The sequence below is a fragment of the Trichomycterus rosablanca genome, chromosome 16, assembly GCF_030014385.1.
Source record: "Trichomycterus rosablanca isolate fTriRos1 chromosome 16, fTriRos1.hap1, whole genome shotgun sequence".
Lineage (NCBI taxonomy): Eukaryota > Metazoa > Chordata > Actinopteri > Siluriformes > Trichomycteridae > Trichomycterus > Trichomycterus rosablanca.
In genome coordinates, this window is record NC_086003.1 from 30708279 (window position 1) to 30765778 (window position 57500).

At 41.4% G+C, this 57500-nt stretch overlaps 3 protein-coding genes across 6 annotated transcripts in view; 2 read left to right on the forward strand and 1 right to left on the reverse strand.

The window, feature by feature from the left end:
* The window catches only part of znf462 (zinc finger protein 462), a 36985-nt gene extending 28007 nt beyond the window's left edge, over positions 1-8978 (forward strand). The window contains exons 9-13 of one of the 2 annotated variants that reach the window (XM_063010996.1): positions 1055-1194; positions 1358-1581; positions 4448-4703; positions 6946-7057; positions 8109-8978. In XM_063010996.1, coding sequence (XP_062867066.1) covers positions 1055-1194; positions 1358-1581; positions 4448-4703; positions 6946-7057; positions 8109-8259 — 883 coding nt within the window. In that variant the 3' untranslated portion in view covers positions 8260-8978. Of the gene's footprint in view, positions 1-1054; positions 1195-1357; positions 1582-4447; positions 4704-6945; positions 7062-8108 lie in introns of those variants that run through there. The other variant, XM_063010997.1, reaches the window with a different exon arrangement.
* A 4632-nt stretch (positions 8979-13610) lies between these two features.
* On the forward strand, positions 13611-42121 carry rad23b (RAD23 homolog B, nucleotide excision repair protein). Its single transcript, XM_063010984.1, has 10 exons — positions 13611-13828; positions 15736-15817; positions 16046-16125; positions 17863-18056; positions 18510-18562; positions 19641-19768; positions 19903-20038; positions 20290-20423; positions 31074-31226; positions 41452-42121. The coding sequence occupies exons 1-10, from the start codon at positions 13763-13765 to the stop codon at positions 41563-41565; spliced, it is 1140 nt and encodes a 379-aa protein (XP_062867054.1). The 5' UTR covers positions 13611-13762; the 3' UTR covers positions 41566-42121.
* A 2809-nt stretch (positions 42122-44930) lies between these two features.
* Positions 44931-53524, reverse strand: klf4 (Kruppel like factor 4). 3 transcript variants are annotated; one of them, XM_063010987.1, is made up of 6 exons: positions 53246-53524; positions 53030-53167; positions 51027-51548; positions 48368-48461; positions 46346-46501; positions 44931-45415 (listed from the first exon to the last, which is right to left on the reverse strand). In XM_063010987.1, the coding sequence occupies exons 2-6, from the start codon at positions 53144-53146 to the stop codon at positions 45240-45242; spliced, it is 1065 nt and encodes a 354-aa protein (XP_062867057.1). In that variant the 5' UTR covers positions 53147-53167; positions 53246-53524; the 3' UTR covers positions 44931-45239. The 3 variants fall into 3 exon arrangements, with proteins under 3 accessions (XP_062867057.1, XP_062867056.1, XP_062867055.1); XM_063010986.1 differs by having other exon boundaries at positions 53030-53171; XM_063010985.1 differs by having other exon boundaries at positions 53030-53524.
* Between the last annotated feature and the right edge of the window lie 3976 nt (positions 53525-57500).

Sequence of the window (57500 nt, forward strand, 5' to 3'; positions counted from 1 at the left end):
CTCACTCACTCACTCACTCACTCACACACTCACTCACTCACTCACTCACACACTCACTCACTCACTCACTCACACACTCACACACTCACTCACTCACTCACACACTCACTCACACACTCACTCACACACTCACTCACTCACTCACTCACTCAGTCACACACTCACTCACTCACTCACTCACTCACTCACTCACTCTCTCTCTCACTCACTCACACACTCACTCACTCTCTCTCTCACTCACTCACTCAGTCACTCATTCACACACTCACTCACACACTCACACACTCACTCAGTCAGTCAGTCACTCACTCACTCACTCACACACTCACTCACTCACTCTCTCTCTCACACACTCACTCACTCAGTCACTTACTCACACACTCACTCACACACTCACTCACTCACTTACTCACTCACTCACACACTCACTCACACACTCACTCACACACTCACTCACTCACACTCACTCACTCACTCACTCACACATTCACTCAGTCATTCACTCACTCACTCTCTCACTCACACACTCACTCACACACTCACTCAGTCAGTCACTCACTCAGTCATTCATTCACTCACTCTCTCACTCAGTCACTCACTCACTCACTCACTCAGTCATTCATTCACTCACACACTCACTCACTCACTCACACACTCACTCACTCAGTCATTCACTCACTCTCTCACTCACTCACACACTCACTCAGTCAGTCACTCACTCACTCAGTCATTCATTCACTCACTCACTCTCTCACTCACTCAGTCATTCACTCACTCACACACTCACTCAGTCATTCATTCACTCACTCACTCTCTCACTCACTCAGTCATTCATTCACTCACTCACTCTCTCACTCACTCAGTCATTCACTCACACACTCACTCACTCACTCAGTCATTCATTCACTCATCCATTCAGTCATTAATGAGAATAGCAGTGTTACATATCATTTCCACCACTTTAGCTGCAGTAGTAGAGTTTAAACTGGACCAGGACTGTGGGGAGCTGGGGGTGTTTTTGCTGTTCCATCATGTTTTACTCCTCCTGCTGCAGGTCCACCTTCACTCTGCATGTAGAAACTGGACACGGTGGTCCATCAGAACCAGAACCAGTGAGAGATCTGCGCTGTCCATTCTGTCTCTATCACACCAAATCCAAGAGTCACATGATCGACCACGTCCTCCTGCACAGAGGTACCAACACACCCTCTGCATGTATCACCACATAGTGTTACTGCGTATTAGCATAGTAGCGCTCTGGGTGATCTTTATAGAGAAGAGTGGAGCTCTGTTCTAGACCCATCAGGTACCTGATATCGTCTCTCTCTCTCTCTCTCTCTCTCTCTCTCTGGGGTAGAAGAGAGAGTAATCCCTCTGGAAGTGTCTCGGTCGAAGCTCTCGCGTCACCTGGACGGTTTGATCTTCCGCTGTCATAAATGCACCTTCACGTGTTCCAGCTCTGAGAACCTGCAGCAGCACGTCAGCAAACACGAGGAACCCAAACCGTACGAGTGCTGCCTCTGTTACTACGACAGCAAACATCAGCAGCAGCTGGAGGAACATCTCCGCCACGAGCACAAGGTCAGAACCACCACCAATAACACCACCAACACCACTAACACCACCAACACATCACCACCAGAGGCGATGTAACCTGCCTGTGGGCTCAGGGGCTACGGCTGCTTGTTGGCCCCCACGTATAGTTTTCATAAAATCAGTACACAACGCAAGACAACAGAGTTCAGTGGCGTAACTAGGAGCTCATGGGCCCCAGTACAAAAAAAAATTTTGGGCCCTCCTATATACAGTGTATCACAAAAGTGAGTACACCCCTCACATTTCTGCAAATATTTCATTATATCTTTTCATGGGACAACACTATAGACATGAAACTTGGATATAACTTAGAGTAGTCAGTGTACAGCTTGTATAGCAGTGTAGATTTACTGTCTTCTGAAAATAACTCAACACACAGCCATTAATGTCTAAATAGCTGGCAACATAAGTGAGTACCCCCCACAGTGAACATGTCCAAATTGTGCCCAAATGTGTCGTTGTCCCTCCCTGGTGTCATGTGTCAAGGTCCCAGGTGTAAATGGGGAGCAGGGCTGTTAAATTTGGTGTTTTGGGTACAATTCTCTCATACTGGCCACTGGATATTCAACATGGCACCTCATGGCAAAGAACTCTCTGAGGATGTGAGAAATAGAATTGTTGCTCTCCACAAAGATGGCCTGGGCTATAAGAAGATTGCTAACACCCTGAAACTGAGCTACAGCATGGTGGCCAAGGTCATACAGCGGTTTTCCAGGACAGGTTCCACTCGGAACAGGCTTCGCCAGGGTCGACCAAAGAAGTTGAGTCCACGTGTTCGGCGTCATATCCAGAGGTCGGCTTTAAAAAATAGACACATGAGTGCTGCCAGCATTGCTGCAGAGGTTGAAGACGTGGGAGGTCAGCCTGTCAGTGCTCAGACCATACGCCGCACACTGCATCAACTCGGTCTGCATGGTCGTCATCCCAGAAGGAAGCTGACGCACAAGAAAGCCCGCAAACAGTTTGCTGAAGACAAGCAGTCCAAGAACATGGATTACTGGAATGCCCTGTGGTCTGACGAGACCAAGATAAACTTGTTTGGCTCAGATGGTGTCCAGCATGTGTGGCGGCGCCCTGGTGAGAAGTACCAAGACAACTGTATCTTGCCTACAGTCAAGCATGGTGGTGGTAGCATCATGGTCTTGGGCTGCATGAGTGTTGCTGGCACTGGGGAGCTGCAGTTCATTGAGGGAAACATGAATTCCAACATGTACTGTGACATTCTGAAACAGAGCATGATCCCCTCCCTATGAAAACTGGGCCTCATGGCAGTTTTCCAACAGGATAACGACCCCAAACACAACCTCCAAGATGACAACCGCCTTGCTGAGGAAGCTGAAGGTAAAGGTGATGGACTAAACCCAATTGAGCACCTGTGGCGCATCCTCAAGTGGAAGGTGGAGGAGTTCAAGGTGTCTAACATCCACCAGCTCCGTGATGTCATCATGGAGGAGTGGAAGAGGATTCCAGTAGCAACCTGTGCTGCTCTGGTGAATTCCATGCCCAGGAGGGTTAAGGCAGTGCTGGATAATAATGGTGGTCACACAAAATATTGACACTTTGGGCACAATTTGGACATGTTCACTGTGGGGTGTACTCACTTATGTTGCCAGCCATTTAGACATTAATGGCTGTGTGTTGAGTTATTTTCAGAAGACAGTAAATCTACACTGCTATACAAGCTGTACACTGACTACTCTAAGTTATATCCAAGTTTCATTTCTATAGTGTTGTCCCATGAAAAGATATAATAAAATATTTGCAGAAATGTGAGGGGTGTACTCACTTTTGTGATACACTGTATATATGTCTAGTAACGTTAAGCAGGTTACACAGATTCCCAAATCCCTTGCTGTGCACTCACTGTGTATTGTGATTACATATATTCTGATATTTCATTGTCTTTTAGTTATTTTTATATTTTACTTAAGGAAAATATTGTCGTGTTTTTACTTTCGCTATTGCGGCACTAGCATTAGCCACTTGCTACTGTAGAGGGTCGGCTCACCTAGCCGCTGTCCGGTGGGGATGTTACGGGTCTTTTGCTGTGCGGTGGTGGAGGTGTGTGAATAAACACACACGACAGGGTCGAGTCACTTTAACTGTTTAGTCAGGACCTCAGTGAGCGTTACAGCACTTTAGACCGCCTAGTTCCAGAACCTGAACTTTAATGCTGGGACCATAAGGCGAGACTCATATACAAAACGAACTGGTGCTGCATTCTGATTGGCTGAGCTGAATGTCACTCACATACTAGCTCTAATGTTCACGTTGCTTAACTGAAACCACCAATCAGAATTACAGCAGCTCGTTAGAGTTTATCTGGCCAATCAACAGTCAGAAATATGAATAATGTGTAAATGATTTACAAAATCATTGGTTTGTAAGCTTCCCCGTTCTTATTAACCAAAATAACTAACAAAATAAATAAAAAATAAAACAGCCAATCCGGGGCCCTCAATTATTCGGGGCCCCTGGGCTGAAGCCCAGGTAAGCCCGTGCATTAAATCGCCCCTGATCACCACCAACACCACAACACCACACAAACATCAGCAGCAGCTGGAGGAACATCTCCGTCACGAGCACAAGGTCAGAACCACCACCAAAAACCCACACACCATCATCACCACCAACACACACCAACAACACCAACACCGTCACACCACAACCACCACCATCACCAACACAAACAGCAGCAGCAGCTGGAGGAACATCTCCGTCACGAGCACAAGGTCAGAACATGTGATGTGGTCCGCAGTTCCAGCAGTTTATCCTCCCCCGTTCAGTCTCGAGCTGTTAGTTAGTGAGTTGGTTTATTGTAAGTTTGTTGTTGTTTATCTCTGTTGATCAGGTGATCCGTAACTTTGAGCTGATGGGTCGAGTGAATCTGGATCAGCTCGATGCTCTGAATGAAAAATCCCTCAGTGAAGAGGAGGAGGAGGACCTGGGGGAGGACGAGGAGGAGCAGGAGGAAACTGTAGATATAAAGGAGGAAGAAGAACCTGAGGAACCAGGTGGAGAGGAGGAGAAGGAGGAGCTACAAGAGGAAGTGATGGAAACACAGGAGGAGAAGAAACAGGAAGTGGAGTTGGGAGCTGAGAGTGCAGGTAGATTATTCCTGAATGATGTTATAATGAGATCTGCTCTGTAGGACCAAAATTCACACCTAATGAGCTTATTCTTGTATTAAAACCATTGTCAATCAGATGAAGTCCCACCGTTGCTGCTATAACAGCCTCCACTCCGTTGGGAAAGCTGAATTTGTGCTCATTCATTCAGAAGCGTGTTAGTGAGGTCAGGAACGGATGTTGGACTAGAAGGTCTGGCTCTGCATGTACAGTGTTTAGCAGAAGTTCCTCTCCAGAGAGACAAACAGTAAAAATCTCCTTACTCTAGTACCAATACACACCAGTCCAGGACCCAAATCTGATCAAACCCTGCAGCAGTGAGGTGATAGCATGTGTTTATGTATGTGATGATACTGAGTGTAGTGATGTCATTAAAGGATTATAGTGATGTCATTGGAGGGTAATAGTGATGTAATTAGAGTGTAGTGGTGGTTATTACTCTGTAAAAGACGAGGATGATAATAGTTATAATAAATCATTAGTGTGTGAGTGTGTGTGTGATGTTTATGATGTGTGTGATGATGGTGTGTGTGTGTGATGATGGTGTGTGTGTGTGATGATGTGTATAATGATGATGTGTGTGTGTGTGAGTGATGGTGTGTGTGTGTGTGTGATGATGTGTGTGATGATGATGGTGTGTGTGTGATGATGTGTGTGTGATGATGATGTGTGTGATGATGATGGTGTGTGTGTGTGTGATGATGTGTGTGTGATGATGTGTGTGTGATGATGTGTGCGTGATGATGATGGTGTGTGTGTGTGTGTGTGATGTGTGTGATGATGATGGTGTGTGTGTGTGATGATGGTGTGTGTGTGTGATGATGTGTGTGATGATGATGGTGTGTGTGTGTGTGATGATGTGTGTGTGATGTGTGTGTGATGATGTGTGCGTGATGATGATGGTGTGTGTGTGTGTGTGTGATGTGTGTGATGATGATGGTGTGTGTGTGTGATGATGGTGTGTGTGTGTGATGATGTGTGTGATGATGGTGTGTGTGTGTGATGATGTGTGTGTGATGATGATGTGTGTGATGATGATGGTGTGTGTGTGTGTGTGATGATGTGTGTGTGATGATGATGTGTGATGATGATGATGGTGTGTGTGTGTGTGTGATGGTGTGTGTGATGATGGTGTGTGTGTGTGTGATGATGATGTGTGTGATGATGTGTGTGTGTGATGATGGTGTGTGTGATGATGATGTGTGTGTGTGTGTGATGATGATGATGTGTGTGATGATGTGTGTGTGTGTGTGTGATGATGTGTGTGTGTGTGTGTGTGTGTGATGATGTGTGTGATGATGATGTGTGTGATGATGATGGTGTGTGTGTGTGTGATGATGATGATGTGTGTGATGATGTGTGTGTGTGATGATGATGTGTGTGATGATGATGTGTGTGTGTGTGTGATGATGATGTGTGTGTGTGTGTGATGTGTGTGATGATGATGGTGTGTGTGTGTGATGATGGTGTGTGTGTGTGTGATGATGTGTGTGTGTGATGATGATGTGTGTGATGATGATGTGTGTGTGATGATGATGATGTGTGTGATGATGTGTGTGTGTGTGTGATTATGTGTGTGTGTGTGTGTGTGTGTGTGTGTGTGATGATGTGTGTGATGATGATGGTGTGTGTGTGTGTGATGATGATGATGTGTGTGATGATGTGTGTGTGTGATGATGATGTGTGTGATGATGATGTGTGTGTGTGTGTGTGTGTGTGTGTGTGTGTGTGTGTGTGTGTGATGATGATGTGTGTGTGTGTGTGATGTGTGTGATGATGATGGTGTGTGTGTGTGATGATGGTGTGTGTGTGTGTGATGTGTGTAATGATGTGTGTGTGTGTGAGTGATGTGTGTGTGATGATGATGTGTGTGATGGTGTGTGTGTGTGTGTGTGTGTGTGTGTGATTATAATGTGTGTGTGTGTGTGTGTGTGTGTGTGTGATGTGTGTGATGATGATGGTGTGTGTGTGTGTGATGATGATGTGTGTGATGATGTGTGTGTGTGTGATGATGATGTGTGTGATGATGATGTGTGTGTGTGTGTGTGATGTGTGTAATGATGTGTGTGTGTGTGAGTGATGTGTGTGTGATGATGATGTGTGTGATGGTGTGTGTGTGTGTGTGTGTGTGTGTGTGTGTGTGTGTGTGTGTGTGTGTGTGTGTGTGTGTGATGTTTATAATGTGTGTGTGTGTGTGTGTGTGTGTGTGTGTGTGTATCAGGTGCGGTGATGGAAGTTTCTCAGAGCCCTGAAAAACGGTTTCCATGTGAGTTTTGTGGTCGGACGTTCTTTGTGAGTTTAGAATGGGAACGTCATGTTCTCCGCCACGGCATGTGAGTGTTTACATTTATAATAATTATATATCATTAATGTAAACAAACCAGCTCAATCTGAGTTCAGCACATAGTAACCAATCAGAGTTCAGCACATAGTAACCAATCAGAGTGCAGCACATAGTAACCAATCAGAGTGCAGCACATAGTAACCAATCAGAGTTCAGCACATAGTAAGCAATCAGAATTCAGCACATAGTAACCAATCAGAGTGCAGCACATAGTAACCAATCAGAGTTCAGCACATAGTAACCAATCAGAGTTCAGCACATAGTAACCAATCAGAGTTCAGCACATAGTAACCAATCAGAATTCAGCACATAGTAACCAATCAGAGTTCAGCACATAGTAACCAATCAGAGTTCAGCACATAGTAACCAATCTGAGTTCAGCACATAGTAACCAATCAGAATTCAGCTCATAGTAACCAATCAGAGTTCAGCACATAGTAACCAATCAGAATTCAGCACATAGTAACCAATCAGAATTCAGCTCATAGTAACCAATCAGAGTTCAGCACATAGTAACCAATCAGAGTTCAGCTCATAGTAACCAATCAGAGTTCAGCACATAGTAACCAATCAGAGTTCAGCACATAGTAACCAATCAGAATTCAGCTCATAGTAACCAATCAGAGTTCAGCACATAGTAACCAATCAGAGTTCAGCTCATAGTAACCAATCAGAATTCAGCACATAGTAACCAATCAGAGTTCAGCACATAGTAACCAATCAGAGTTCAGCACATAGTAACCAATCAGAATTCAGCACATAGTAACCAATCAGAATTCAGCACATTCAGCACATAGTAACCAATCAGAGTTCAGCTCATAGTAACCAATCAGAGTTCAGCACATAGTAACCAATCAGAGTTCAGCACATAGTAACCAATCAGAGTTCAGCACATAGTAACCAATCAGAGTTCAGCTCATAGTAACCAATCAGAATTCAGCACATAGTAACCAATCAGAGTTCAGCATTGAGTAAATGAGGTCTGATAATAATACTGTTGGATTATTATTATTATAAACCTGATCATGTGTTTGTTTCAGGGCTGTTAACAGTATTGTGAGAGCAAACAGTCCTGTTGCCATGGTTACAGTGACAGACAGACTCACCGACCAATCAGCCAACACTACAGGGGCGGAGAGAGAGCATCAATCCAGCCAATCAGAGAGCTCGATTCATATCAAGGACGACTAGGAAACCAAAAAGGAGGTGAAGGATTGGAGACGGACTGATTATAAACGTGAGAACAAAACAGAATGGTGAGAAGGTTCTTCTGAAGCTGTTCTGGTGAGAAGGTTCTCCTGAAGCTGTTCTGGTGAGAAGGTTCTCCTGAAGCTGTTCTGGTGAGAAGGTTCTTCTGAAGCTGTTCTGGTGAGAAGGTTCTCCTGAAGCTGTTCTGGTGAGAAGGTTCTCCTGAAGCTGTTCTGGTGAGAAGGTTCTCCTGAAGCTGTTCTGGTGAGAAGGTTCTCCTGAAGCCGTGTTAGGTTGTGAGTTTTGGGTGTTGTAGGTTGTTGTGTTCCACGCTCGCTGTGTTTAATCGCTGATCCTTTAAACTGTGTGATTGGTCCCATAGGACAGAAACTAATAATAATATTGGTAACCAATAGTGAGGAAGCGGTTATGACGGCGTTCAGGTCACATTCACACTTCCTGCTTTTATTTTCATCCTGCTGCAGTTTGTCCAGCTCTGAAATTCTGTGGTTTTAAGTAAATATGAGTCGATATTTCATCTTTTATACAATTTGATATTAAAGTCATTTGCTGGATGAATTAATTATTAATATTTGATGTTCTAGAATATTCAGTTCTACAGAATATCAGTTTCTAAAATAATCAGAACCAATAATAACAAAAACCTACAAATAAATAAAAATAGCATTACATTTAAATTAAAGATGATTTATTATATCAGATATAATATCACACCTGAAAAATCTGTTAATAATTTTACTGAATCCACGGCAGGAGAGAATCAGCTCAATATTTTATTATATTTATTATAATGAGAATGTTTATTAACTTTCCCGTCTGATATTAATAATTATTTACAGAACGGATGATAAATCAGAGCTAACTGTGATAAAAATTACACTGAGACTCACACCTACAGATCTGATTAGATCTGATTAAATCTGGTTGATCTGATTAGATTTGGTTTGATCTGATTAAATCTGGTTCATCTGATTAAATCTGGTTGATCTGATTAGATCTGGTTTGATCTGATAAGATCTGGTGAGATCTGGTTTGATGTGGTTTTGACCTGAACGCTGAATGATCGTTTCTATATTTTTTTACATCTTTAGCCTTGTGTTAATGATCTTTACTCCTGTAGCTGAATTCCTTCAGGAATAGTCGCCGTCTTATTTGTATCAGACGTTTCTTCATTTTATTTGTATTAGAGTTGATGTGAAACACTGGGCCCCAAAGTTCTGTAGCAAATTGCTACTGTAGTTTTTTTATTCTATTTTTATTTTTATTTTTATTTGGATTTTGCTGCTTTTTGAGGCTTTTCGCTGAACTTCAGTGTGAAAAAGCAAAACTGAGGAAACATTTAAAGCACTTTCGACTCCGAGCTCCGTCATTAACGAGACGATTATTTTAAAGCGTGCATGATTATATAAACAAAAAAGCTGCTTCTAGCAACTCAAACTATTAAACAGTTACAGTAATGAAATAAAAACGAGGCGGACTGAAACGGATAAACTACTTTATATTAAATAATTAAATAATTGTGTCGTTTTCCCCACAAAGTATCCAAGTGAAAGACGTTTATTAATATTAATATTATATTATATTTTAATTGAATTGCTTAAATTTTGGCATGTGCCGATATTCAGTTCTATAATATTTTGTAATGTTTTTAATGGTTTTAAGTATGATTTTCAGGACTGGGTTAGGGTTAAACCTGTTAATCCCACCCCTCCTCTATCACCTGTCAGGTGTCCAAAATGACAAAATATTTCAGATCAAACTTCACTGTAATGAAGAAATAAAATCTGCAGTAAATGTGTGGTGAGCTCCAGAAATATATAGACGGGTATAAATGTATAAAACACTTATTTATTCCGTTTAAGCCTGTTACTGCTGCAGCAGTCAGGGTTGCCAGATATGAGTTACAAAAATCCTCCTGCTATTAGTGTTATTTGTTTATTAGGATTTTAGCTTTGTGTTTTACACTTTGGTTCCATTCATGACAGGACGGGTCGTTACTGCTTACCCATGATTCATCAGTTCAGGTTTAATATCAAACACAGTCGTGAACTATTTAGTGTCTCCAGTTCATCTCACTTACACGCCTCTGTACTGCTGGAGGAAACCGGAGCTCCCGGAGGAAACCCACACAGACACGGGGAGAACATGCAAACTCCACACAGAAAGGACCCGGACCGCCCCACCTGGGGATCGAACCCAGGACCTTCTTGCTGTGAGGCGACAGAGCTACCCACCGAGCCACCGTGCCGCCCTGTTTTGTTGTTGAGGGTGAAAATAACCATTAATAATTGTTAGAATCGAATAACTGGAGCTGAATGTGTAGAAATGTAAAGATCCACAGACTCACACTGACGGAGCTCTACAAAGTGTCTACATATTTCTGGCAATCACAGTAAAAAGTCTTTGGACAGTGTGTCTGTATAATCGGTGTAACGTCGGTCCTGATGCTGCATTTTTATAGCACGTCACACCCATCCTCAAAGAAACCAATCTCATCATTCTAAACGTGTGTACCGTTCACCACTGTGGCAGTAATGCTCTATTAGCATCTTCATCATTATTATTATTATTATTATTATTATAATGATTTCAGTATGTAATTAGCACTTTTATTGCTTTTCTTTGTAAATGTGAACGTGAGAACTGAATATCGGCACAGCCAAACCAAAATCAGCCGCTAAAATTTTATATTTATTATGTTTCCTAACGAGAGGAGCCACCACATCCCTGATCAGAACCAGAAAAACGTCCAGCATCGTCTTTTTATTTTATTTAAGGACAGAGAATCCCGGGGCATTCTGGGTAATCTGCATAAAGGTCAAAGAGTGTTTGAGAAAATACAGAATGTGTTTTTATTTCTTTAAATGTCGTCCGTATTTAACCGGAAAAAACCTGAGAAAGAAAAAACAGGGAGCTTCATTTTTCTGTGGTTTAGGAAATAAAATAAAATCTTTTTTACTTTTTCTTTATAAAACTCAAAATTTCATACAAAAATATAAAATAAAAATAAAAAATTAAGAAAAACAGCCGTAAGCTTGTGGGTGTGAGGCGTGTCTGAGTTCAGAACACACTGGATTGTTGTACAGATGATTTTTGTTTTGTTTTGTTTGTTCTGTTGTGAGTTTGGTAGCTTCTTCATCACCTTCTACCTGTGAAAGCCGTGACGTCAATAGAAAGTTTGTTGTTTACAGTTTTATTTCTGAATATTCTGTAAATATTGTAATTGTTTTTTTAACTTGTTAATAAAGTTATCAGATAACGTTCAACACGTCGCCTCCGTCCTTCACTCAGCGATAAATCAACGATAAATCAGACGCCCAGATTCATGCTGCAGTCCAGAGTCTACAGGTGCTGCAGGTGGTTACACAGGTGCTGCAGGTGGTTACACAGGTGCTGCAGGTGGGCGGAGCCAATAAGCACCAGAGGCTTCACCCACACGTGCAGTGATTGGTCAGTAATAACGCATAATTAATGTGGGTGGAGCTTTATTTGTGTTGTTTTGATAAATACAATCAAATGAAGAAAAACAAACTATACTGTACTGGGCTCCTGGTCAGGGTCACGGTGGATTTAACCCCACTCAGAAAGTGCAGTACAGGATTACTCTCCGGTCAGGGTGCCTGTCCTCCACAGGGCAACACACACTCACTCTCTTTTACCTACAGATAATATAGAGCAGCCAATCCACCTGCTGCAGGTTCTTGTGACGTCTGATTAAAAAGGTCCCCTGGAGGAGACACATGCTGAACTGTAGAAGCTTCTGCATAATAGAATTAAATCTAAACATAATATTCAATCACGCACAATCAAATTTTTAGTGATCTGCAGGCCATCGCTCATGAGGAATGCAGTAAGAATCCTGCCAGAAGCTGGTGTGTCCGTCAGTGCATCACGTTTGCAGCAGGTCGTACCAGCAAGTCTCGTTCTCTGTAGAATTATTAGAAACCACTTCTTTATGTTAGGTGTGTTGAGCTGTTTACGTTGTTCTTGTCTGATTGGTTTAACAGCTGAAAGTTTATATTTTTCTAACAAACCTTATTTACAATTTTAATTGTAATGTACAGTGTGTGTGTGTATAAGAACCCGTCCTGCAGCAGTAATGCACCACCCACCCACCCCCGGTCCTACACTGTTTCTTATGGTGCAGTTTGGCTCAGTAGAACGGTGAGTTCCAACCCCACAGTGATGCTGTTACGTCATGAGGATTATTTTAGTGTAGGAACTCATCACCACCCATCGATCCTACATCTGCTGCCCTCAGGATCCTTCTTTCATCTATACGAGAGGCTGAACCCTAGAACATGTGAGAGGAAGATGGTTCAGGAAAACCTGAAGCACAAGTGAAATGTTCCATTAGTAAAAGACCTTTATATTAAATTATATAACAGCTTTTATTAGATTTTCTCATTCCTCTATTTAGGGGAATAGTTACACACTTATATTATTACTATGTTTCACTACAATGAATGTCAGAATGTCTGTAATTACTGTTCTGTGGATAAGTAAAGCAATTCAAATTTCATTCATAAAACAATATTGCAGATCATTCAGGTGCATTTGTCAGATGAGTGCTGGTTTCTCAGGTTGTGGAGTCATAAACACCGAGCTAAATAAAAGTAAAATAAAAATAATAAATAAAAAACAACAATAATAATGGTAATAGAAAATAGAAAAAGAAAAACAGTATAACAATATAAGAAAAAAATCACTGTGGCAATAATAAAAACAAAAGTGTGTGTGTGTGTGTTTGACATGGTCACCCACTGTCCCTCACCTGGTGGTATGTGTGTATGTATGTGTGTGTATAGTGCTTCTAGTGTGCAGCTCTGTGTGTGTGTGTGTGTGTGTGTGTGTGTTTGTGTGTGTGTGTGTCTCTCTCTCTCCCTCTCTAACACACACACACACACACTTTATATATGTTTACACCTGGTACTGATGTAAGTTATGTCTTGTAGGCCTTTCCCAGTTTATTACACAAAGATAAAATATGTAGATGTAAAGATCAGATGTAGCGTCTACATTAAACCTTGAACAATCATTTAATTAAAACAAAACAAAACAGTCTCATGTTTCTGAAATCAACAATAAAATTGACAGGCTTTTACAATTTCAGATAGATTAGATATATTTAAGTTTGTTTTTTATTTATTTTGGTGCAACAAATCTTTATAATCTTGTGGAATTGAAGTGGCACCACAGAGTCAGAGCAACGAGCTCAATGTGTCCACAGAAACCACATTTCCCAGAATTCCCTTGTGCTGGTGTAGTACTCACGCCTGACTGCGCAGTCGCGTAAACAGTGGTGCAGTTGGCGCATGCGCGGTGCGTGTGTGGTGTGTTTATGCGCTGTAATGGCGGCCGACGGGCAGTGATGAGCTAGCGGAATTATTCAGAGTGATTAAACCAGTACAGAACCATTATTACCATTCATTTACTTTATTCACCCATTCATCCAGACCGAGAACTACATCAGGAAAAGAGCAGAATGCAGATCACACTGAAAACCCTGCAGCAGCACACCTTTAAAATCCACATCGACCCGGAGGAGACGGTCAGACATGAGTTCTATGCTAAGCTAACTAGCTAACACTGTAGTTTTTAATTTTGTCTGTTTTCAGCCTTAATGCGGATTTAAATCACCGATCTGTACATTTTATGTTTATTAGTAATTTACTTATGAATGATTGTGGGTGGATTGCGGAGTGTGTGTTAGTTTTGATGCGATTGAAAAGTTTACAGGGTTAGCATCGAAGCTAAGCTAACGTTAGCAGTTACCTCAGAATTACCCACGCTAGCATTACAGCTAACTAAAGTTCTCTCAGATTAAAGTTGCTAAATCTGCTCTCACTGGCCACCTGTCATATAAATATCATTTTATTGTAGAATTAAACCTCCCGAGTTTGACTGTAATTCTGTTTAAACCTTCTAGCTGTTCAGTAAACTCGATGCTAATTGCTAACGGCTGTGGAAACTTGGAAGGCATTCCGTCAGTTTTATAGCATTAGTCATCTGAGTAACGAGAACAAGAAGAATAAAATAAAATGATTACATTGTCATTTAGAATAAAACATTAAAATCAAAACAGTGACTTAATTAAATTTTAGTTTTGAATTGAGGACTGTTGGTTTATGATATGCTAACACTAGCTCGGATGATTAGCGCTGCTGAATCACTACAAACAGTTTAATAAATAATAAATACATTAAAATAATAATTTCAAACATCAGATGTTTTCTAGTAACAGTTTAAATTCAAACTAAGATTCAAATTATACGTTTAATTCTTATAACTAAACCAACACACTGGTTCTTAAGTTCATGGAACAGTGGTCCTTTCACCAAGGGTCATAAAACCCCAGTCACTGCACACTAGAAGGACTGGAGGGTGAGATGTCATACAGAAACCACAGAATGAACAGATTTTGTGTCACTGTCCACAGTCAAGCAAGCTTAAAGGACAGGAACATTCCTGTATGATTGTAGTTTTGTGATGGTGAGAGCATTACTGTTCATCTGTCTCACTCTCACACTGTCTCTCTCTCTCTCTCCACCCTCTCTGTCTCACATATTCTATCTCAGAAGTGGAGGTGATAGTCTGCGGCTCTCCTCGGTCAGTGTGGGGTTCTGCAGCAGTGTAGAAAATGTGCTGGCTCAGAAATCTATAGACACACACGAGGAGTTTGTGGTTTTATCTTCCTGATAGAACCAGACGAGAACTGTCACCGGTTTTTCTGGCACAGATTTTACTGCACTTCCACAAACGAGGAACTGTAAAGCTTGCTTGACTGTGGACACAGGCACATGTTCCAGCATATTCTAATTCAGGACAGAGCTGTAGCTGGAGGGTTAATGTAGTCAGTGGGGTGAATTGTGCGCACTACAGGGTGTAGAAGGCTTTAGTGTAGTACACAGTAGGAATCATGAAATACATTAATAATCAGTTCATAAATAATGAAATATATTACCGTTCATTTATTCACTCAGTCTGGAGATTCAACAGGAGATTTTACTGATCTGCTGATTTAGCTCTACTTGAAACAGATAATAATGACAGTAATGGTTACAACAATATTATTAGTGATAACATTAATGATAATATTTATAATAATGATGATTCTGTTAGTAACAATCTTAACAATAATAGTAGTACTATTGCTAATATTAATAATAACAATAATAATTATACTAATGATTCTAATAGTAACAATAATATTACAATCCACAAAGTTACATCAGTTCATCTGGACACAGCTTGGTGTGGAGATACGATCCTTCACTTATCTGAGTGACTTCTTCCCTTCTAATAATATTAATATTTTATTTTACTACTATTTGTAATAATCATAGGAATAATATTAATAAAATAATATGAATATTGATCTAACAATGTAATAAGTGTGTGTAGTGTGTAGTGGTACCACTCTGATGTACGTGTGTGTGTGTGTGTGTGTGTGTACAGGTGAAAGCATTAAAGGAGAAGATAGAGAGTGAGAAGGGGAAGGACAGTTTCCCTGTAGCTGGACAGAAGCTCATCTATGCAGGTCAGAAACCTTCTCATCTTCTGCTCTGAGGCCAAGTCACACCCACCCACCCTTCCAATCTGCTCTTTCCATTTCACTGTTGTGTTCCGGTCGAGGAGAGCTGCAGACTAGCACATGACCCCTCCCATACCTCAGGATCACACGATGATGTTCCTCACATCTACACACATAACAGCTTCATAATCCTCACACACACACACACACACTCACACTCTCTCTCTCCTGCAGGAAAAATCTTAAACGATGACACCGCGCTCAAGGAGTACAAGATCGACGAGAAGAACTTTGTGGTTGTCATGGTAGCAAAGGTAAAATTACACTCATGCTCATTACCACTTACATTTTATTTTTAAATGTTCCTGTTTTTCCTCTCGTTCCCAGTTTGTGTTCCAGTTTCTCTTCATTCATGGATTAAAACCAGTGTAGATAATCACTGAACCTTATTTTCTCTGTGGCTGAAACACCGGCTGTAGTTACTGAATCATTTAGAGTGCAGTGTGTGTGTAACGTTTATGTCGTCCTCAGTCATTCAGGTTCTATTCAAGCCACTGTTCCACCCTCCAGTATCACCCAAACACACAGAACCCCAAACACACAGAACCCCAAACACACAGAACCCCAAACACACAGAACCCCAAACACACAGAACCCCAAATACACAGAACCCCAAACACACAGAACCCCAAACACACAGAACCCCAAACACACAGAACCCCAAACACACAGAACCCCAAACACACAGAACCCCAAACACACAGAACCCCAAATACACAGAACCCCAAACACACAGAACCCCAAATACACAGAACCCCAAACACACAGAACCCCAAACACACAGAACCCCAAACACACAGAACCCCAAATACACAGAACCCCAAACACACAGAACCCCAAACACACAGAACCCCAAACACACAGAACCCCAAATACACAGAACCCCAAACACACAGAACCCCAAATACACAGAACCCCAAACACACAGAACCCCAAACACACAGAACCCCAAACACACAGAACCCCAAATACACAGAACCCCAAACACACAGAACCCCAAACACACAGAACCCCAAACACACAGAACCCCAAACACACAGAACCCCAAATACACAGAACCCCAAACACACAGAACCCCAAATACACAGAACCCCAAACACACAGAACCCCAAACACACAGAACCCCAAATACACAGAACCCCAAACACACAGAACCCCAAACACACAGAACCCCAAACACACAGAACCCCAAACACACAGAACCCCAAACACACAGAACCCCAAATACACAGAACCCCAAACACACAGAACCCCAAACACACAGAACCCCAAACACACAGAACCCTGAACACTTTTTCATTTAATAAATAATTTTTTCCTCAGCTGCGTCTCCCAGATCTGATTGGCTGTGTCTGAGTGAGGAGTGGTTGATCAGGTTCCTCATTGCTGCTGTACTGGTGACCTTTGCTGGCTGTGAGAGAGACGGAGGATTCATGACCGTGCACGACTTTCTGTTCACAATAACGCTCTCTGTCAGACTCCATCTCTAGCAGGGGAAAAGAAGTGGCTGTGGACTGCTCGAGTATCAGAGGGGTCACATGATAGTCTGAGGCTCTCTTCGAGCAGAGGGGGGTCTGAGTGGGTACAACTAGATTAGGAGGAAAAAGATCTTTTAAAATGCTTTGATGAGTTTGATAAGTTGGTGTTGAGAAACTACAATGTTTTTTTTTTTTTTGACTGATTGGGCTAAATTCCCCACACACACACTCCAAATTCTCCAAACCTCTGCACAGGAGGAAACAACCCTAGATCTTCTACAGATCTCTACAGAGTGCTACAGTTATTCATCTTCAGTCAGGATGTGTGTGTGTGGCTCAGTCGAAGTTGAGGCCTGGCTAGTATTAATAATAAATAACTGCTGCCGAACAGAACTACAGACATTTTAAGCCCACTGTGGGTTAAATGCTCAGTTTAGATGTAATGAAGCATGTGTGGATTATTTTGGACCAGTTAGTGGGTCTCAACATTCAAAACGCTTGAATGTTTTCCAGCCTAAAGCCGCTCCTGCAGCCACTCAGTCATCGACCCCCGCGGCATCATCCAGCAGTTCCACCTCCAGCACTACAACTCCCACAATTCCTCCTGCTTCTGCTGCTGCGGCCGCCACGGGAGAGACCCCCGCCGAGAGCGCCGCCAAAGAGGAGAAACCAGCAGAGGAGAAACCACCGTCTTCTACACCTGCCAGGTAAAGAGAAGTGGTGCAGTGATGCTGTTCTTCGTCTCATCTATAGCTTCAGTATGTAGTGAGTGCTGGACTGGGCCGCGTCTGTAGCGCCACTGAGATTTTTAATTCATGTAGTGATTGTGGATATTTCATTTATTTATTTATTTATTATTTGTAGTGATGTCTTTTATCCTATGACACTAAGATTTGTACACAAATGTAAAGTGCGTTACAAATGAAATGTAAAATTATTATTATTATTATTATTATTTGAACTAAAACACTCCGGTTACTGCTGGTTCTCTTCACTGTTAGTGTTGTTTACTGAATCAGCTACTGGACTAGTGATCAGAAGGTCACTGGTTCAGTTCCCACTACTGCATTCAGTCACAGATAGTCACTTTGAATAAAAGCATCTGCTAAATGGTGTGAATGTGAATGATGACTGATGATGTCACTTCCTGTCTCCTGCAGCTCTGGTGGACTGACGAATGTGAACATATTTGAGGAGGCGACGTCGGCTCTGGGTAAGATGAGACGTGTCACTGCGTCATAGCTCAGTACCTTCACTCGTTCATTCATCTGATCTCTGTTAAAGAGATCACTAACACACTAATGTTTCTGTGTGTGTGTGTGTCTGTGTGTGTGTGTACCTCTGTGTGTGTGTACCTCTGTGTGTGTGTCTCTGTGTGTGTGTCTCTGTGTGTGTGTCTCTGCGTGTGTGTATCTGTGTGTGTGTATCTGTGTGTGTACCTCTGTGTGTGTGTGTACATCTGCGTGTGTGTATCTCTGCGTGTGTGTATCTGTGTGTGTGTGTGTGTGTGTGTGTGTGTGTGTCTCTGTGTGTACCTCTCTGTGTGTATCTCTGCGTGTGTGTATCTGTGTGTGTGTGTACGTACCTCTGTGTGTGTGTGTGTGTGTGTGTACATCTGCGTGTGTGTATCTGTGTGTGTGTGTGTGTCTCTGTGTGTACCTCTCTGTGTGTATCTCTGCGTGTGTGTATCTCTGTGTGTGTGCATCTGTGTGTGTGTGTGTGTGCATCTGTGTGTGTGTGTGTGTATCTGTGTGTGTGTGTGTGTGTGTGTATCTGTGTGTGTGTGTGTGTGTGTATCTGTGTGTGTGTGTGTGTGTGTATCTGTGTGTGTGTGTGTGTGTGTATCTGTGTGTGTGTGTGTGTGTGTATCTGTGTGTGTGTGTGTGTGTATGTGTGTGTGTGTGTGTATCTGTGTGTGTGTGTGTGTGTGTGTGTATCTGTGTGTGTATCTGTGTGTGTGTGTGTGTATCTGTGTGTGTGTGTGTGTGTGTGTGTGTGTGTGTATCTGTGTGTGTGTGTGTATGTATCTGTGTGTGTGTGTGTGTGTGTGTGTGTGTGTGTATGTATCTGTGTGTGTGTGTGTGTGTGTGTGTGTATCTGTGTGTGTGTGTGTGTGTGTGTGTGTGTGTGTGTGTGTGTGTGTGTGTGTATCTGTGTGTGTGTATGTATCTGTGTGTGTGTGTGTGTGTGTGTGTGTGTGTGTGTGTATCTGTGTGTGTGTGTGTGTGTGTGTGTGTGTGTGTGTGTGTGTGTGTGTGTATCTGTGTGTGTGTGTGTGTGTGTGTGTGCAGTGACGGGACAGTCCTATGAGAACATGGTAACTGAGATCATGTTGATGGGCTATGAGCGGGAGCAGGTGGTGGCAGCGCTGCGTGCCAGCTTCAACAACCCTGACCGAGCCGTGGAGTACTTGCTCACGGTGAGTGTGTGTGTGTGTGTGGACACAGATGATGATTGGGGATGCAGTGTGTGTGTGTGTTTGACCCCAGTGTGAATCTAACACTACTGTGTGTGTGTGTGTGTGTGTGTGTGTGTGTGTGTGTGTGTGTGTAGGGAATCCCAGCTGAGAGTGAGGGGAATGTAGGAGGATCTGAACCCGCCGCTCCAGGAGGGGGCGCTCCTGCTGCACCCAGCGACCTCTCGTCTCTCTCCAGCTCCGGCATTACACAGCCCAGCGGTGGATCAGCAGGTACACACACACACACACACACACACACACACACACACACACACACACTCGTCTGCTGCTCTCTGGTGAGGCGCCGCTTCATCTCCTCTGTATGAATCAGAAGAAAAAAACATTAAAAATGTTATACACACACACACACACACACACACACACACATATATATATTCTAATGTGTGTGTGTATAAATACTAATGTGTGTGTGTGTGTGTATAAATACTAATGTGTGTGTGTGTGTGTGTGTGTGTGTGTAGGTGGTGGGAATCCTCTGGAGTTCCTGAGGAACCAGCCTCAGTTCCTGCAGATGAGGCAGATCATCCAGCAGAACCCCTCACTGCTCCCTGCACTGCTGCAGCAGATCGGCCGAGAGAACCCTCAGCTACTGCAGGTACCCAGCATGCACCCTGATTACAGACTAGCTCTTAGCTTCTGTAGCCACGTCACACCCTATCACGTCTCTCATCTGCTGCTCGGGGGTGCTGGGATTTACAAAAGTTTGTGAACCCCTAAAAGATTTAAATATCATATAACACACATCACACGGCCTGTAATAAATCTATAAACATAAATAAACATCTGCACTGTTATCACACTCAACACTTCACATCTGTGTAGAAAATACCGTTCAGTCCATAAACTGCAGGTGTCCACATACTTCTGATCCTAAATCTACTTTAGATTCAACTCAGATTGAATTATATAAAGCTAGAAGAGCCTCTGTTCTTTAGTTCTCTTCTATTTAGTTCTGTTTGGTTCTCCTGTTTAGTTCTGTTTGGTTCTGTTCTGTTCTGTTTGGTTCTGTTCTGTTCTGTTTGGTTCTGTTTAGTTCTGTTCTGTTCTGTTCTGTTTGGTTCTGTTCTGTTCTGTTTGGTTCTGTTTAGTTCTGTTTGGTTCTGTTTGGTTCTGCAGGGTGAATGATTATCTGTTTGAGTTCTGTTCAGTTCTGTTTGGTTCTGTTCTGTTTGGTTCTGTTCTGTTTGGTTCTGTTCGGTTCTGCAGGGTGAATGATTATCTGTTTGAGTTCTGTTCTGTTCTGTTTGGTTCTGTTCAGTTCTGTTTGGTTCTGTTTGGTTCTGCAGGGTGAATGATTATCTGTTTGAGTTCTGTTCTGTTCAGTTCTGTTCAGTTCTGTTTGGTTCTGCAGGGTGAATGATTATCTGTTTGAGTTCTGTTGAGTTCTGTTTGGTTCTGTTCGGTTCTGCAGGGTGAATGATTATCTGTTTGAGTTCTGTTCTGTTCTGTTTGGTTCTGTTCAGTTCTGTTTGGTTCTGTTTGGTTCTGCAGGGTGAATGATTATCTGTTTGAGTTCTGTTCTGTTCAGTTCTGTTCAGTTCTGTTTGGTTCTGCAGGGTGAATGATTATCTGTTTGAGTTCTGTTGAGTTCTGTTTGGTTCTGTTTGGTTCTGCAGGGTGAATGATTATCTGTTTGAGTTCTGTTCTGTTCAGTTCTGTTCTGTTTGGTTCTGTTCAGTTCTGTTTGGTTCTGCAGGGTGAATGATTATCTGTTTGGTTCTGTTGAGTTCTGTTTGGTTCTGCAGGGTGAATGATTATCTGTTTGAGTTCTGTTGAGTTCTGTTTGGTTCTGCAGGGTGAATGATTATCTGTTTGAGTTCTGTTGAGTTCTGTTGAGTTCTGTTTGGTTCTGCAGGGTGAATGATTATCTGTTTGAGTTCTGTTGAGTTCTGTTCAGTTCTGTTTGGTTCTGCAGGGTGAATGATTATCTGTTTGGTTCTGTTGAGTTCTGTTTGGTTCTGCAGGGTGAATGATTATCTGTTTGAGTTCTGTTGAGTTCTGTTCAGTTCTGTTTGGTTCTGCAGGGTGAATGATTATCTGTTTGGTTCTGTTGAGTTCTGTTTGGTTCTGCAGGGTGAATGATTATCTGTGAGTTCTGTTGAGTTCTGTTGAGTTCTGTTTGGTTCTGCAGGGTGAATGATTATCTGTGGTTCTGTTGAGTTCTGTTTGGTTCTGCAGGGTGAATGATTATCTGTTTGAGTTCTGTTCTGTTCAGTTCTGTTCAGTTCTGTTTGGTTCTGTTTGGTTCTGCAGGGTGAATGATTATCTGTTTGAGTTCTGTTCTGTTCAGTTCTGTTTGGTTCTGCAGGGTGAATGATTATCTGTTTGAGTTCTGTTGAGTTCTGTTTGGTTCTGTTTGGTTCTGCAGGGTGAATGATTATCTGTTTGAGTTCTGTTCTGTTCAGTTCTGTTCTGTTTGGTTCTGTTCAGTTCTGTTTGGTTCTGCAGGGTGAATGATTATCTGTTTGGTTCTGTTGAGTTCTGTTTGGTTCTGCAGGGTGAATGATTATCTGTTTGAGTTCTGTTGAGTTCTGTTTGGTTCTGCAGGGTGAATGATTATCTGTTTGAGTTCTGTTGAGTTCTGTTGAGTTCTGTTTGGTTCTGCAGGGTGAATGATTATCTGTTTGAGTTCTGTTGAGTTCTGTTCAGTTCTGTTTGGTTCTGCAGGGTGAATGATTATCTGTTTGGTTCTGTTGAGTTCTGTTTGGTTCTGCAGGGTGAATGATTATCTGTTTGAGTTCTGTTGAGTTCTGTTCAGTTCTGTTTGGTTCTGCAGGGTGAATGATTATCTGTTTGGTTCTGTTGAGTTCTGTTTGGTTCTGCAGGGTGAATGATTATCTGTGAGTTCTGTTGAGTTCTGTTGAGTTCTGTTTGGTTCTGCAGGGTGAATGATTATCTGTGGTTCTGTTGAGTTCTGTTTGGTTCTGCAGGGTGAATGATTATCTGTTTGGTTCTGTTTGGTTCTGTTTGGTTCTGCAGGGTGAATGATTATCTGTTTGAGTTCTGTTTGGTTCTGCAGGGTGAATGATTATCTGTTTGGTTCTGTTGAGTTCTGTTTGGTTCTGCAGGGTGAATGATTATCTGTTTGAGTTCTGTTGAGTTCTGTTTGGTTCTGCAGGGTGAATGATTATCTGTTTGAGTTCTGTTGAGTTCTGTTCAGTTCTGTTTGGTTCTGCAGGGTGAATGATTATCTGTTTGGTTCTGTTGAGTTCTGTTTGGTTCTGCAGGGTGAATGATTATCTGTTTGGTTCTGTTGAGTTCTGTTTGGTTCTGCAGGGTGAATGATTATCTGTTTGAGTTCTGTTGAGTTCTGTTTGGTTCTGCAGGGTGAATGATTATCTGTTTGAGTTCTGTTCGGTTCTGTTTGGTTCTGCAGGGTGAATGATTATCTGTTTGAGTTCTGTTGAGTTCTGTTCAGTTCTGTTTGGTTCTGCAGGGTGAATGATTATCTGTTTGAGTTCTGTTGAGTTCTGTTCAGTTCTGTTTGGTTCTGCAGGGTGAATGATTATCTGTTTGAGTTCTGTTGAGTTCTGTTCAGTTCTGTTTGGTTCTGCAGGGTGAATGATTATCTGTTTGAGTTCTGTTGAGTTCTGTTGAGTTCTGTTTGGTTCTGCAGGGTGAATGATTATCTGTTTGAGTTCTGTTGAGTTCTGTTCAGTTCTGTTTGGTTCTGCAGGGTGAATGATTATCTGTTTGGTTCTGTTGAGTTCTGTTTGGTTCTGCAGGGTGAATGATTATCTGTTTGAGTTCTGTTGAGTTCTGTTCAGTTCTGTTTGGTTCTGCAGGGTGAATGATTATCTGTTTGGTTCTGTTGAGTTCTGTTTGGTTCTGCAGGGTGAATGATTATCTGTGAGTTCTGTTGAGTTCTGTTGAGTTCTGTTTGGTTCTGCAGGGTGAATGATTATCTGTTTGGTTCTGTTGAGTTCTGTTTGGTTCTGCAGGGTGAATGATTATCTGTTTGGTTCTGTTTGATTCTGTTTGGTTCTGCAGGGTGAATGATTATCTGTTTGAGTTCTGTTTGGTTCTGCAGGGTGAATGATTATCTGTTTGGTTCTGTTGAGTTCTGTTTGGTTCTGCAGGGTGAATGATTATCTGTTTGAGTTCTGTTGAGTTCTGTTTGGTTCTGCAGGGTGAATGATTATCTGTTTGAGTTCTGTTGAGTTCTGTTTGGTTCTGTTTGGTTCTGCAGGGTGAATGATTATCTGTTTGAGTTCTGTTCTGTTCAGTTCTGTTCTGTTTGGTTCTGTTCAGTTCTGTTTGGTTCTGCAGGGTGAATGATTATCTGTTTGGTTCTGTTGAGTTCTGTTTGGTTCTGCAGGGTGAATGATTATCTGTTTGAGTTCTGTTGAGTTCTGTTTGGTTCTGCAGGGTGAATGATTATCTGTTTGAGTTCTGTTGAGTTCTGTTGAGTTCTGTTTGGTTCTGCAGGGTGAATGATTATCTGTTTGAGTTCTGTTGAGTTCTGTTCAGTTCTGTTTGGTTCTGCAGGGTGAATGATTATCTGTTTGGTTCTGTTGAGTTCTGTTTGGTTCTGCAGGGTGAATGATTATCTGTTTGAGTTCTGTTGAGTTCTGTTCAGTTCTGTTTGGTTCTGCAGGGTGAATGATTATCTGTTTGGTTCTGTTGAGTTCTGTTTGGTTCTGCAGGGTGAATGATTATCTGTGAGTTCTGTTGAGTTCTGTTGAGTTCTGTTTGGTTCTGCAGGGTGAATGATTATCTGTGGTTCTGTTGAGTTCTGTTTGGTTCTGCAGGGTGAATGATTATCTGTTTGGTTCTGTTTGGTTCTGTTTGGTTCTGCAGGGTGAATGATTATCTGTTTGAGTTCTGTTTGGTTCTGCAGGGTGAATGATTATCTGTTTGGTTCTGTTGAGTTCTGTTTGGTTCTGCAGGGTGAATGATTATCTGTTTGAGTTCTGTTGAGTTCTGTTTGGTTCTGCAGGGTGAATGATTATCTGTTTGAGTTCTGTTGAGTTCTGTTCAGTTCTGTTTGGTTCTGCAGGGTGAATGATTATCTGTTTGGTTCTGTTGAGTTCTGTTTGGTTCTGCAGGGTGAATGATTATCTGTTTGGTTCTGTTGAGTTCTGTTTGGTTCTGCAGGGTGAATGATTATCTGTTTGAGTTCTGTTGAGTTCTGTTTGGTTCTGCAGGGTGAATGATTATCTGTTTGAGTTCTGTTCGGTTCTGTTTGGTTCTGCAGGGTGAATGATTATCTGTTTGAGTTCTGTTGAGTTCTGTTCAGTTCTGTTTGGTTCTGCAGGGTGAATGATTATCTGTTTGAGTTCTGTTGAGTTCTGTTCAGTTCTGTTTGGTTCTGCAGGGTGAATGATTATCTGTTTGAGTTCTGTTGAGTTCTGTTCAGTTCTGTTTGGTTCTGCAGGGTGAATGATTATCTGTTTGAGTTCTGTTGAGTTCTGTTGAGTTCTGTTTGGTTCTGCAGGGTGAATGATTATCTGTTTGAGTTCTGTTGAGTTCTGTTCAGTTCTGTTTGGTTCTGCAGGGTGAATGATTATCTGTTTGGTTCTGTTGAGTTCTGTTTGGTTCTGCAGGGTGAATGATTATCTGTTTGAGTTCTGTTGAGTTCTGTTCAGTTCTGTTTGGTTCTGCAGGGTGAATGATTATCTGTTTGGTTCTGTTGAGTTCTGTTTGGTTCTGCAGGGTGAATGATTATCTGTGAGTTCTGTTGAGTTCTGTTGAGTTCTGTTTGGTTCTGCAGGGTGAATGATTATCTGTTTGGTTCTGTTGAGTTCTGTTTGGTTCTGCAGGGTGAATGATTATCTGTTTGGTTCTGTTTGATTCTGTTTGGTTCTGCAGGGTGAATGATTATCTGTTTGAGTTCTGTTTGGTTCTGCAGGGTGAATGATTATCTGTTTGGTTCTGTTGAGTTCTGTTTGGTTCTGCAGGGTGAATGATTATCTGTTTGAGTTCTGTTGAGTTCTGTTTGGTTCTGCAGGGTGAATGATTATCTGTTTGAGTTCTGTTGAGTTCTGTTCAGTTCTGTTTGGTTCTGCAGGGTGAATGATTATCTGTTTGGTTCTGTTGAGTTCTGTTTGGTTCTGCAGGGTGAATGATTATCTGTTTGGTTCTGTTGAGTTCTGTTTGGTTCTGCAGGGTGAATGATTATCTGTTTGAGTTCTGTTGAGTTCTGTTTGGTTCTGCAGGGTGAATGATTATCTGTTTGAGTTCTGTTCGGTTCTGTTTGGTTCTGCAGGGTGAATGATTATCTGTTTGAGTTCTGTTGAGTTCTGTTCAGTTCTGTTTGGTTCTGCAGGGTGAATGATTATCTGTTTGAGTTCTGTTGAGTTCTGTTCAGTTCTGTTTGGTTCTGCAGGGTGAATGATTATCTGTTTGAGTTCTGTTGAGTTCTGTTCAGTTCTGTTTGGTTCTGCAGGGTGAATGATTATCTGTTTGAGTTCTGTTGAGTTCTGTTCAGTTCTGTTTGGTTCTGCAGGGTGAATGATTATCTGTTTGAGTTCTGTTGAGTTCTGTTCAGTTCTGTTTGGTTCTGCAGGGTGAATGATTATCTGTTTGAGTTCTGTTGAGTTCTGTTTGGTTCTGCAGGGTGAATGATTATCTGTTTGAGTTCTGTTGAGTTCTGTTCAGTTCTGTTTGGTTCTGCAGGGTGAATGATTATCTGTTTGAGTTCTGTTGAGTTCTGTTGAGTTCTGTTTGGTTCTGCAGGGTGAATGATTATCTGTTTGAGTTCTGTTGAGTTCTGTTCAGTTCTGTTTGGTTCTGCAGGGTGAATGATTATCTGTTTGGTTCTGTTGAGTTCTGTTTGGTTCTGCAGGGTGAATGATTATCTGTTTGAGTTCTGTTGAGTTCTGTTCAGTTCTGTTTGGTTCTGCAGGGTGAATGATTATCTGTTTGGTTCTGTTGAGTTCTGTTTGGTTCTGCAGGGTGAATGATTATCTGTGAGTTCTGTTGAGTTCTGTTGAGTTCTGTTTGGTTCTGCAGGGTGAATGATTATCTGTTTGGTTCTGTTGAGTTCTGTTTGGTTCTGCAGGGTGAATGATTATCTGTTTGGTTCTGTTTGGTTCTGTTTGGTTCTGCAGGGTGAATGATTATCTGTTTGAGTTCTGTTTGGTTCTGCAGGGTGAATGATTATCTGTTTGGTTCTGTTGAGTTCTGTTTGGTTCTGCAGGGTGAATGATTATCTGTTTGAGTTCTGTTGAGTTCTGTTTGGTTCTGCAGGGTGAATGATTATCTGTTTGAGTTCTGTTGAGTTCTGTTCAGTTCTGTTTGGTTCTGCAGGGTGAATGATTATCTGTTTGGTTCTGTTGAGTTCTGTTTGGTTCTGCAGGGTGAATGATTATCTGTTTGGTTCTGTTGAGTTCTGTTTGGTTCTGCAGGGTGAATGATTATCTGTTTGAGTTCTGTTGAGTTCTGTTTGGTTCTGCAGGGTGAATGATTATCTGTTTGAGTTCTGTTCGGTTCTGTTTGGTTCTGCAGGGTGAATGATTATCTGTTTGAGTTCTGTTGAGTTCTGTTCAGTTCTGTTTGGTTCTGCAGGGTGAATGATTATCTGTTTGAGTTCTGTTGAGTTCTGTTCAGTTCTGTTTGGTTCTGCAGGGTGAATGATTATCTGTTTGAGTTCTGTTGAGTTCTGTTCAGTTCTGTTTGGTTCTGCAGGGTGAATGATTATCTGTTTGAGTTCTGTTGAGTTCTGTTCAGTTCTGTTTGGTTCTGCAGGGTGAATGATTATCTGTTTGAGTTCTGTTGAGTTCTGTTCAGTTCTGTTTGGTTCTGCAGGGTGAATGATTATCTGTTTGAGTTCTGTTGAGTTCTGTTTGGTTCTGCAGGGTGAATGATTATCTGTTTGAGTTCTGTTGAGTTCTGTTCAGTTCTGTTTGGTTCTGCAGGGTGAATGATTATCTGTTTGAGTTCTGTTGAGTTCTGTTGAGTTCTGTTTGGTTCTGCAGGGTGAATGATTATCTGTTTGAGTTCTGTTGAGTTCTGTTCAGTTCTGTTTGGTTCTGCAGGGTGAATGATTATCTGTTTGGTTCTGTTGAGTTCTGTTTGGTTCTGCAGGGTGAATGATTATCTGTTTGAGTTCTGTTGAGTTCTGTTCAGTTCTGTTTGGTTCTGCAGGGTGAATGATTATCTGTTTGGTTCTGTTGAGTTCTGTTTGGTTCTGCAGGGTGAATGATTATCTGTGAGTTCTGTTGAGTTCTGTTGAGTTCTGTTTGGTTCTGCAGGGTGAATGATTATCTGTTTGGTTCTGTTGAGTTCTGTTTGGTTCTGCAGGGTGAATGATTATCTGTTTGGTTCTGTTTGGTTCTGCAGGGTGAATGATTATCTGTTTGAGTTCTGTTTGGTTCTGCAGGGTGAATGATTATCTGTTTGGTTCTGTTGAGTTCTGTTTGGTTCTGCAGGGTGAATGATTATCTGTTTGAGTTCTGTTGAGTTCTGTTTGGTTCTGCAGGGTGAATGATTATCTGTTTGAGTTCTGTTGAGTTCTGTTCAGTTCTGTTTGGTTCTGCAGGGTGAATGATTATCTGTTTGGTTCTGTTGAGTTCTGTTTGGTTCTGCAGGGTGAATGATTATCTGTTTGGTTCTGTTGAGTTCTGTTTGGTTCTGCAGGGTGAATGATTATCTGTTTGAGTTCTGTTGAGTTCTGTTTGGTTCTGCAGGGTGAATGATTATCTGTTTGAGTTCTGTTCGGTTCTGTTTGGTTCTGCAGGGTGAATGATTATCTGTTTGAGTTCTGTTGAGTTCTGTTCAGTTCTGTTTGGTTCTGCAGGGTGAATGATTATCTGTTTGAGTTCTGTTGAGTTCTGTTCAGTTCTGTTTGGTTCTGCAGGGTGAATGATTATCTGTTTGAGTTCTGTTGAGTTCTGTTCAGTTCTGTTTGGTTCTGCAGGGTGAATGATTATCTGTTTGAGTTCTGTTGAGTTCTGTTCAGTTCTGTTTGGTTCTGCAGGGTGAATGATTATCTGTTTGAGTTCTGTTGAGTTCTGTTCAGTTCTGTTTGGTTCTGCAGGGTGAATGATTATCTGTTTGAGTTCTGTTGAGTTCTGTTTGGTTCTGCAGGGTGAATGATTATCTGTTTGAGTTCTGTTGAGTTCTGTTCAGTTCTGTTTGGTTCTGCAGGGTGAATGATTATCTGTTTGGTTCTGTTGAGTTCTGTTTGGTTCTGCAGGGTGAATGATTATCTGTTTGGTTCTGTTGAGTTCTGTTTGGTTCTGCAGGGTGAATGATTATCTGTTTGAGTTCTGTTGAGTTCTGTTTGGTTCTGCAGGGTGAATGATTATCTGTTTGAGTTCTGTTCGGTTCTGTTTGGTTCTGCAGGGTGAATGATTATCTGTTTGAGTTCTGTTGAGTTCTGTTCAGTTCTGTTTGGTTCTGCAGGGTGAATGATTATCTGTTTGAGTTCTGTTGAGTTCTGTTCAGTTCTGTTTGGTTCTGCAGGGTGAATGATTATCTGTTTGAGTTCTGTTGAGTTCTGTTCAGTTCTGTTTGGTTCTGCAGGGTGAATGATTATCTGTTTGAGTTCTGTTGAGTTCTGTTCAGTTCTGTTTGGTTCTGCAGGGTGAATGATTATCTGTTTGAGTTCTGTTGAGTTCTGTTCAGTTCTGTTTGGTTCTGCAGGGTGAATGATTATCTGTTTGAGTTCTGTTGAGTTCTGTTTGGTTCTGCAGGGTGAATGATTATCTGTTTGAGTTCTGTTGAGTTCTGTTCAGTTCTGTTTGGTTCTGCAGGGTGAATGATTATCTGTTTGAGTTCTGTTGAGTTCTGTTTGGTTCTGCAGGGTGAATGATTATCTGTTTGAGTTCTGTTGAGTTCTGTTCAGTTCTGTTTGGTTCTGCAGGGTGAATGATTATCTGTTTGGTTCTGTTGAGTTCTGTTTGGTTCTGCAGGGTGAATGATTATCTGTTTGAGTTCTGTTGAGTTCTGTTCAGTTCTGTTTGGTTCTGCAGGGTGAATGATTATCTGTTTGGTTCTGTTGAGTTCTGTTTGGTTCTGCAGGGTGAATGATTATCTGTTGAGTTCTGTTGAGTTCTGTTTGGTTCTGCAGGGTGAATGATTATCTGTTTGGTTCTGTTGAGTTCTGTTTGGTTCTGCAGGGTGAATGATTATCTGTTTGGTTCTGTTTGGTTCTGTTTGGTTCTGCAGGGTGAATGATTATCTGTTTGAGTTCTGTTTGGTTCTGCAGGGTGAATGATTATCTGTTTGGTTCTGTTGAGTTCTGTTTGGTTCTGCAGGGTGAATGATTATCTGTTTGAGTTCTGTTGAGTTCTGTTTGGTTCTGCAGGGTGAATGATTATCTGTTTGAGTTCTGTTGAGTTCTGTTCAGTTCTGTTTGGTTCTGCAGGGTGAATGATTATCTGTTTGGTTCTGTTGAGTTCTGTTTGGTTCTGCAGGGTGAATGATTATCTGTTTGGTTCTGTTGAGTTCTGTTTGGTTCTGCAGGGTGAATGATTATCTGTTTGAGTTCTGTTGAGTTCTGTTTGGTTCTGCAGGGTGAATGATTATCTGTTTGAGTTCTGTTCGGTTCTGTTTGGTTCTGCAGGGTGAATGATTATCTGTTTGAGTTCTGTTGAGTTCTGTTCAGTTCTGTTTGGTTCTGCAGGGTGAATGATTATCTGTTTGAGTTCTGTTGAGTTCTGTTCAGTTCTGTTTGGTTCTGCAGGGTGAATGATTATCTGTTTGAGTTCTGTTGAGTTCTGTTCAGTTCTGTTTGGTTCTGCAGGGTGAATGATTATCTGTTTGAGTTCTGTTGAGTTCTGTTCAGTTCTGTTTGGTTCTGCAGGGTGAATGATTATCTGTTTGAGTTCTGTTGAGTTCTGTTCAGTTCTGTTTGGTTCTGCAGGGTGAATGATTATCTGTTTGAGTTCTGTTGAGTTCTGTTTGGTTCTGTTTGGTTCTGCAGGGTGAATGATTATCTGTTTGAGTTCTGTTGAGTTCTGTTGAGTTCTGTTCAGTTCTGTTTGGTTCTGCAGGGTGAATGATTATCTGTTTGAGTTCTGTTGAGTTCTGTTTGGTTCTGTTTGGTTCTGCAGGGTGAATGATTATCTGTTTGAGTTCCTGTTCACCCTTCAGCTCTCACACCAGAAACACCAGAAACACTCCAACCAACCACCACACCCATAATAATGTGAGATTTATTAAAGTGTGTGTGGTGCCCATTAAACCCAGAATAAACACCTAACCCTAACCCTAACCCATTTTGGCAGGGGAACGTCCTGTACCCCTCATCACTCACAGCCAATCAGCTCTCATGTGTCATGTGCTTCTCCCTCATCAGCAAATCAGCAGCCACCAGGAGCAGTTTATCCAGATGCTGAATGAGCCGGCGCAGGAGTCCGGGCAGGGCGGCGGTGGGGGCTCGCCCGAGGCCGGGGGTGGGCACATGAACTACATCCAGGTTACACCGCAGGAGAAGGAGGCCATCGAGAGGGTGAGTGAGGGTCATTACGGTCATCCCCAAACTTTATACAAGAGCCCCATATTACCCTATACACAGCACTGAGTCTATACAGCACTGAGTCTATACAGCACTGAGTCTATACAGCAGCACTGAGTCTATACAGCACTGAGTCTATACAGCAGCACTGAGTCTATACAGCACTGAGTCTATACAGCACTGAGTCTATACAGCAGCACTGAGTCTATACAGCACTGAGTCTATACAGCACTGAGTCTATACAGCAGCACTGAGTCTATACAGCACTGAGTCTATACAGCACTGAGTCTATACACAGCACTGAGTCTATACACAGCACTGAGTCTATACACAGCACTGAGTCTATACAGCACTGAGTCTATACACAGCACTGAGTCTATACAGCACTGAGTCTATACAGCAGCACTGAGTCTATACAGCACTGAGTCTATACAGCAGCACTGAGTCTATACAGCAGCACTGAGTCTATACAGCACTGAGTCTATACACAGCACTGAGTCTATACAGCACTGAGTCTATACAGCACTGAGTCTATACAGCAGCACTGAGTCTATACAGCAGCACTGAGTCTATACAGCACTGAGTCTATACACAGCACTGAGTCTATACAGCAGCACTGAGTCTATACAGCACTGAGTCTATACAGCACTGAGTCTATACAGCAGCACTGAGTCTATACAGCACTGAGTCTATACAGCACTGAGTCTATACAGCAGCACTGAGTCTATACAGCACTGAGTCTATACAGCACTGAGTCTATACAGCAGCACTGAGTCTATACAGCAGCACTGAGTCTATACAGCAGCACTGAGTCTATACAGCACTGAGTCTATACAGCAGCACTGAGTCTATACAGCAGCACTGAGTCTATACAGCACTGAGTCTATACAGCACTGAGTCTATACACAGCACTGAGTCTATACAGCAGCACTGAGTCTATACAGCACTGAGTCTATACAGCACTGAGTCTATACAGCACTGAGTCTATACAGCGTCTATACAGCACTGAGTCTATACAGCACTGAGTCTATACAGCAGCACTGAGTCTATACAGCACTGAGTCTATACACAGCACTGAGTCTATACAGCACTGAGTCTATACAGCAGCACTGAGTCTATACAGCACTGAGTCTATACAGCACTGAGTCTATACAGCAGCACTGAGTCTATACAGCAGCACTGAGTCTATACAGAGTCTATACAGCACTGAGTCTATACAGCACTGAGTCTATACAGCACTGAGTCTATACAGCAGCACTGAGTCTATACAGCACTGAGTCTATACAGCACTGAGTCTATACAGCACTGAGTCTATACACAGCACTGAGTCTATACAGCACTGAGTCTATACAGCACTGAGTCTATACACAGCACTGAGTCTATACAGCACTGAGTCTATACAGCACTGAGTCTATACACAGCACTGAGTCTATACACAGCACTGAGTCTATACACAGCACTGAGTCTATACAGCACTGAGTCTATACACAGCACTGAGTCTATACACAGCACTGAGTCTATACACAGCACTGAGTCTATACAGCAGCACTGAGTCTATACAGCACTGAGTCTATACAGCACTGAGTCTATACACAGCACTGAGTCTATACAGCACTGAGTCTATACAGCACTGAGTCTATACAGCACTGAGTCTATACAGCACTGAGTCTATACACAGCACTGAGTCTATACACAGCACTGAGTCTATACAGCACTGAGTCTATACACAGCACTGAGTCTATACACAGCACTGAGTCTATACACAGCACTGAGTCTATACAGCACTGAGTCTATACAGCACTGAGTCTATACACAGCACTGAGTCTATACAGCACTGAGTCTATACAGCACTGAGTCTATACACAGCACTGAGTCTATACACAGCACTGAGTCTATACAGCACTGAGTCTATACAGCACTGAGTCTATACAGCACTGAGTCTATACAGCACTGAGTCTATACAGCACTGAGTCTATACACAGCACTGAGTCTATACAGCAGCACTGAGTCTATACAGCACTGAGTCTATACAGCAGCACTGAGTCTATACAGCACTGAGTCTATACAGCACTGAGTCTATACAGCAGCACTGAGTCTATACACAGCACTGAGTCTATACACAGCACTGAGTCTATACAGCAGCACTGAGTCTATACAGCAGCACTGAGTCTATACAGCACTGAGTCTATACAGCACTGAGTCTATACAGCAGCACTGAGTCTATACAGCACTGAGTCTATACAGCAGCACTGAGTCTATACAGCACTGAGTCTATACAGCACTGAGTCTATACACAGCACTGAGTCTATACAGCACTGAGTCTATACAGCACTGAGTCTATACAGCACTGAGTCTATACACAGCACTGAGTCTATACACAGCACTGAGTCTATACAGCAGCACTGAGTCTATACAGCAGCACTGAGTCTATACAGCACTGAGTCTATACAGCACTGAGTCTATACAGCAGCACTGAGTCTATACAGCACTGAGTCTATACACAGCACTGAGTCTATACAGCAGCACTGAGTCTATACAGCACTGAGTCTATACAGCAGCACTGAGTCTATACAGCAGCACTGAGTCTATACAGCAGCACTGAGTCTATACAGCAGCACTGAGTCTATACAGCACTGAGTCTATACAGCACTGAGTCTATACAGCACTGAGTCTATACACAGCACTGAGTCTATACAGCACTGAGTCTATACAGCACTGAGTCTATACACAGCACTGAGTCTATACAGCAGCACTGAGTCTATACAGCAGCACTGAGTCTATACAGCACTGAGTCTATACAGCACTGAGTCTATACAGCACTGAGTCTATACACAGCACTGAGTCTATACAGCACTGAGTCTATACAGCACTGAGTCTATACAGCACTGAGTCTATACAGCACTGAGTCTATACACAGCACTGAGTCTATACAGCACTGAGTCTATACAGCAGCACTGAGTCTATACAGCACTGAGTCTATACAGCACTGAGTCTATACAGCACTGAGTCTATACACAGCACTGAGTCTATACACAGCACTGAGTCTATACACAGCACTGAGTCTATACACAGCACTGAGTCTATACAGCACTGAGTCTATACAGCAGCACTGAGTCTATACAGCACTGAGTCTATACAGCACTGAGTCTATACAGCACTGAGTCTATACAGCACTGAGTCTATACACAGCACTGAGTCTATACAGCACTGAGTCTATACAGCACTGAGTCTATACAGCACTGAGTCTATACAGCACTGAGTCTATACACAGCACTGAGTCTATACACAGCACTGAGTCTATACAGCACTGAGTCTATACACAGCACTGAGTCTATACACAGCACTGAGTCTATACACAGCACTGAGTCTATACAGCACTGAGTCTATACAGCACTGAGTCTATACACAGCACTGAGTCTATACAGCACTGAGTCTATACAGCACTGAGTCTATACAGCACTGAGTCTATACACAGCACTGAGTCTATACACAGCACTGAGTCTATACAGCACTGAGTCTATACAGCACTGAGTCTATACACAGCACTGAGTCTATACAGCACTGAGTCTATACAGCACTGAGTCTATACAGCACTGAGTCTATACACAGCACTGAGTCTATACAGCACTGAGTCTATACAGCAGCACTGAGTCTATACAGCACTGAGTCTATACAGCACTGAGTCTATACAGCACTGAGTCTATACACAGCACTGAGTCTATACACAGCACTGAGTCTATACAGCACTGAGTCTATACAGCACTGAGTCTATACACAGCACTGAGTCTATACAGCAGCACTGAGTCTATACAGCACTGAGTCTATACAGCAGCACTGAGTCTATACAGCACTGAGTCTATACAGCACTGAGTCTATACACAGCACTGAGTCTATACAGCACTGAGTCTATACAGCACTGAGTCTATACAGCACTGAGTCTATACACAGCACTGAGTCTATACACAGCACTGAGTCTATACAGCAGCACTGAGTCTATACAGCAGCACTGAGTCTATACAGCACTGAGTCTATACAGCACTGAGTCTATACAGCAGCACTGAGTCTATACAGCACTGAGTCTATACAGCACTGAGTCTATACACAGCACTGAGTCTATACAGCAGCACTGAGTCTATACAGCACTGAGTCTATACAGCAGCACTGAGTCTATACAGCAGCACTGAGTCTATACAGCAGCACTGAGTCTATACAGCACTGAGTCTATACAGCACTGAGTCTATACAGCACTGAGTCTATACACAGCACTGAGTCTATACAGCACTGAGTCTATACAGCACTGAGTCTATACACAGCACTGAGTCTATACAGCAGCACTGAGTCTATACAGCAGCACTGAGTCTATACAGCACTGAGTCTATACAGCACTGAGTCTATACACAGCACTGAGTCTATACAGCACTGAGTCTATACAGCAGCACTGAGTCTATACAGCACTGAGTCTATACAGCACTGAGTCTATACAGCACTGAGTCTATACACAGCACTGAGTCTATACACAGCACTGAGTCTATACAGCACTGAGTCTATACAGCACTGAGTCTATACACAGCACTGAGTCTATACAGCAGCACTGAGTCTATACAGCACTGAGTCTATACAGCAGCACTGAGTCTATACAGCACTGAGTCTATACAGCACTGAGTCTATACACAGCACTGAGTCTATACAGCACTGAGTCTATACAGCACTGAGTCTATACAGCACTGAGTCTATACACAGCACTGAGTCTATACACAGCACTGAGTCTATACAGCAGCACTGAGTCTATACAGCAGCACTGAGTCTATACAGCACTGAGTCTATACAGCACTGAGTCTATACAGCAGCACTGAGTCTATACAGCACTGAGTCTATACAGCACTGAGTCTATACACAGCACTGAGTCTATACAGCAGCACTGAGTCTATACAGCACTGAGTCTATACAGCAGCACTGAGTCTATACAGCAGCACTGAGTCTATACAGCAGCACTGAGTCTATACAGCAGCACTGAGTCTATACAGCACTGAGTCTATACAGCACTGAGTCTATACAGCACTGAGTCTATACACAGCACTGAGTCTATACAGCACTGAGTCTATACAGCAGCACTGAGTCTATACAGCACTGAGTCTATACAGCACTGAGTCTATACACAGCACTGAGTCTATACAGCACTGAGTCTATACAGCACTGAGTCTATACAGCACTGAGTCTATACACAGCACTGAGTCTATACACAGCACTGAGTCTATACAGCAGCACTGAGTCTATACAGCAGCACTGAGTCTATACAGCACTGAGTCTATACAGCACTGAGTCTATACAGCAGCACTGAGTCTATACAGCACTGAGTCTATACAGCACTGAGTCTATACACAGCACTGAGTCTATACAGCAGCACTGAGTCTATACAGCACTGAGTCTATACAGCAGCACTGAGTCTATACAGCAGCACTGAGTCTATACAGCAGCACTGAGTCTATACAGCACTGAGTCTATACAGCACTGAGTCTATACAGCACTGAGTCTATACACAGCACTGAGTCTATACAGCACTGAGTCTATACAGCACTGAGTCTATACACAGCACTGAGTCTATACAGCAGCACTGAGTCTATACAGCAGCACTGAGTCTATACAGCACTGAGTCTATACAGCACTGAGTCTATACACAGCACTGAGTCTATACAGCACTGAGTCTATACAGCAGCACTGAGTCTATACAGCACTGAGTCTATACAGCACTGAGTCTATACAGCACTGAGTCTATACAGCACTGAGTCTATACACAGCACTGAGTCTATACAGCACTGAGTCTATACAGCACTGAGTCTATACACAGCACTGAGTCTATACAGCAGCACTGAGTCTATACAGCACTGAGTCTATACAGCAGCACTGAGTCTATACAGCACTGAGTCTATACAGCACTGAGTCTATACACAGCACTGAGTCTATACAGCACTGAGTCTATACAGCACTGAGTCTATACAGCACTGAGTCTATACACAGCACTGAGTCTATACACAGCACTGAGTCTATACAGCAGCACTGAGTCTATACAGCAGCACTGAGTCTATACAGCACTGAGTCTATACAGCACTGAGTCTATACAGCAGCACTGAGTCTATACAGCACTGAGTCTATATACAGCACTGAGTCTATACAGCACTGAGTCTATACACAGCACTGAGTCTATACAGCAGCACTGAGTCTATACAGCACTGAGTCTATACAGCAGCACTGAGTCTATACAGCAGCACTGAGTCTATACAGCAGCACTGAGTCTATACAGCAGCACTGAGTCTATACAGCACTGAGTCTATACAGCACTGAGTCTATACAGCACTGAGTCTATACAGCACTGAGTCTATACAGCACTGAGTCTATACACAGCACTGAGTCTATACAGCAGCACTGAGTCTATACAGCAGCACTGAGTCTATACAGCACTGAGTCTATACAGCACTGAGTCTATACACAGCACTGAGTCTATACAGCACTGAGTCTATACAGCACTGAGTCTATACACAGCACTGAGTCTATACAGCACTGAGTCTATACAGCACTGAGTCTATACACAGCACTGAGTCTATACAGCACTGAGTCTATACAGCACTGAGTCTATACAGCACTGAGTCTATACACAGCACTGAGTCTATACAGCAGCACTGAGTCTATACAGCACTGAGTCTATACAGCACTGAGTCTATACACAGCACTGAGTCTATACACAGCACTGAGTCTATACACAGCACTGAGTCTATACAGCACTGAGTCTATACACAGCACTGAGTCTATACACAGCACTGAGTCTATACACAGCACTGAGTCTATACAGCAGCACTGAGTCTATACAGCACTGAGTCTATACAGCACTGAGTCTATACAGCACTGAGTCTATACACAGCACTGAGTCTATACAGCACTGAGTCTATACAGCACTGAGTCTATACAGCACTGAGTCTATACACAGCACTGAGTCTATACACAGCACTGAGTCTATACAGCACTGAGTCTATACACAGCACTGAGTCTATACACAGCACTGAGTCTATACACAGCACTGAGTCTATACAGCACTGAGTCTATACAGCACTGAGTCTATACACAGCACTGAGTCTATACAGCACTGAGTCTATACAGCACTGAGTCTATACACAGCACTGAGTCTATACAGCACTGAGTCTATACAGCACTGAGTCTATACAGCACTGAGTCTATACAGCACTGAGTCTATACAGCACTGAGTCTATACACAGCACTGAGTCTATACAGCAGCACTGAGTCTATACAGCACTGAGTCTATACAGCAGCACTGAGTCTATACAGCACTGAGTCTATACAGCACTGAGTCTATACAGCAGCACTGAGTCTATACACAGCACTGAGTCTATACACAGCACTGAGTCTATACAGCACTGAGTCTATACAGCAGCACTGAGTCTATACAGCAGCACTGAGTCTATACAGCACTGAGTCTATACAGCACTGAGTCTATACAGCAGCACTGAGTCTATACAGCACAGTCTATACAGCAGCACTGAGTCTATACAGCACTGAGTCTATACAGCACTGAGTCTATACACAGCACTGAGTCTATACAGCACTGAGTCTATACAGCACTGAGTCTATACAGCACTGAGTCTATACACAGCACTGAGTCTATACACAGCACTGAGTCTATACAGCAGCACTGAGTCTATACAGCAGCACTGAGTCTATACAGCAGCACTGAGTCTATACAGCACTGAGTCTATACAGCACTGAGTCTATACAGCAGCACTGAGTCTATACAGCACTGAGTCTATACAGCAGCACTGAGTCTATACAGCACTGAGTCTATACAGCAGCACTGAGTCTATACAGCAGCACTGAGTCTATACAGCAGCACTGAGTCTATACAGCACTGAGTCTATACAGCACTGAGTCTATACAGCACTGAGTCTATACACAGCACTGAGTCTATACAGCACTGAGTCTATACAGCACTGAGTCTATACACAGCACTGAGTCTATACAGCAGCACTGAGTCTATACAGCAGCACTGAGTCTATACAGCACTGAGTCTATACAGCACTGAGTCTATACAGCACTGAGTCTATACACAGCACTGAGTCTATACAGCACTGAGTCTATACAGCACTGAGTCTATACAGCACTGAGTCTATACACAGCACTGAGTCTATACAGCACTGAGTCTATACACAGCACTGAGTCTATACAGCACTGAGTCTATACAGCACTGAGTCTATACAGCACTGAGTCTATACACAGCACTGAGTCTATACACAGCACTGAGTCTATACACAGCACTGAGTCTATACACAGCACTGAGTCTATACACAGCACTGAGTCTATACAGCAGCACTGAGTCTATACAGCACTGAGTCTATACAGCACTGAGTCTATACAGCACTGAGTCTATACAGCACTGAGTCTATACACAGCACTGAGTCTATACAGCACTGAGTCTATACAGCACTGAGTCTATACAGCACTGAGTCTATACACAACACTGAGTCTATACACAGCACTGAGGCTATACAGCACTGAGTCTATACACAACACTGAGTCTATACACAGCACTGAGTCTATACACAGCACTGAGTCTATACAGCACTGAGTCTATACAGCACTGAGTCTATACACAGCACTGAGTCTATACAGCACTGAGTCTATACAGCACTGAGTCTATACAGCACTGAGTCTATACACAGCACTGAGTCTATACACAGCACTGAGTCTATACAGCACTGAGTCTATACAGCACTGAGTCTATACACAGCACTGAGTCTATACAGCACTGAGTCTATACAGCACTGAGTCTATACAGCACTGAGTCTATACACAGCACTGAGTCTATACAGCACTGAGTCTATACAGCAGCACTGAGTCTATACAGCACTGAGTCTATACAGCACTGAGTCTATACAGCACTGAGTCTATACACAGCACTGAGTCTATACACAGCACTGAGTCTATACAGCACTGAGTCTATACAGCACTGAGTCTATACACAGCACTGAGTCTATACAGCAGCACTGAGTCTATACAGCACTGAGTCTATACAGCAGCACTGAGTCTATACAGCACTGAGTCTATACACAGCACTGAGTCTATACAGCACTGAGTCTATACAGCACTGAGTCTATACAGCACTGAGTCTATACACAGCACTGAGTCTATACACAGCACTGAGTCTATACAGCAGCACTGAGTCTATACAGCAGCACTGAGTCTATACAGCACTGAGTCTATACAGCACTGAGTCTATACAGCAGCACTGAGTCTATACAGCACTGAGTCTATACAGCACTGAGTCTATACACAGCACTGAGTCTATACAGCAGCACTGAGTCTATACAGCACTGAGTCTATACAGCAGCACTGAGTCTATACAGCAGCACTGAGTCTATACAGCAGCACTGAGTCTATACAGCAGCACTGAGTCTATACAGCACTGAGTCTATACAGCACTGAGTCTATACAGCACTGAGTCTATACACAGCACTGAGTCTATACAGCACTGAGTCTATACAGCACTGAGTCTATACACAGCACTGAGTCTATACAGCAGCACTGAGTCTATACAGCAGCACTGAGTCTATACAGCACTGAGTCTATACAGCACTGAGTCTATACACAGCACTGAGTCTATACAGCACTGAGTCTATACAGCACTGAGTCTATACACAGCACTGAGTCTATACAGCACTGAGTCTATACAGCACTGAGTCTATACACAGCACTGAGTCTATACACAGCACTGAGTCTATACAGCACTGAGTCTATACAGCACTGAGTCTATACAGCACTGAGTCTATACACAGCACTGAGTCTATACAGCAGCACTGAGTCTATACAGCACTGAGTCTATACAGCACTGAGTCTATACAGCACTGAGTCTATACAGCACTGAGTCTATACACAGCACTGAGTCTATACAGCACTGAGTCTATACAGCACTGAGTCTATACACAGCACTGAGTCTATACAGCACTGAGTCTATACAGCACTGAGTCTATACAGCAGCACTGAGTCTTCTCTTATAACATCTCATGAGATTAGAGAACATGGGGAGGGGGATTTAGGACAGAACCTCTCCAGATTAGGGGGGTGAATACTTTTAAATGTAATCATTCATACAGAAATATAATAAAGTGTGTGTGTGCGTGTGTGTGTGTGTGTGCGTGTGTGTGTTTCTCTCCTGCAGCTAAAGGCGTTGGGGTTTCCTGAAGGACTTGTTATCCAGGCGTACTTCGCCTGTGAGAAGAACGAGAACTTGGCCGCCAATTTCCTTTTACAACAGAACTTCGACGACGACTAAAACGTGCCCCCCTACACCCCCCCCCCCCCCCATGCACCCCCCTCAGTTCCCCCCTTTTCTTTATTATTTTTTGAATCTCCTCTGAATGAATCAGAATGAAAATCCATGATAATTATATACGTAGATAAAAACGAACCCGTCAATGTTGGTTTATTCTTCTCCACACACACTGGTTAACTGGTCTGGTTCAGCTGGTCCAGACTGCAGTGAAACGATGACATCACTTCCTCTCAGTTCAGGTGGTTCTGCAGTTTTTGGGAGCTTGGTTGTTTATTAGGGTTTTTATTCTCTGTCTCTCTCAGTATAAAGCCCAGAACCCTTTTAAACTTTCCACTTTTTTTAACTGCTGTTTCTGTTCATTTTGTTTATAAAATGAGTTTTTTTTGTAGTGCATGAAATGCAGAGAGAATCAAAACCTTCTTAGCTTCCATTAAATAAATAAAGGCATGTACACTCACTCACGCCCTCATGATTAGTCTCAGCGTTTCACTCAGACTCTGCACATGTACTTTCTTTCAGCCAAAAAAGAAATCAATAAAACTTTTCAAGATAAAAACACGGCATTTCTTGTAACGTCTTTAAACACGATGATCACGTTTACCTTCATACTGCAGGAACATGGAAATCTGATGGGATCTGATGAGTGATCGTTTTATTATTAATTTTATATTTAATTATTCAGAGGATTCAGGTTTAGGGTTTTTTGTTGTTACTCAGCTGATTTATTCACATTAAATATCTGTTCCATGAAACTCTGCTGAATCATAAACAGTTTCCTGTATGATTGTAGATCCTACATAGTGCACCATATGCACAGCAGAACCAGATGATTGGTTGGTCCAGACGAAGGCTGAATCCTGATTGGTGTGCTGTGTAACGGGAAAATAAATAGTGAAAAAAAAAACCTACATGTGTCCATAAATAATGACTAGATATTGGTAATAAAATTGTACCAGTTAGACGTGTCTGACAGGACCACAGACACACTGAAGTGTGTGTGTGTGTGTGGTGGGTGTGGGTGAGTGTGTGTTTGGTTTTTTTCCACTGTCAGTATAATTAAAATCCAGTCTTATATAAATTAGTTTCCTATCTTGTGCTTATTGCAGTGCTGCATGTTTCCATTAACACCATGTTGCACCAGCAGAGGTTTTATGGAAAAATGTTTCAAAACTATAAATTTAATATAAATCACTGATTGCATTCAGCAACGTACAGTTATGACTGAACACAATTTGAGCAATTGAGGAAAATTGGCCTTGCTCAGCTGCCCAGCAGTGGCGACTTGGAGGTTGTGGGGCTTGAACTAGCAGCTCTCTGATTACTAAAGGCTTTTATCCAAAGCATTCTACAGTTGTGACAGTATACAGTGCAATCAACTCACTCAGAGGCCCAACAGTAGCAACCTGGCAGCGGTAGGGCTTGAACCAGCAACCATATGATCATTAGTCCAGTGCCTTATCCACTTGATTTATTATTATGCACTTTGCACACATTAAAATGGGGACCAGCGTTGTTACTCGTAGCTCGTAGGTTGAGAGCCACTCAGCAGGCCACCACACCCACTACCAACCACCAATCACTAAAATTCTGTTTGCAATGAAAATCTGAGACGTCCCACCATGAAGAGACGAGGAACAATCAGACCTGAGGGGCGGAACTACCGGGGTAGGTGCACTGGGGCCCATGGCCTGGGGATGACCCTAACGACCCTCACTCACCCTCTCGATGGCCTCCTTCCAACACCATAATAATAAAACTGCCTGGTTTTAGTGCTTGTAATACTTACTGTGTCCTGCAGGTGTCGCTGCGTACTGTGTTTATTTAGCATGTATTGTAATCCCAGGTTACTGGAGCACTGGGTCATTACAAACTGTTTAATGGTTTCCACATCCAGAGAAAATATTCCAAACCATTTGAAACCATGCTGAACTACTTTAGGGGACCTGAACTTCATGTTTTTGGACTTAAATATGATTGATTTTTTGGTGTGGATCCTAAAACACACTGCACAAGCAAAACAAGCCCAGAAAATCGCAGTAAATAAAAGTGTTCTGCAGGGGAGAGAGAATAAAACCATTACAATGATTTCTTTTAATTTAACTATAATCATGTAGTCAATATTTTAAACACAATTGTGTACGTGAGCATCATTTAAAACAAAAATGACAGACTGAAGCTGTTATAGTTACAGGATCAGTCGAGTGATGCAAGTTTGGTGAAAAAAACTCAAATATTTGAGTCACTATAAATAATCAACACCTTTATAATAAAAATAAAATGAACAATTTTAAAATACTGAATTTATTTAGTATTTATACTGTAATGTTTATACATAAAATACAAAAGTATTTACACTTGTACAGATTATATTAATTACATTTATTTGTGATAAACGGAAAAACTTTGTTCAGAATAAAATTTTACAAAAATATGAAAGTTTATTTTTGCTTTAATAAAAAAGGTTTTATTGCACAGCAGTGCAGAGATGCAGCACCATCCGCTTACTCTATAAATTATTCTGTACCTGAAACAAACATTTTACAGAAGAAAAACATGAAATATATAAAAATATAATAAAGTATCTGAACAGTGCTGAGTGTCACTTATTTATTTCTTTATATAAAACATCCATAAAATCCCTGATCATCTTTACTTTTTTATCTTTATTTATTCTCAGTTTTTGTTCTATTTCTTTGAAATTCTAAGCAAATATAAATATAAAATATTTATATATTATTATAATTCCAGTTTTCTTTAGGGTTTGGAAATATGCATGTAGGGATTTTTCCCGTCCGCTGCTCACATCATGCAGAAAAAATCCTGTTAGAGTTAATATTGAAATCTTTCACACTGGTGCTTCACATCAATATAAAATCTTTATAATAATTAATATTTAGATCTGTACATGAGGACACCAGTGATGTGGTTACTGAGAGACAACAGCAGAACATTTAGAACGTATAGAACATTTCATTCTATATAAATATTTCTATATCAAACTGTATTTATACATTATTATTATGTGATTTTCTACCTATTTTGTGTGTAATTATTTTAAGTTTTAAGTTTATTTGAGACAAACAAACTGTCTTAACTAAAAAAATTCAATTAATTCATTTTATCTTAGTCAAATTAAAATTTTATTTTTAATGTTTTTGGTTTGTATTGTTTGGTAATTTATTATTAATATGAAATGTTTGTAGTTCTTGAGTCTGCAGATCTGATTGTTATTATTTTAGTTTTTAGTTTATTAATTATTATTATTGTTTTGAACAGGAGGAATATTCAATATATATAATAATAATATATAATATATTTAAATATTCATACACACACAGAATGCATCAGTATTTAGAAATGTACTGAATATTGTAGAGCTGAGCTTTTATATAATTAGTAATAATAATAATATAATAATATTAATAATAATAATATTATGATGGCAGGATTATTAATGTTACAGTTTTTGTCCAGTTACATTTACAATGTTTATAAAATATTTAATCATAAAATTCTGAAGTTTTGCTGTGAACTCCACAGCAGGTCGTCATTCATCTGTTGTTGAAAAGGCCTCTCTAATGAGTTTAGGGAAGGACCTGTAGAATCCAGTTGCTGGTCCTCTCATGAGTTTAGGGAAGGACCTGTAGAATCCAGTTGCTGGTACTGTAGAGTGGTTATAGGTGACGTTTCATGTGCAGGGCGAGATGATCCGAGCGAGAAAACGCTCGCTCACATTTCTGACACTGGAACGGTCGGTGGCCGGTGTGTTTACGGTAATGACGGGTCAGTTCATCAGAGCGAGCAAACTTCCACCCGCAGCCGTCCCAGTCACAGTGATACGGCTTCTCTCCTACACACACACACACACACACACATTATATATACACACATTATATACACACACACATTATATATACAGTCACAGTGATACGGCTTCTCTCCTACACACACACACACACTATATATACGCACATTATATACACACACACATTATATATACAGTCACAGTGATACGGCTTCTGTCCTACACACACACACACACACACACACACATTATATATACACACATTATATACACACACACATTATATACACACACACACACATTAATATATACAGTCACAGTGATACGGCTTCTCTCCTACACACACACACACACATTATATATACACACATTATATACACACACACATTATATACACACACACACACACATTATATATACACACATTATATACACACACACATTATATACACACACACACACACACATTATATATACACACATTATATACACACACACATTATATACACACACATTAATATATACAGTCACAGTGATACGAGTTCTCTCCTACACCTACACACACACACCTACACACACACACACACACACACACACACACACACACACATTAATATATACAGTCACAGTGATACGGGTTCTCTCCTACACCTACACACACACACACACACACACACACACACACACACACACACATTAACATATACAGTCACAGTGATACGGGTTCTCTCCTACACCTACACACACACACACACACACACACACACACATTAACATATACAGTCACAGTGATACGGGTTCTCTCCTACACCTACACACACACACACACACACACATTAACATATACAGTCACAGTGATACGGGTTCTCTCCTACAGACACACACAGAAAAATCCTCAGTTGGAGTTAATATTGGAATCTTTCCCCCTGGTGCTTCACATCAGTATAAATGTGTTTACAGTTCTAGCCGTGTTACCTGTGTGAGTTCTGTGATGAGCTTTCAGGTGAGAACTCTTGGTGTAGGTTTTTCCACAGCCGGCGTAACTGCAGGTATGGGTGGCCATCCTCTTCCTCGGCCACGAGCGGCGTCCTCGTTTAGGTTTCACATCCTCAGATAAAGGAGGAACCATTTCTGATAAAGAGGAGAAATAATAATAAATAATAATTAAAATCAACTCAGATCATCTGAAACTAACAGAAACTAACATTTATACCCCTGATAAACTCTTCAAGGCAAGGCAAGTTTATTTGTATAGCACCTTTCATACACAGTGGCAATTCAAAGTGCTTTACATAAGGAAAAATTAAAAGCATTAAAACATTCCTGAGATCTAGAACCTCAGAAAGACTTCTTGCAAACATTTAGTTACAATTTAAGAAATATGAAATTAAAACAAGAGAGATAAGCAAATAAGAACATGAAAACTAAAGGAAAATATAGTAAAATATACCCTACAGTTTAGAGAATATAAAATTAAAACAAGAGAGATACACGTTATTATAAGGGATTAATTATACATATTAACAGGGAGATTACAGTACTAAATACTAAGACTATCCCACAGACTGACAGCAGACAAAGTAACTTATACTACCGGTCCTCACCAATAGTACCAGTAGTTCCAGTTCTACTGCCACACACTGGCGCTCATATAGCGATTTCGTCCATGGTGATACCTCTGTCTTATATAGACAGGCGTCCCAGACGTCTTTACTGTTTATCCTTAAACTACGGGTCAGGTGGAACACACAGCTTCACCTTTTCTAGTACTATGGACCAGACGGTATCACACAGCCGGGGTGGAACACACAGCATCACCTAGTACTGATACATTAAACTACACAACTTACCGCAGTAATGTCAACAAACACTCATACACTACTCTATAAAGAAATTATTAAGAGCATGAAAAACACAAAGAAATATGGTAAAATGAGGGTAATAGAAAAAATTTCGAGCTCAATCATAGGCACAAGAAAAAAGAAACGTTTTTAACCTGGATTTGAAGATTTCTAAATTTGAGGAACATCTAATATCTCCTGGCAGTCTGTTCCAGTTATAGTTCAAAAACTATATCTGCACAGAAATGATCCAATATTAACTGGTAAATTATAAAAAAAGGACTTTAGTTTTTAATTAGAAATGTAAATGTAAAGTGACTGAAGTGGAGACACTCGATCAGCATGCAAATGTTTTTGTGTTATTTTGAAAGAAATAAAAAGGCTTTATTTATTCCACTGATGCAGCTTTCTAAACAAATATATTTATGTAATTATCATGTATTTAACTGTTTTTTTATTTCTGATATTTTATTCTGTTAGTAAAATTAAACCGGTTCGGTTCACTGTGAGGGTGCAGTATACAGAATAAACTACAGGGGGCGCCGCGGCACCAGCGTCACAGAGAACAGTGCTGTAAATAATCATATATTATAATAGCAAAGAAGCTTTATTTTATCAAATTAATATGTAATAAAGTTTATTTTGAGATTGTAATGACTGTATTAAAAGTTAGTTTTAATTATTTTTTAATTTTATAATACAAACACGTTTTTATTACCTCAGAACCGCATCAGTTAGCACATGTAGCATTTAATATAAACCTGATTAAAGTCTGATTTTGGTATTTGGGTGTAATCAGATGTGTGTGTGTGTGTGTGTGTGTGTGTGTGTAGGTATGAGTGTGTATGAGTGAGTGTAATGTGTGTGTGGTGTATGTGTGTGTGTGTGTGTGTGTGTATGAGTGTGTATGTGTGAGTGTGTGTGTGTGTGTGTGTGTGTGGTGTGTGTGTGTGTATGTGTGTGTGTGTGTGTATGAGTGTGTATGAGTGAGTGTGTGTGTGTAGTGAGTGTAATGTGTGTGTGTGTGTGTGTGTGTGTGGTGTGTGTAGTGTGTGTGTGTGTGTATGAGTGTGTGTGTGTGTGTGGTGTGTGTAGTGTGTAGTGTGTGTGTATGTGTAATATGTGTGTGTGTGTGTGTGTGTGTTCAGGTCCTGACCTGGGTACTGCAGGGCTGCAGAAGGAAACTGGGAGAAACTGGGAGTTTGGTGGAATCCCTGCGACACCGAGAGAGGCGGCGGCACCACCAACACCTACAGATAAATAATAACTATAATAAATATAATAAATATAATTCATTACAGAGGAAGTTCTGACTAAACTTTATTCTCTTAATATTTAATATTTCTACTCACCACATTAAACAGAATTAAATTAATAAAAGTAACAGTTTACTCATGAACAGTCAAATATAAACAACCAGGAATCACAATCACACATATTATCTATCAAATTAATAAATAAATTAATACATCTATGTTCATCACACACACACACACACACACACACACACACACACACACGCACACACACAAACTAAATCAGCTAAACATAAAAAGTAAATCAATTCTAAGAAAATTTTAATTGTATTGAAAAATAATAATTAATTAATTAATCAATTCATTAACCGATCTAAATTAATAATAAATAATAATAATAATAATAATAAATAAGAATAATAATAATAATAATAATAATAATAATAAATAAGAATAAATAATAATAATAATAATAATAAATAATAATAATAATAATAATAATAATAAATAATAATAATAATAATAATCGATGTTTCTGTTCTTTTATTACATCCGGTGAATCCACACAGTGACACTAAAATGTTGCACCGTTTCCAACAATCTACCGCACAGTGTTTACTAACCCATAACTAGTACACTCAACAGTACACACCGGTTAACTGGGTTAAGTGTGATTTGGGATTTGCTGCTTCCTGACTGAATTCTCTGTGCCCATTGAGGAGGAAGATCAGAGTGTTTAATTACTAGAGAATAAAAATAATTTCTAAAACGAATGTTTAACTTTTACATTTTTACTTCATGAATTATTCATGTTGGACAGAATGTTTTAAAGTATAAATCTATGAGGTTTGTAATAATAATAAAAACACTATATTACATTTTAAAGAAACGCCTCCACTGTATCTGCAACCACAAAATTCCAAAAATCTTGGGACAGTCAGTACAATAAAACCTAATGAAGCTGAAAACAGGGATTTCATGAAAAACAGCACAAAGAAATATCTGATGCTTTACCATCTCAACCTCACTGATCTAAATCTGAAGTCTGAAACAAGTCGAATCAACACCTTTAACTTTCACCATCAACGTCTTTAAAAGTGCCGCACATTTTATTCAACTCGCTTGAGTTTTGCTTTACATGTATTTAGTGGTTTTAGGTTATTGGGATATATCTAAGACTAGAATGTACAACCTAAATCAGAAGAAAAGTTGGGACGGTTTCTTACATTCACATCGACTATTATTCCATCTTATATGAACCCAAAATATTTCATCTTTAATCTGGTCAGCTTCATTTTAGCTGTTAATGAACATGCATTTCAGGCCTCCAACACATTCCAAAAAAGTTGGGACGGGGCAATTTAGGGCAAGTAATAAGATAAACTAAATAATCATGTGATTTTAAACAGGTGATTATAATGATAATTTGGCACAGATCATGTTCAGATAAAAGAAGAAAATGTATTTAGTTCTATAAATTCTTATGATGTTCTGACCTGGTTATTCTGGAGGTTCGAGCTCGGCTCTATTGTTCAGGTAATTTACAGGATTAAAAGAACAATCTTCATATTTTTCAATGTGATATGCAGTGATATTCTAAGAGGAACTTTTACTTCTATCACAGTAAATCTCTGGTAAGATTTGTGGCTCTCAAGTTCTTTATCCAGCACCGCTGATCTGTAAACTGACTGAATGTGAAACTCAAACAGCATCAGTAAAGTGGAACAGTGGGTGAACCTCACCACACCCCACCCCACCTCAACCCACCTCACCTCAACCCACCTCACCACACCCCACCCCACCTCAACCCTCCTCACCACACCCCACCTCAACCCACCCCACCTCAACCCACCTCACCACACCCCACCTCAACCCACCCCACCTCAACCCACCTCACCCCACCCCACCTCACCACACCCCAAAAATTAATACCCACAAAGTCACAACAACAGCAGCACATGGTGGAGCTTCATCAAACTCTCATATGAAAGAGAAAAAATCTGGACCCCTGAGCAACGGAAACAGTGACAGACAAGAACCAGCAACCTTCTGTTGCATCTGTGAAGTACAGTGGAGGGTGATTAACAGCAGAAGATCCATCTGGAGGAAAAACCTTCAGACCAACAAAGGTCCATCAACCATCAGCAGTTTTACAGGAGCAGGTGAACCCTGCGGTGCAAACAGCTTCATACACACTGATACAATCAATCAACACCTACAGACCAGGAACCACACCAGGAACCATAACAGGAACCAGTCCAGGAACCAGACCAGAAATCAGACCAGGAACCAGACCTGAAAACAGACCAGGAACCAAACCAGGAACCAGACCAGGAACCACACAAGGAACCAAACCAGGAAACAGACCAGAACCGGACCAGGAACCAAACCAGGGATCAGACCAGAGATCAGATCAGGATCCAGAGCAGGAACCAGTCCAGGAACCAAACCAGGAGCCAGACCAGGAACCTGCTGAGCTGCTCCTACCCTCTCCAGATGAAACATGAAGCTCTGTAGGACGTGAGGACATGAGGACGTGAGGTAGATCAGGAGACTCACCTGAGGTGATGAGTGAGGTCCATCCTGTGACATGGAGGAAGAGGAAGTGGAGGCGTGGCCCTGGTCTTCCTGTTTAATCCTGCGACACAGGAACATGGCTGAGGACACTTCTGTGGCCCCCGCGCTCGGCCCCTCGGCGTAGTCGGCCATGTTGGATTGCACACTGGTCGTCTTAAAGACGAATTTGCCCTGAAGGTTCATGTTAGCGTTAGCATTAGCGTCTGAGCCTAGCGGCTGAAGGTAGGCAGGATCCAGATCGGGTCTCATGAGCTCGGCTACGAACCCTCCGCTCGGAGAGACGTCGCTAATGTCCGAGACGTACGGCATCTGATAGGACAGATACGCTGCTGATGGCTGTGATGTCATTTCCTGTGGAGCGGGGCGGCCATGTTGCTGCTGTTGTTGCTGCATGCCGCTGTTGGAGAGAATAAAATCGTAGTCGAGCAGCTCGAACTCCTCCGGCTCTCTCTTCGTCATGATGATGTCACAGTGCCTCACCTGAGCCATTTCCTCCTTCCATCTCTTATAGCAACACACACACACACACATACATACATACACACATGTACACAACACACACACACACACAGTACACACACACATACCAACACACACACACAACACACACACATTAGCTACTGTAATAAACGAATCACATCTGAACACACGTGATGAGATTTGTTGGGATGTGACGTGACAATGTGAAGTGTTAGGGCCACTGTTGGGCCCTTGAGCATGGCCCCTAACCCTCTGGGCTCCAGTGACTGACCCTGCACTCTGCAGCTTCCAAACAACAGCGGTGATACACAGATACAGGACTTCAGTGTACTGAACACGTGTAGATGATAATACTGTTTTATTTATTAGTAACACTTTACCTACTAACTCATGCTTTACACCCGGGGTCATGTTAGAACATCCAATCCACCTTCTGCATGTTTCTGAGTGGTTACTGGGTCCCAGATAATTATTACAGTCATTAGAACATTCAGTGCTGTGAGGACAGCCTGAGATCACGTACTGATAATGTTTTATATTTTATAAGGTTTTATATCTAATACAAGCTTCTTTATTACCAATCATTTAACAATAACTCAGCAGAACTGCTTGGTATTTGGTATGTTCCCCCCTTAGTTGTAATGACAGTATAGACTCCAACAGTTTGTGCAGAACCTGATTTCATGATGTTCCAAAGAGAATCTGTGATGTTACTGAACGCTCGTCCTTGTCTTCATATGGTCCCATAACTGCTGGATGGAGGTTCAGTCAGTGGAGGAATACCCACTCAGTCCTGCTTGATCCTCTCTGCTCTTCAGCTGGTTGTTAGAAAGCTCCGAGGTTTGTTTTGGATCCAGATCTGAGGGTACAGCAGGTCTCTGAGGAACTGGAGAGGTTCTCCTCCCTCGTCAGGGTTCTGTCCAGTGTTTCCACCACCGTGATACAGTGTGGTGTTGATCTCCTGATCTTCTCCTGATCTTCTCCTCACATAAAATCTCCTGCATGCTGAACATGCTGACCAGAACATCCTCAGAAGAACTTTTCCCCTGGATTAGAGACTGAGAGCTGGTGTTTAGGATCACTGGTGTTTAGATCTTTGTGGTTGTTGTTTTGTTGATCACTGTGACACTTGGTGTGCTGGGGTTAGGGTTAGGGTTAGTGCTGAATTTCTGAAGCGCCGCCGTGTTTAATGTGATGAAATAATGTGATCATCTCCAAACCTGAACCTTCATACAGACTTACTAACCATGATCCTCAGGAGTAACGAGCTCTGATGAACCTGTCAGAACTTTTACACTCCGTTATTTGACAGATTTGATCATTTATAATGAAATTTTAAATCATTTTTAATTTTATTAGATGAAAATGAAGATTAGAATCATCTGAGTATATAAGTGTGTGTGTGTGTGTGTGTGTGGTGTGTATAAAGTAAATAGAGCTGAGTGTGTGTGTGTGTGTGTGTGTGTGTGTGTGTGTGTGTGTAGGTATGTGAGGGTGGTACTGACCAGGTGTGCTGCTGTTCCCCGGTGTTTGCTGGGTGTGCTGGTGCTGGTACTGGTGCTGGGTGTACTGGTGCTGGTGAAGGTGGAGATGGAGGGCAGCGGTGCTCGGCTCAGTCCCATTCCGTCCACTTCACTGTGAGACTGCCTACACATCATCATAATGAGAGAAATCCCCACAGAACAGTCATCAATCCTCTCAGTTCCGCTCTCTATACACACCTCATTAACGGACAGGTACAGGTGAGCTCAGCCACGAACCACACACACACACACACTACTGATGATGATCCGGGTTCATAATCCACACAGTCCGCCGCCGCTGCGATTCATCCCGAGAGCGCGCAGAGAGAGTGTGTGTGTTCTGTATAATAAACCACGCTTTACTTCAGAGTGTATATAGGTGTGTATAGGTGTGTATAGGTGTGTGTATAAGTGTGTATAACTGTGTGTGTGTGTGTGTGTGTGTGTGTGTGTGTGTGTGTATAGGTGTGTGTACTCAGTAATGTGTCGGTGCCTCCGGCTCTCCGCCACTTTAAACCTCGGTAGACACGCCCCCTTCATCTGGCCCCGCCCACTACACCCTGCCCCCGCCCCTCCCCTCCCGTCGCGCAGCAACCGGACAGAAAAAAACACAACACACACTGAGTGGGAGCGCGCGCGTGTGCGACAGAGAGAGCTCGTGACGTCAGAAGGGAGAAGCCCGGGCAGTGGGCCAGTGAGTGCGCACGTGCGCGCGTGCCCGTGTTTATGCGCGCTCTAGCAACGGGACAGAAATAACGATTAAATACATTTATTATTAATTACATTATTATTTATTTATTTATTCTTTATTATTTACTTTATTTATTAATTACATAATAATGATTAAATACATTTATTATTAACTACATTATTATTTATTATTTATTCTTTATTATTTACTTTATTTATTAATTACATAATAATGATTAAATACATTTATTATTAATTACATTATTATTTTTTCCTTATTATTTACTTTATTTATTAATTACATAATAATGATTAAATACATTTATTATTAATTACATTATTATTTATTATTTATTAATTACTATTTACTTTTACATAATAACAATTAAATACTCATACATTTATTATTTACATATTGATTCATTATTATATAGATTACATTATTTATTATTATAATCATTATTTATTACTTACATTATTATTATCTATTATTTACATAATACTGTTTAATACATATACATTTATTATTTACAATGTTATTTATTATTTATTATTTACTTTTAAATTATAATGTTTATATTACATTATTTATTAAAAAAACATTATTATTTATTATTTACTTTTACATAATAATGTTTTTTTTAATTAATAACGTAATATTTATTATAATCTCATCATTACAAACATGAGAAACAGAATTTATTATTCACTATTATTATTAATATTATTAACTGCTTTAACCACAAATTACTACTAATAATAATATATAAAGAATGTAATAATAATAATAATAATAATATAGTGTACAGAACATTAATAATATTAATATAATAATTTATAAATAATGTAATAATAACAATAATATAGTGTACAGAATATTAATATTATTAAAGTATTAATACTGTAATAAATAATGACAAACACGATTTACATTTATTTGTACATAAGAGATTATAATACATTTATAATAAAATAATAAGTACATGAATATTTCATATTTTTACAGTTAAATATTAATTAAAATTAATAAATATATTTAAATAAATTTAAATGCACTAAAAGTAAAATAATTTATAAAACTACGTAGGATATTTAACAACTAAAATCAGAAATTATTAGAATAACAATGAATGAATGTAACTACAATAAATAAACAGAAAAAGACTGAATGTGATGTTTTATTGTTTTATTATACATTTATTTGTAAATTATTATCTCCTGGTCAGAGTTGCTGTTCTTAACAGAACGGCTGAACAGGACCTAAAATAAAATTTACAATTTAATTTAAAAAAAAAAGCAGAATAAATTGTAACATTTTGGAATGATTGTAATAAATGATGTAGGGATATTTCACACACACGCACACACACACACACACACACACACACACACACACACACACACAGGACAGGTGAATGAAGGTGTGTCTGTATTCATCCCCTCAGTGATGGTTCAGTCTGTTGCTGTTAATCCCTCATCATTATCATCATTATTATCATTATTATCATTATTATCATTATTATTGGGACGGTAGTTACAGCACTAACAGTCACTCACTGACACAATGATGAACGAGGCGAGTCTCAGTACTTCTGATGTCATGAGAATTTGGAATAATAACGTGGACAGGATCTGAGAAGCTCCACCCCTTCCTTCAGGAGGGTATAAGATCTAAATCCCTGTAGATCCTGTCCACATTATTATAAAACATCTGTAGTGATGAGTGTTCCATATTCATACTGAAACACAAGATTTACCCATAATGCACCTGACTACAACATATGGTCACCTGTGATCACCTGACCATCAGACTCTCAAATGAAGTTCCAATTAATCTCAAATGTGTTTGAGTTGAGGTCAGGGCTCATGCTGGATCAGGAGAGGACCTTCCCTAAACTAATCCTCCCAGCCATGGAATCTGTGTTCTAATCAGAGGTGTGTTTGTGTGTGTGTGTGTGTATTTGGTGTGTGTGTGTGTGTGTGTGTGAGAGAGTGTGTGTGTGTGTGCGTGTGTGTGTATTTGGTGTGTGTGTGTGTATCTGGTGTGTGTATCTGGTGTGTGTGTGTGTGTGAGTGTGTGTGTGTGTGTATCTGGTGTGTGTGTGTGTGTGTGTGTTTGTGTATATTTAGTGTGAGTGTGTGTGTGTAGAGTAAACACTGCCTGGCTGTGATCCTGGTCTATCAGGATCTTGTCTGTTGGACTGGATCAACACAAACCACTTTAACCTGCTGATCATCTTCACTGGCTTTGTTTACAGAGGAAGCAGCAAGTCACAGCTGAACCTCTGTTAGATCCTCATCATCACCTCCATCCATCCAGAACATCCAACACCTCCATCCAGCAAGATCTCCACCTCCATCCACCAACATCTCCACCTCTATCCATCCAACAACATCTCCACCTCCATCCAGCAACATCTCCACCTCCATCCACCAACATCTCCACCTCTATCCATCCAGCAACATCTCCACCTCCATCCACCAATATCTCCACCTCTATCCATCCAGCAACATCTCCACCTCCATCCACCAACATCTCCACCTCTATCCATCCAGCAACATCTCCACCTCCATCCACCAACATCTCCACCTCTATCCATCCAACAACATCTCCACCTCCATCCAGCAACATCTCCACCTCCATCCACCAACATCTCCACCTCTATCCATCCAGCAACATCTCCACCTCCATCCACCAACATCTCCACCTCTATCCATCCAGCAACATCTCCACCTCCATCCACCAACATCTCCACCTCTATCCATCCAGCAACATCTGCACCTCTATCCATCCAGCAACATCTCCACCTCCATCCATCCACAACATTTCCACCTTCATCCACCCAGAACACCCCATCACCTCCATCCACCAACATTTCTACCTCCATCCCTCCAGAACATCATCAGGTTGGTTGGTATGTTCTCCCAGTAGCTACTCTACAGTGCTGGTTGTGGATGATGTGATGCCCCCTGCTGGATTGGTGCCATGTTGAGGGAGTAATAATGAAATTACGCTATAAATACAGACGAGGCCAGAAATATACGGACACATCAACAAAAGAGAAACCTGAATAATAAAGTACCATCAGTGTAGCTGATCTTCTACCACACCACACACACACCACACACCACACACATCACACACACACACACACACACACACACACACCACACACACACCACACCCTGCAGGATCCCTCACAGGTACGAGGTCCAGGGGATTTGTGGCCCCTCTAAGGGGATTTGTGGCCCCTCCTCAATTTCCTTCGGGATTAATAAAGTATCTATCTATCTATCTGTATGGAACTACGAGGGTTCTCCAAAAAGATCTTCAAAAGTGTCGTACCAACTCTTTAATGCCGTCAGTAAATAATGTTTGTTGTTGAGCTCGTAGGTACTGATGCACCGGTGCTTTCACATCATCACCACATGAAAATCTTCTTCCCCTTAAAGCTTCTTTCAGCCTCCAAAAAGGTGGAGATCAGATGGAGCTAAATCAGGACTATAAGCGTCTCTCAGTCTCAGACACGCCCGATTCCTCCTCCTCCACCCTCACCGCTTATAACCACAATATATAAGTGAGAAAACTTTCTGAAGATCCCTCGTATAAATAAATGTGTGAGTAGATGAACAGAATTCTCAGCTTCAAGACAAAATCACGAGTAAATGAGCGGTTATATTCTCCTTCAACGTCTCCTCTAACGATTTGCATAGTGTGTGTGGGAGTGTGTGTGTGTGAGTGTGTGTGTGTGAGTGTGTGTGT

Bases quoted from the DNA above. Each gene is read 5' to 3' on its own strand.
- rad23b (XM_063010984.1), top strand. From the start codon at position 13,763: ATGCAGATCACACTGAAAACCCTGCAGCAGCACACCTTTAAAATCCAC. The intron at 13,829-15,735 runs GTCAGACATGAG...GTGTGTGTACAG, and splicing joins ACATCGACCCGGAGGAGACG to GTGAAAGCATTAAAGGAGAA. The intron at 31,227-41,451 runs GTGAGTGAGGGT...TCTCTCCTGCAG, and splicing joins AGAAGGAGGCCATCGAGAGG to CTAAAGGCGTTGGGGTTTCC.
- klf4 (XM_063010985.1), bottom strand. From the start codon at position 53,185: ATGATGATGTGTAGGCAGTCTCACAGTGAAGTGGACGGAATGGGACTG. The intron at 51,549-53,029 runs GTCAGTACCACC...TGTTGCTATAAG, and splicing joins GGGGAACAGCAGCACACCTG to AGATGGAAGGAGGAAATGGC. The intron at 48,462-51,026 runs GTGAGTCTCCTG...ATTTATCTGTAG, and splicing joins GACCTCACTCATCACCTCAG to GTGTTGGTGGTGCCGCCGCC.